General features: G+C 39.1%; 3 protein-coding genes across 6 annotated transcripts; 1 reads left to right on the top strand and 2 right to left on the bottom strand.

The window, feature by feature from the left end:
• The first annotated feature begins 1,351 nt into the window (after positions 1–1,351).
• b3gnt7 (UDP-GlcNAc:betaGal beta-1,3-N-acetylglucosaminyltransferase 7) lies at positions 1,352–6,394 on the top strand. The gene is made up of 2 exons (XM_079592765.1): positions 1,352–1,540; positions 3,928–6,394. Coding segments are annotated over exons 1-2 (1,233 nt in total). The 5' UTR covers positions 1,352–1,538; the 3' UTR covers positions 5,159–6,394.
• Positions 6,395–22,090: 15,696 nt separating this feature from the next.
• ncl (nucleolin) lies at positions 22,091–32,765 on the bottom strand. 3 transcript variants are annotated; one of them, XM_079594113.1, is made up of 17 exons: positions 32,466–32,765; positions 30,486–30,578; positions 30,288–30,408; positions 30,095–30,202; positions 29,141–29,269; positions 28,923–29,036; positions 28,623–28,751; positions 28,446–28,535; positions 28,147–28,270; positions 27,921–28,057; positions 27,607–27,733; positions 26,262–26,392; positions 26,043–26,181; positions 24,740–24,888; positions 24,515–24,641; positions 23,987–24,270; positions 22,091–22,727 (listed from the first exon to the last, which is right to left on the bottom strand). In XM_079594113.1, the coding sequence occupies exons 1-17, from the start codon at positions 32,481–32,483 to the stop codon at positions 22,672–22,674; spliced, it is 2,076 nt and encodes a 691-aa protein (XP_079450239.1). In that variant the 5' UTR covers positions 32,484–32,765; the 3' UTR covers positions 22,091–22,671. The 3 variants fall into 3 exon arrangements, with proteins under 3 accessions (XP_079450239.1, XP_079450238.1, XP_079450240.1); XM_079594112.1 differs by having other exon boundaries at positions 30,071–30,202; positions 32,466–32,621; XM_079594114.1 differs by having other exon boundaries at positions 28,446–28,537; positions 28,649–28,751; positions 30,071–30,202; positions 32,466–32,621.
• Positions 32,766–54,085: 21,320 nt separating this feature from the next.
• nppc (natriuretic peptide C) lies at positions 54,086–57,622 on the bottom strand (the record flags this gene model as incomplete). Of its 2 annotated transcripts, XM_079593719.1 has the most annotated exons (3): positions 57,421–57,622; positions 55,814–56,112; positions 54,086–54,519 (listed from the first exon to the last, which is right to left on the bottom strand). In XM_079593719.1, coding segments are annotated over exons 1-3 (393 nt in total). In that variant the 5' UTR covers positions 57,514–57,622. The 2 variants fall into 2 exon arrangements, with proteins under 2 accessions (XP_079449845.1, XP_079449844.1); XM_079593718.1 differs by lacking the exon at positions 54,086–54,519 and having other exon boundaries at positions 55,810–56,112; positions 57,421–57,605.
• Positions 57,623–72,089: the final 14,467 nt, after the last annotated feature.

The following is a 72,089-nucleotide window of genomic DNA, read 5'->3' as shown; positions in this document are numbered from 1 at the left end:
CAGATAAACACGGCTGACGGAGTGTCCTCGACCACGCTGACATTGAGGGCCCTTCACCGCCACACCGAGACTGATCTCAGACCTGCCAATGCACTTCAGTGAAAACACAATCACGCTTGATTTGTTAACGAATACAAATCTGAGCGTTGTTGCATTTTGACTCTTTCCCAGGCCGGGCGACTCTACGGACACCTGGACAGTGACTCATGTGCAGCTGGTTTCCTCATATTGTCCTTTGCCTCGATTTCCATGACTAAACAGCTAAATGCACTTGATGCTCAAGCGAGGTCAATCTTTCTTGCAGAAGCCAAGCCATTGGATGCACTGTTGCCTTGATCATTCCCTTTAGGCTAAGCTACTATAGAAAAGCACGCTTTATGGAGTTTTTTTTTTTTTTATCAAAATATATGTTGATCAAAACATTTTTTCTTACATTTTGAAAGAGCGATATGTGGTCAAATTTGATGAACGTATAAATCTTGTTTTATTTTGCTTTAGTTCTGCATAAATTTAATAATAATAATAAATAAATAAATAAACGTTTTTGTTGTTTTATTGCGGAGGACAGGAACATACAAAGGTAATAAATCACATAAAATCAACCACAACTATAATAAAGGGGACATCAGCAAAAAAGGGAAAAAAGAGAAATAAAAAGAAAGAGAAAAAAAGAGATGGCATTACATCACATAAAAAAGTTCATTTGAAGATATCAAAGAGCAAATCCTCACAGTCCTTATAGCTTTCTTATTGGTAGATACTGGAACCGCATTTAAACAGCTTTCTATTTATTTTAAGAAGACAAATGTTTACAGTTTCAAAAATGACAAAGTTACTCCAATGTGCCAGAAAAAAAATGACGCAGGTTTTTGCATCAGAGTAAGTCCATGTAATTCTTTCTGTTGATTCAACCATTTGCATTTGCACACACATACACACACACACACACACACAAAGCAAGCCTCTACTGGAGGAGGAGTGTTTGACGCACAATCGTTTGGCAATTTATTGACACACGTCAATTCATAAATCCAGACCTAAGGTGGATATTAGAGAAATGTTCATCGTTTTACTTCAGACCGCTGGGGTTAAATTTGCATAAATATATATAGGCCTATATATATATATATATTAGAAAATTAACTTCTCATTATTTTGAGCTAGCTCCGTTGTGCCTGAAGTGAAAGCAACGATATTTTATTTTCACTGTATATCCCGTAAAGGTTCTGCTGGTTTTGCGCGTGGGCGTGTGCGTGCTCGTGTGCGTGCGCGGTGGGCGGAGTCATCATGCCCAGCTCATTTGCATTAGACTCGCGCACGCTTTAAAAGAGAGCGGCTGCGCGTCGGGGGTGTCGAGCTCTGCTTTCGCATCTTCACGTGAATCTCCTCGCCTCGGAGCTTTTAATCGTCTTCTGTCGCGTTTCTTTTCTGTCTTTATTGAAACTATGTACCGGATTGTCTAAAGAGACCTTTGCATTCATCAGAAGAACAGCAGACCTGTTTCACATAACGTTTATAATTTACGACAAACTCTCGAAATGTGAGTATTTGTTCGTTAAGTGTTTGTTTGTTGTGTTGTGTTGTTGGTAACACTTTACAATACTGGTTCATTTGTCATCCTTAGATAACTACATTAGTTAACACGAACTAACACCGAACACTAGCCGTTATTATCTTAATGTTAATTTCATAATTTACTGATACATTATATCAAAAGTTGTATTTGTTAACATTAGTTAATGCACTGTGAGCAAACGATGGACAGTTGTTAAATAACATTAACAAATGTTAATAAATGCTTAAAATATAGCTCATTAGTTCTTGTTAACTAATGCATTAATTAACAAATCAGACCTTATTGTGAAGTGTTACCGTTTTGTTAATATTCTGTCCGGTTACATGTGTCATTGTTACAGTGTGATTATACATTTAATTTCTATAATATCATATTAATTAACAACATGCACTTATTGTACAGTTAGGGTTTGTTTTATGGCAAGTTGTTATAACTACATTAAGTACATGCGGACAAGGACAAAGCAAGGACAAGTGTTACCTGCTTTTGTTTAGATGAAGATTTCCTTTAGAAATCGGTATTAGATTTAGAAAATAATATTAATATTATTAATCTATTGCAATGGTATATGGGTTAGCAACAGCATCTGTGGTTTGCCATATTCAAATGCGTCGTTCAGTTGTTATTCACTGTAAAATATTATGATATATGTAAATACAATTCATTCAATGCTGTCATGAATATCTTACATTAACATGTTTGGTGACAATAATAATATAATATTCAAAAAACTGATTTGACTCGTGCGATATGATATAACAACATATAATGTTACATCTTAGACTACGGTATATATACAGTACATAATGTGAAATAAACGTTACAATATCGACTATTTTTTCTTCAAATATTCAGATTACATTATTTTGTCTATCAAATGATCTCATGATTATAGATATTTTCTCTTTTGAATACACAATCATTCTGCGGTCTGTATCTGTAATGAGCCCGAAACCCTTTGAAAAAAAACAATGGCATAATTTAATTCCATGGAAAAGAAACTAAACATTAGTTCATGCCAAGCACTAATCATATACGAAATAACAATATTTACATTGTTTGGATGTAAATCTGCATTTGAATGGAACTCAATATAATTTGCTCATGTTTCAAGGCTTTGAATATTGCTTTATTTTAAGGTGTCATTGTTACAGAGTGATTATACATGTAATTAATTAACAACAATATTAAGAGTTAGGGTTTGGTTTATGGATTTTATAATTTTAATTTTCTAATACCGATAAACCTTAATCTAAAAAAGCAGGTACCACTTTATGGTAACACTACAGTGTCCTTGTTACATATGTTACATGTACTTACCATAGTAATAACAGTAAATTATTTATAATTACATTAAACTACCCCACAACCAAATCATAACCCTAACCCTATAGTAAGTACATGTACACTGTAAAAAAAAGTTGGTTTAACTTAAAAAAGCAAGTTTCCTTGTTGTCTTAAAATTTTGAGTTCGTTCTAATTAAAAATTTGAGTTAATACAAATGAAGAAGAATGGTTTAATAAACAGAAACTCAAAATAGTATGTTATCTTCACACATTAGTTATCGAAGTTGATTTGACAAAAGATAAAAAGTTGTGATAACAAATCATGAAAATATTTTAGTTGCTTATTATTACTCAGTACTTAAATGTATAAATACACTCACTGTAAAAAAATATTTTCATGATTTGTCATCACAACTTGTTATCTTTTGTCAAATCAACTTAGATAATTAATGTGGTTCATAATATTTTGAGTTAATTCAACCAATCTCCTTCATTGTATTAACTCAAATTTGTAATTTCAACGAACTCAAAATTTTAAGGCAACCGGGTAACTTACTTTTTTATGTTAAGCCAACAATAACTTTTTACAGTGCTGTAACATCGACACCTTAAAAGAAAGTGTAACCCACTTTATTTTAGTGTCCTTGATACATATGTAACATGTACTTAAACCAAACCCTAATTGTATAATAAGTGCATGATGTTAATTAATATTACTCAGTACTCAAATATATAATAACACTGTAACAATGACACCTTAAAATAAAGGGTTACACTTTTTTTAAAGGTGTATTTATACATGTAAGTACTTAGTAATATTAATTAACTACATGTCCTTACTATAGAGTTAGGGTAGCATTATCATTTGGTTGTGGGGTAGTTGAACGTAATTATGCATAATTAACTGTTATTACTATGGTAAGTACATGTAACATATGTAACAAGGGCACTGTAAAATAAAGTGTTACCAAATAAAGTGTAACCATAAGGTCTTACAGTAAGGGGTTTGGTTTATGCTTGGTTTGTTCATGATGTAGAAGTTCACGGTGTTTTCCCGACTCCAGGATGACGAGCAGAGAGCGATGGCGAGTCTTCAAGCGCATTGGCCTGATGTTCTTCCTGGCCGTGGTCACGCTCACCGTGGTCCAGCGAGGGAACATCAGCTCGCTGCAGGACCTCCAGGCGGACCGGATCGAGAGGCAGACGCGCATGGAGCTCATGGCGGACGGCGAGCTGCAGAGAAACGGCTCGGTTACTGCGGTGAACTTCTGGAGGACCGCGCCGCGGCCGGAGTCCAGCACGGACGGCCCGCGCACCAGCCAAAAGCAGAGGCCCACGACCTGGGACGTCACCTCGTCCAACTGCAGCATCAACCTCAACTTCTCCTCGACGGACTGGTTCACGGGGCTCGAGGCCAACTTCAAGCAGTTCCTGGTCTACAGGCACTGCCGCTACTTCCCGATCCTCATGAACCACCCGGAGAAGTGCGCCGGAGACGTGGACCTGCTGATGGTCATCAAGTCGGTCATAACGCAGTACGACCGGCGGGAGGTCATCCGGCAGACTTGGGGCAAAGAACAAGTGATCAACGGAAAACGGATCAAGACCATTTTCCTTCTCGGGGCGTCTTCCAGCGTCGAAGAGCACGCGAATCATCAGAAGCTCCTGGAGTACGAGGATTACATTTACGGAGACATCCTGCAATGGGACTTCATGGACAGCTTCTTCAACCTGACCCTCAAGGAGATCCACTTCTTGAAATGGTTCTCCACGTACTGCGGAGGAACCCGCTACATCTTTAAAGGGGACGACGACGTGTTCGTCAGCGTTCCCAACATCTTGGAGTATCTGGACGTCAGCAAAGACTTGAAGGACCTCTTCGTTGGAGACGTTCTCTTCAAAGCCAAGCCTATCCGCAAAAAGCAGAACAAGTATTACATCCCGCAAGCCTTGTATAATAAGACGCTGTACCCGCCGTACGCCGGCGGAGGGGGTTTCCTGATGGACGGGCCGCTGGCACGGAAACTCTACGACGCTTGCGAGACTCTGGAGCTTTATCCCATCGACGACGTGTTCCTGGGAATGTGCTTGGAGGTGCTTCAAGTGACTCCGGTGAAGCACGACGCTTTCAAAACCTTCGGGCTGGTGAAGAACAAAACCAGCCGGCTGAACAGGGAGCCGTGCTTCTTCAAGAGCCTGATCGTGGTGCACAAGCTGCTCCCGCCGGATCTAATACACATGTGGAAACTGGTCAACAGTGACTTGATCTGCTCGCAGAAGTCCGAGTTCTTATAGTCCCAGACTTTGCCGTCGTTTCCGAAGGATCTTCGCCCGTGATCGCCGGAGGATCTGCGGAGAGAGAGAGCTTTGAGGCTGCTCAAAGATAAAGTACTCCTTTTTTGAGGAGATTTCTGGACAATATTTTAATTTATGCACCAAATTACATAGTATGTGTACAGGCGAAACTCGAAAACTTAGAATATGGTGCAAAAGTTCATTTAATTCAGTAATTCAACTTAAAAGGTGAAACTAATATATTATATAGACACAAAGTGAGATATTTCAAGCCTTTAGTTGTTATAATTTTGATGATTATGGCTTATGAAAACCCCAAATTCAAAAGTTTTTCATAAGCTGTAAGCCATAATCATCAAAATTATAACTAATAAAGGCTTGAAATATCTCACTTTGCATGTAATGAGTCTATATAATATATTAGTTTCACCTTTAAAGTTGAATTACTGAAACTTTTGCACCATATTCTACGGTTTCGAGTTTCGCCTGTAATGTGGATAGTGTAAATAATGTTTTTTTTTTTTTTTTTGGGAACCTTTTAGGCTACAGAACCAAAAATGAAAATCATTTACAACCCTTTTTGACTCGCCTGTGGAACCCAAAATGATTTAGAAACATGCCAAAGTGGTCGAATGTTTTGGACCCCATTGACATTCAATGTATATAGACAAGAAAAAGGACATAAATTATGGCAGAATTTTCATTTTTGCGTGAACAATTACTTTACGTCATAAAATGTTACTGTCCCGGAATAGAAGGAAACTAGTCTCTACCTCACCGTCTGTGGATGAATGTTACCTTCACGTGTTTTCAGAGTGGAGTCATTAAATAACTTATTTTTTACGGCAATGTTGTACATTTATAAAATTCCATTACATAATTAGCATATTTCTCAATGATAGTTGCTGTTCAAGAGGTTGCATCATTTAAAGCGTATCGTCGTGTGTGCTTTACACATAGATTTGCCCATAGACTTGAGATGCATTGGTAGAGGGTTTACTCTAAAACTGTGAAGCAGAAAACTGTCTGGTACATGTACATGTTGACCTAATTTATGAAATGCCTCTTTGGATCAGAAGGAGTCTGGTGTATGATATTTAATATAGTACTTGAAGGATACGCAAAACACTTTATAACACATTTGCAACCAGAACTACGTGGTCTGAGTGTGTGTGATGTGACTGGAACGAACACTGAGGTGAAAATGGATTATTATTTGTAAATAAACATGTCTTCAAAAAAAAGAAAAACAAAGTGTTTGATTGTATATCCTTTGAAGTGTTGGGGGGGGGGGGACACACTCATAAATACACACACATACACATATATATATATATATACACACACACACACACACATATGTATATGTATATATATATATATATATATATATATATATATACATACACACACACACACATATATATATACATACATACACACACCCCCACACACATATATACACACACACACATATATATATATATATACACAAACACGCACATATATATATATACATACATATACACACACACACACACACATATATATAAATATATATATATATATATATACACATACACACACATATATATATATATATATATACACATACACACACACACACATATACCATATACACACATATAGTAATATATAAATTAGACGTATACATAAATGTAAATAAAGGACGTTGTCTCCGCTTGTGATTTTGTGAAATTCAAAGTTTTTCATAATGTACGCATTTCAACACAATTCAAATATTTAAAAATATAATAATATAACATATATTTCATGTATGACACAATATTTTGTCAAAGGTTTGATTTCCAAATTTCAACGTTTCTCATAACGTATAACATATAACTTCAATGTTGAAAAAATATATTTGAAAATTGTCAAATATAAACAATATAGGTTTATATATATTGCATATCTAACATTTACAATGTGTGTAAACACATTTCCACCTTCCGACCCTTTGAAACAAATCGCACACTAGCCTAAGATTATATTATTTTTCATATTATCCTATAAATGAAGATGTACTGCAGCAAGTAAACCGTGTTAGTCAAAACCCAGATTGTCCAGATATGCTAACACTGAAAGTTCACTGTGTGTGTGTCGGGACGCATGTACACCCATTAAAACTGCTGTAAGGTTTCTTGTTCTTTCTAAAGTCTGGAGAAAACACCACACAAAACTTCAAACAACCGGAAACACACACACACACACACATATATATAAACGGTTGGTGTATAAACTGCTATAGAGATAGATAGATAGATAGTGTACACACTGTAGTATCACGGTGACTCTGAGTAAACCGAGATCCAGTTATGCCTGATCCTGCCATCACGTCACATGTGGACGAAGCCGTGCAGCTTTCATAGTTCCTGATCTAATCTGTAAAGTTAGGAATGAAGGAGTTTGGCAAGGACCCGATTATCCAGTCATTGTTCATTGAGAAAATAATATTCAGTCAATTGTGTCAATATTGTGGCTTGGCATTAAAGCTCTCTCTGAGTCTGTGTTGTTTGAGGAGTATGATTGATTTGAAATGGACATTGTAACGTTATAAATGTCTGTCATTTTTGCTGAATAAGAGTATTAATTTATGTGAAAACATCTGAACCCAAACATTTGAAAGGGAGTGCATATATGATCAGATATTTGAATGACTGTGTGAACCATAAAAGATCCGGTTGAATGTTGTGTTGAACAAAACCCGGCAATGAAGAAATGCTGTAAACTCTGATCTAAACATTCAGATCTGCTCGTTCACTCCACAGACATGCTGGAAAACAGCCTTTAAGTGTTCAAACTCATGTGTGCTAAGGGGCAAACTACAACGTTTCATCACCACGGCTATTCCAGCATCTCGACACATTCTTTGAAGTTTGATTGTGTCCTTATCTAATAATTATGGTCATAAAAATGAATAAAGTCTGAACAGAGCTTCAAAGTTCACCTTAATAAAATGAAGAGATATAAAACTTCATTCAACAATCCCTATGGAAGCACATTTCTGCCACATGACACAAAAAAACATGCTTAGGACATAAAAAAAGTCATAGTTATGATGAAAAAGTTATTAGTCATAATTAAGACATACTAAATCATAATTATGGGATTAAAAAGTCGAAACTGACAAAAACTCGAAATTATTACATATAAAGTCACAATTATGAGACCAAAAAGTCGAAATTTACTCAAATAATCTAATTATTACAAAAAGTCACAATTATAACATACTAAATCATAATTATGACATACTAAATCATAATTATGGGATTAAAAAATCGAAACTGACAAAACCCCGAAATTATTACATATATAGTCACAATTATGAGACCAAAAAATCGAGATTTACTCAAATAATCTAAGTCATTAATACAAAAAGTCACAATTATGACGTACTAAGTCATAATTATATCATACTAAATCATAATTATGGGATTAAAAAGTCAAAACTGACAAAACTCTAAATTATTACATATAAAGTCACAATTATGAGACCAAAAAGTTGAAATTTACAAAAAAAATCTAAGTAATTATTACAAAAAGTCACAATTATGACGTACTAAGTCATAATTATGACATACCAAATCGTAATTATGGGATTAAAAAGTTGAAATCGACAATATATATATTATATATATATATATTACTAGTCAAATTATGAGATTAAAAGATCTAAATTATGACATTCTAGGTCAAAATTGACAAAAAGTTGACAAAAAAATCTAAATTATGACATTCTAGGTCAAAATTGACAAAAAGTCGACAAAAAAATCTAAATTATGACAAAAAGTCTAAATTATTAATCAAATTACGAGATTAAAAGTAATAATTATGGCATACTAAGTCATAATTATGTAGTAATAGCCTACTAAATCATAAGTATGGGATTTTAAAAAAAAAAATTCAATTATGACATGAAATAGGAATTGACATAAAAAGTCGAAATTATGACATACATAATTATAAGATCAAAAAATTTGAAATGAAGACAGTCAAAATTATGGGATTAAAAAACATCGAAACTATGACTTGCTAAATCTTAATTGACATACCGAGTCAAAATTATGACATTAAAAAGTCGAAAATATAACATACTTAGCCAAATTATTACACACCAAGCCATAATTATGACATAAAAAGGTGAATTTATAACAAATGTCATAAATGAAAATCGTAAACAACTATGATGTCATTGCATGAACATGACTTTTCAGCTTGGCATGTCATACAGTGACTTTTTATGTCACAATTTTGAGCTAACACGTAATTAGCTGACTGTGTAAGTGCCAGTAAGTGTAGCACACAATACGCCTCCTTCCCGACACTTCTGCACTGACACTTACATCGAGTGTTAGTGTGTTAGTGTGTTATATTCAAAAGAGTGTTTTAAGGGGACAATTTTCAAGCACTTTTCAAACATTTCTCACACAGAAACCGTAGAGTGAAACCCAGACCATCACTTCTCAGCAGATGCGGCCTGGCTTGATAAATAATGAACCCGACCTCAAACCAGTGTGTTTGGGGGAATAACCAGAGAACTTGTGGGGAAATAAGCTTAATTTCTCCTTCAGAAGCGCTACAGGGACCGGAACAAGCGCTTCTGTAAACGGTCACGGTGTGTTTGGTGCATCCACTTCGTCTAGGCCTAAAGCACAGCAAACTTCAACTAGTGTTTAACTTGTACCTTGCGATGCTTTAAAACTGTGTCTTTTACTAATTGTTATAACGTGTTCAATGCAATAAATGAAATATAAATGTACACTGTAAAAAATTAAACTGTGATTTTTACGGTAAAAAAAAACGGCAGCTGTGGTTGCCAGAACTTTACCGTCAAAAATACGGTAGCAAAGTCATTGGTTTTACAAACTTAACTTAATTTACAGTAATAAACCGTATTTTATTATCTGATATAATGTGAATTTACCGTTCTATTGAAGTATTAATATCTGTTTTGTACCTTTGTAATACACTGATAATCACCAATCACAACAGTGATGAGAGTCACATGATCAATCAAAACTCATCACACGCAGTTCGTCCACAAGAAAGAAGCTGCACAGTCTCATTCACACAAACATTAAACACCATCATGGTAACACATGAAATTAAAAATGCAATAAACATTAATTTAACATTAAATTAACATAAAACCCTAATGTACATAACTGATTAGAAAAAAATAAGAAAACATTCAACAAAAATACACCAAATGTGAAGTGTCACACAGGGAATTGTGGGAATGTCAATTTACGTTTTTTCACCGTAAATTAAACAATGAGTTGTTCTTTTTCACTTTCAAAAACTGTAAATTTAACGGTATTTTACAGTAAAATTACATGAAATGTACCATTAGATCGATCACAGTTATTTAGCCTACCGTATATAGTACGGAAACTGTCTGTTAACCATTTAACAGGTTTTCACTGTAGCATTTTTACAGTATTTTACTGTTAAAATCACAATAATGTTTTACAATGTATCTGTGTGGACTAACATTTTTATATATATATATCCTGGTGTGATTGTTCTTAAATTCTTGTTCATTTAAATAAGCCAAATAATGTAAGACCACACACAAGCATGAATGTGTTGCTTTAATACATAAATACAATTTGGATTAAACAATTGTATGGACAAAATTGGATAAATTTCATTTGGTAGTTACAACTAGGTTACTGTAAATGAGAAAAAACACTTAGCATTTTTTAACGGAATAGAATAAGCAACCAATTTGATGTTCACAAACAATATATATTTACAAATATAGGCCTACATACTGGCAAAATAATGTAACATTTTTTTTTTTTATGTTTTGATTGCAAAGCCTGTTCTCACGTAAATGCGTCTCTATAGCACGCAGTGTTTATCGTGCAATTTATACGCGAAAATGAGATTTTACGTGCATATGATACGCAGTTTTCGCGTGCATTTGATACGCACTTGTGTAATACACACACCCCACACCACTACTAATCCTACCCTACCCATGTATCCTGTGCAAAACTCATTTTCACGTATGCACGATAAACACACTGCGTGCTATAGAGACGCATTTAGTGTGATCAGGTTGCAATAATATACTGTTCAAAAGTTTGATATTAATAAGGTTCTTTATGTTCATTTTCACCAAAACTACATTTATCTGAAAAACAGTAATATTCTGAAATATTTTTATCAACTATTTTCTATTTTTTAAAAATCGTATGATGGCAGTGAGAGCACATTACTCCAGAATCCTGACCCTTCAGAAAGCATTGTAATAGTGATTTGCTGCTCAAGAAACATTTCTGATTATGATCACAGTTGGAAATGGTTGTGCTGCTTAATGAAGTGTGGAAATCATTATATGGTTCATTAATTGGTTCATGTATTTAGGAATATTACATCTGCTCTTCTGTTGGAAATAAGCTGCAATCATTCAGGTGTTCTGAAAGTTTTGGTTTCACAGTAAAAGTTGATCCTTAAACCTTGTGATTTGCTTGAAAAAAAAAAAAGTTAATATTTTTTATCGGAAAGATGATTATGAAAAATCAATGAAATGTCAGCAACAATAGCCTGGCTTTTATAACCCAGACAGTTCACAACCAGAAAACATGGAGAATGCAGCGCACATTCATCACATGATAACAAAAGAACATTGCAAAAAGCACAACGAAATGAGTTGAAGTTTGCTGTAGCCAAGTTATATAGGCTTACACGAAGTGCAATCATTCAGTCATTGTACAAAACGTGCAAACTAATAAAAACATTATGAACTCTACGAAACGATAAACAATTGTAGTTTAATTTCGCGCAGAAACTATTCACCTTTTTTTAAATAATCCATTAAACCTGCTGAGAAACGAGGAGCGTGAACTAAAATGATCAGTTCCGCGCGCATGCCCGAGAAGCTCATGAATATTAATGCAGGCTCCGCCCACTGCCTCTACAGACGCACAACTCGCTTCTGCTCCACACTTCACACACAGACCAATGCAACAGGGACAGCGCGCGTCACTTGAAGACGCAAACAGTTGTTATGGAATTTTTCAGTATTACTCTGATTTTCTGTGATTCCTAATGATGGCCTCATCTGGTCTCTCACTTGTAGTGTGAGAAGATTATGTTTATGTGCCTGGGGAGGCAGAAGGGAGAGACACTCCAGAGAACAGACGAGCAAGGACCTCTGACCTAGTTGTCAGAAGGCCATTTGGTGCAGGGGGGCTTATAGGGCCAACTAATGTTATGGCTTCCTTGTCTATGGAAAACTACTGGATGGAAAACTACTGGGGGGGAAGGCTCTGGCGGAAGAAGGCCTTGAAACTTAGATAAAAGCTAGTTGAGTCGGTCTGGGGGTGTGTCACTCTTCTGCACAGGTTAACAACTGTGTATTAGACTGCTCCTATTCTTGCAAGAATAAATACTTCTATTTTATAATTTGACTTTGAGTGTCTCTTACGCAGTGATGTTTGTTTGATGAATTTTTGCCACAACACAGTGTTTGAGACTCGTCGCAGCAGACTAAGCAGTTGTAGTTTCGTACTTACGAAAAATATATTTGTGAGAAAATATTATCAACAAGTGTGCAACTCTCGTTGGATGAACAACACATTGGCTACTCATTTGTGGATGAGCAAAATGTCTCCGTGACTTCACATTTGTGTGTGAATGCATTTTGCGCCATATTCACTGCAGCAACTGTAGCATAATGTGAGCGTACAAGTTTCTTAATTTGTGATTTGTAGAATAGGATTTTTGCACCTGCAATGAAGAATTTGAGAAGGTGTAACTGGGTTGTGTTTGTGGGAAATAAATAAAAAAATCTACAAGTTTGCAACTCTTAACACATATCTCTCTGTGACTTCAAATTTACTGATACCAAATGTGGCTATTCTCTACAACTAATTTGCACTGTCATGTTAGGAACCTGGGTGATACCAATCTTTCATTTGAAAGTCACGTGTCTAGTATCTGTAAAACCGCATTTTTCCATCTTAAAAATATGTCTAAATTACGCAATATGCTCTCATTGACAAATGCGGAAATAATTAGTTCATGCGTTCATGACCTCAAGGCTAGATTATTGTAATGCTCTACTGGGTGGTTGCCCTGCACGCTTAATAAACAAACTACAGCTAGTTCAAAACGCAGCAGCTCGAGTTCTTACCAGAACCAGGAAGTATGACCACATTATCCCCATTCTGTCAACACTGCATTGGCTGCCTATTAAATATTGTTTACATTTTTAAATATTGCTGATTAGCCTACTTACAAAGCACTAAATGGTTTAGCTCCGCAGTACTTGAGCGAGCTCTTAACGCATTATAGTCCTTCATGTAGTAGACAAGTAGTTTAAGGCTTGGTTTGTAGAGAATTACAAACATCATCATCATCATCATCAATCGGCTGTAAACAGGGTAGGTTGACAGTACTTCATTTGTGACTTTCGAAGTAATTTGGTAAAACCAAGCGGGTTACTAGCCCTGCGAGGAGTGGGTCAGTTTAAGGTCATAACCCAGGACCAGGTACATTACAAACATGCGCACGTATATTCAAACGCACATACCTATAGAATTAATTCTTGATGCGCACGCGAGCGCCATCAGCGTTTCTCACAGGTTCGCGTTTAAAGTCTGTGTAGAGAGAACGGTGTCGTCTTAGCGGACCCTAACTTAATAACAAATGATCATTTCGACGAAAGTGAATCAATCAAAACTAACTTTACCTGGAAAATAACATTATTCAAGAACCGCTATTAAGCCAAAACAATCTGTTACCTTAAATTATACGTTTATCTCTGTAAAGCAGCTTTGAAACAATCTACATTGTTAAAAGCGCTATATTTAAATGAAGATGACTTGACTTGTCACAGGCGCTCAGATCATTTGCACCAAATAGGCTATACCTTCACAGGGCCGTGCACAGACCTTTTGAGGGGCATGTGTTGAAAGTGAAAAAGGGCACTGTACAGATATGCGACTGACACATTAGCTGGTAAGTATTCAACTGCGTTTATTAAACATTTCGTGACGTTACAGTTCCCTGCTACGGTGGCCTCTTAGGACCCTAATAGTGTCTCACAGGATATCCTTACATCTCCCTTATTCAGTAAACAAAAACATATTCACTGTGCAGTCTTTAAACATAAAAATAAATAATAATTTGGTGCCAGAGGTTGCCAGTACTTAACACACCGCAGGAGGACGGTCTTTACCCCCCCTCATTCAAGACCGACTGTCACGATTACTTTAGCCTAACCTGAGCATGGAACATGACTCAACCATAAGGCTATACATTACCTGATAAACTCCAGATACTAAGGCTCAACACATTTAACTTTTTTTTTTTTTTTTCAAACAACAAACTCTTGTTACTCAACTGTGTAATGATGAGCTTAAAGCCGTCTGCTATAAATCAAGTCTGTCAGGGGCTTTTCTAATGCGCTCTGACCGTCTCTCTGGAGCTGCCTCTGGCTCCGCCATGACAGGTGCATTCTCCTCTAAAACCCCTGGCTGATTGTTTGTTGCTGTTCCATGCTGTGCACATTTGTTCCTGTACTCCTCTACTGAAGGAACTCCATTGCTGGCCTGTGTTTTAAGTAGCTGCAACCTGTTTCGTCTGACCAGAGCCCCGGTGTCCGTCTGGACTGCATAGGACCTCGGAGCCACTTCATTCAGCACTGTTCCAGCGCGCTGCCAGTCCTGTCTTTCTGTGTTGAAGACTCTGACTCTGTCACGCGCCTGCAGAGGTTGCATTGCTTTTGCTGTGCGATCAAAGTATCTCTTTTGTTTTTCCTTTAATTTTTTCATGGCCTCCAGCACAGGTGTGGGGCCTTGTTTCTTCACTGTTGGGATCTGTGTCTGTAGTCGTCTGCCCATGAGCAGTTCAGCCGGAGACTTCCCACTCGCCAGAGGTGCTGCTCTATAAGCCAGCAGAGCCAAATAAGGATCCTCACCATTCTCTGTTGCCTTTGTCAGAAGACTTTTCACTATTTGAACACCCTTTTCAGCCTTGCCATTTGCCTGTGGAAAGTGTGGGCTTACTGTGATGTGTTCAAATCCATACTCTCTGGCAAACTGCTTGAACTCCTGACTGGCATACTGAGGCCCATTGTCCGAGACGACAGTTCCTGGAATGCCATGTCGTGCAAAGCTGCACTTCATATGCTTAACTATTCCTGTTGCTGTTGTGCTCGTGAGCAAAGCCATCTCAGGATAGTTGGAGTAGTAGTCGATCATCAGTAAATACTCTCTGCTTCTGAAGTGGAACAGGTCCGTCCCAATTTTTTCCCAGGGGTGCTCCGCCCTCATGTCTGTGAGCAGCGGTTCTCTTTGCTGTCTGTTATGGTAAGTAAGGCAAGTGGCACAGTCATTGATCATCTCTGCTATATCACGATTCATACCTGGCCAGTAAACAGTCTGTCTGGCTAGTCTCCTTGTTTTCTCTATGCCCAAGTGCCCTCTATGCAGTATTCGGAGGACCTCCTTCCGCAGCTTTGTTGGGATGACTATTTGGTCACCTTTTAGCAACAGGCCATCAGCTACCGCCAACACATCCTGGAATGAGTAGTACTACGGGCACGCTTGCTTAGGCCACTCATTTCGCATGTGCCATATCACTTTCTGGAGCTGGCGGTCCACTACCGTCTCCATTACTATTTTCTCTTTCAGGGTAGGGCTCACAGGTAGAGCCTCCACCACAGCATCCACGTGGCCTCTTATGGCTTCATATTCCTCCGTGCCGTCTGTGTTCAGTCCTTGTGCTGGTCTGGCCCTTGACAGAGCATCAGCCACTACCAGGTATTTCCCCGGCTTGTATGACAGTTCATAGGTATACTTCTGTAGACGCATCATCATACGTTGAATGCGTGGTGTCATCTCATTCAAGTGCTTTTTGCTGATAGTTATGAGTGGCTTGTGGTCAGTCTCAAGTTCAATGTGTGGCAAGCCAAAGACATAAGAGTGGAACTTGTCACAGCCAAAGACGAGCCCCAGACACTCTTTTTCTATCTGCGCGTATCTTTGTTCTGTTTCTGTCATGGATCGTGCAGCATAAGCCACTGGTTTCCAAGCCCCATCATGATACTGCAGCAAGATGGCCCCCAGTCCCTCTTTTGAGGCGTCTGTGGAGATTCGTGTCTTCTTACTCGGATAAAAAAAACAACAACACTGGCTCTGTGCTTAAAATGTCCTTGATTTCTTTCCACTCTTTGTCATGTGTCTGGTGCCAGGACCACTCTGTGTTTGACTGCAGGAGCTGGCGAGAGCAACAGTCTTTGCGGCAAGGTTAAGCACAAATCTTCCCATGTAGTTCACCATCCCTAATGCTCTTTGTACCGCCTTCTTGTCTGTTGGCTGGGGCATGTCAGTCACTGTTTTGATTTTGTTCATGTCCGGCTGTACTCCTGCTGGTGTCAGTCGATCCCCAAGAAACGTGACTTCTTGGGTGCTGAACTGGCATTTCTCCTTGTTCAATCTGAGCCCGTACTTGTGGACTCTCTGAAGTGCACTATGCACTCTGCTGTTGAGCTGTTCTTGGGTCTCCGCCCATATTATGACATCATCAATATAAACCCTGACCCCCTCCAGTCCTTCAAACACATTCTCTATTGCACAGTGACAAATTTCTGGTGCTGAGGAAATTCCAAAGGGGAGTCTCTGATAACTGTAGCGCCCAAAGGGCGTGTTGAAGGTGCATAGGTCTGCGCTTGCACTGTCAATTTGCAACTGCCAAAATCCATGTGACGCGTCAAGTTTTGTGAACCACTGTGCCCCAGCCATCTCACTCAGGATCTCTTCTCTCTTGGGAATTTGATATTGTTCTCTGAGGATGTTTTCATTGAGGTCTTTTGGGTCCATGCATATCCTGAGAGCTCCGTTTGGCTTTCTTACGCAGACCATTGAGTTGACCCACTCCGTGGCTCCCTTAGTCAAGTCAAGTCACCTTTATTTATATAGCGCTTTTTACAATACAGATTGTATCAAAGCAGCTTCACAGTGATAACATGAAAATAATACAAAAAACAATTTCATCATCGTCCACATTTAAGGCAGATCTATAATATTGTTGAATATTAAATGTCCCCAAATAAGCAAGCCAGAAGGTAAGGCAACAGCGGCAAGGAACCGAAACTCCATCAGTTGACAGAATGGAGAAAAAAACCTTGGGAGAACCCAGGCTCAGTCGGGGGCCAGTTCTCCTCTGGCCAATGAGTGAACAGTGTATGATTATGATTCAGGAGCATTACAGGTCAGAAGTTCAGAATGAATCAGAGTATTTGTCCAGTTCCTGTTTGTTGAAGTCAAACAGGAACCCTTAGTGTCCCTTAGTGGGTTGAATGACATTTAATGCCACCATTCTGTCCAGTTCTTTGCGAAGATCTTGTCTCAGTGGAACAGGAATTCGACGTGGAGCATGCACCACAGGTCTAGCATTATCCTTCAGTTTAATGCTGTATGTGAACGGCAGCACCCCTATGCCATCAAAAATATTGGGATACTGCACTTCCCAGTTGTCTGCTTGTGATGTGGTGACTCCTGCATTTTTCAGCTGCGGTGACTGTAGGCCTACTTTTCTCTCTGTCTTGGCAATGTTTAGAACACGTTTAACAAGTCCCATTTCCTCACAAGCTTGATCTCCCAGTAGGGAGTCCTTCCCTTTCGGCACTATCACAAATAGTAGATTTCTCTTAATGTGCTTGTTCTGGACTTGTAATCTGCAGACACCCTGTGTTTCAATCATTTGTCCATTGTAAGCTCTCAATCCCACTTTTTTATTTTCTATAACTGGCTTGTGGCGTAGAGCTTTGAAGTCTTTTAATGTGATAAGATTTGCCATAGCTCCTGTGTCAAGTTTCATGTGAATCTCTGTGCCATTTACTTTAAGTGGCACAATCCACCTGTCTACATTTATTGTGTTCACACTAACTTCCAGCGTTGAAGTGCCCTTATTTTCCACAGTGACAGTGTCTGTATAGAATATGTCATCCTCATCAAAGCCTTGCTCGCTCTCTTCCATTATATAAATTTGTTTCTTTTCTCTGGCAGAAAGGCACACTTTTGCAAAATGATTTTTTTTTTTCTGCACTTCGAGCAAACCTTCCCATATGCGGGGCATTGCCTGAAGCGATGTTTCCCACCGCAGCTCCTACAGTTCATGACGTAGTCTGATCCTGTTTCACGTGCATTATTACGGTACGTTCACACGGGGCGTCAGCGTCAACGCTTGACCGAAGGTGTAGCTGAAGTTTGGCACGACGCCATGGTCATAGCAACGTCAGCCAATGCAATTAGACAGGAATGACAGGATGAACGTGATGAACGTGATTGGCTGCCGCCTGGCTACTGTATTTGCATAGAGCGATCCTGATTGGCTGACGCTTCCGTCTGCGGCGATTCACTGGCGTTGCTCGCGACAGAAGTTGAAAAATTCTCAACGCTTGACGTCACCCATTCAAAGTCAATGGGAAGCGTTGACGCTGACGCCCCGTGTGAATGTACCGTTAGAACGTTCCCCCTCTGACGGTACTGATCCACTTGTCCGACACGAATGTTGCGTGGACTATCGTGTAAAAGTTCACCTCCCCACACTTGTACGTTGATGGGCGTTCCTCTAGTTTATGGGCGTGGTTTTGAGCCAGCGGCCAGTCTAGAGCAAAGGACCCGCGAGAGACTTCCCCCCGTCTCCATGTGCGTGCTTCTATTGGATAGCCGCGTCGCGTTCAACGGAATTAATTTGCATAAAGATGGGCATCGGCCAGCTTTTTGACGCGCGGCATTTTTTCAAATGAAGCGCCGCCTTCCCGGAATGCTATGCGGGTGCGTCAAAGTCGCTTGACGTCACCCATAGGAATATAGTGGAGTGCAGCGTGACAGAAGTGTCGCACGGACAAGTGGATCACCGCCGTGAGCGAGGTGCGCTAGCTCTGACCACCCTGTCTACACCCCCTGGTGCTTCAGTAGTAACGGATGGCTTCTCAAAAATCTTTATCTGTTTCTCAGTCTGTTCGCTAGCTCTGCACATTCTGATTGCATTCTAATTTCAGACTGTCCTCCCTTAGCAGGCGTTCCCGTTTATTGTGTATTTCAAATACTATCTGATCACGTAGTATGGAGGACTGCATGTCGCCATAGTTACAGGATTGCACTTTCAGCCTTAGATCAGTCATATATGAGTCAAACGATTCATCTTGCTGCTGAACGCGGCTGAACGAAAAACATGTCTCTCGTATACTTCATTCTTTTTCGGACTACAGTATGCAACTGCTCCAGAACTTTGTTCAGTTTGTTTTTATCTCCCGCCTCTGTGAACTCAAACGTATTGTATATTTCTATCGCTTGTGTCCCTGCTATCGTCAGTAACAATGCCTGTCGGTACACGATCCGTTCCACCAGCACGATCCGTTTCACGCATGCGTAGTAGACGCAGTAGAAAACGCGCATGCGCAAATGATAATTCTGTTTTGCGACGATTTGACACTGCACGATGTGTTCCACGCATGCGCATATTTGTACCGTTAAACTTTCATTCACTCACAGCTGTGTGTGTGTGAGAGAGAGAGAGAGAGAGAGAGAGAGAGAGAGAGAGAGAGAGAGAGAGAGAGAGAGAGAGAGAGAGAGAGTGTGTGTGTGTGTGTGTATGTGTGTGTGTGTGTGTGTGTGTGTGTGTGTGTGTGTGTGTGTGTGTGTGTGTGTGTGAGGTTTTTTTTTTAACTTAATAAAGATATTCAAATGTACTTCAGTACTGTCCACCTCTGGTCTCATGTCACTTCTATGTGCACACATGCTTCTTTTCAAGTCATATTCATTGTCAGTTTGAAATACTCTATAACGTTTCCCCAGACTTGTTTGTAGTTCTTCATGTAAGTGCAGATAGTCTAGGCAGAAATGCATATTATGGTCCTTATTGTCTTCTGTAAACAACATTGAAGGGATTATTTTCCTCATTTAGATTATATAGATATATATTAGCCTATTTAGACCTATACTAATACAAAATTACTCAATTTAAAAGTTAACTAATATTAGCAGCTTTTAATAAATAAATAAAAATACAAACCGTCTTTGACAATACTGACCTCAGACCAAAACACTAAATTAAGCCTAATACCATACAGCAATGAATTGCAAAGGAGAGTGTGGAGGAACTGTATGTTCATGTAACTCCTTTATTGTTTTGGATTGGCAACCACGTAAACACATCGACATTTTAAACACAATACAACTAACGTTACACAAATATGCCGCAAGTTGTGCCGCCTGGCCGTCAAGTGTTTCATCGCATGCGCGGTACCGATAGTGTAGGAAAACCGTGACGTTTTCTACTACGTAACTACGCGCATGCGTGAAACGGATCGTGCAGGTGGAACGGATCGTGTACCGACAATGCCACTTTCCTCTCACCGCTCTTGTCGTTGGCGCCAGTTGCAGTCAAATAAAGTTGAAACGCCTGTTTAAACTGTTTCCACGCATAATCAATATTTCCTGTGAGCTTCAATGGTTCTGGTGGTTTTATGACGTCCATCCCGTCTTTCTCACTCAGGCATCAACTATTTAATACTACTCCTGGTACCATGTACAGATATGCAACTGACACATTTTTATTAAACATTTCGTGACGTTACAGTTCCCTGCTACGGTGGCCTCTTAGGACCCTAATAGTGTCTCACAGGATATCCTTACAGGCACCCCCTGCCTTTTTATTTGATTTTTTATATATATTAAGATTAGTAAGCATTAAAGCAAGAAATGTTCACATCTTTATGATAAATTCAATAACACAAAATAATAGTCTCAAAAGCTTTAGATTTAATGCACTATTAATAACAACCATAATAATAATATAGATATAAAGGGCTTCTTTAGCCCCAAAGCCCTATAAAAAATGTTGTACTACATTTATGTGAAGATGAGCGGAGAGTCTGTACCTTCATACTGTTGACATGATCTATTCCTGCTGTGGAAAGCTGTCGTGTCGTGGTCTACTTTCTTGAGGAGTCTGCCCTCATCTGGACATCCACTGGCATTACAGGAGATTATGGACAAGACAATGCTCAAACACTTCATGGCTTAATTAGGGAGTAGAAGACTTTGTGTGTGACTTAGTTCGTAATCGTCGTCACTAAAAGCAAAAAAATAAACTAGTGATGTAGTGAAGGAGCGCCCGACCGAATTACCCATAGATTATATATTTTCACTCTCTCATTAACAAGCACACGACGCCATCTTGAGTCGCTCTATAAACTATACGGCAGCTCCATCACACACACACGAAATAGTAGAATATCGTGTAAAAATTCACTTACTTCAGTAATCCAACTTAAAAGGTGAAACTAATACATTATATTGACTCATAACATGCAAATTACAACAAAGGCTTTAAATCTCACATGAGTCTATATTAGTTTCACCTTTAAAAGTTGGATTACTGAAATAAATTAACTTTTGCACGATATACTTTGTTTCACTTGTATAAATTCGCGTTTTGCACATACAACCGACATTAATTTGAGATGGATAAGATGTTAACTGAACCATCTAGCAGCCATTCAAAAACCTCTTATTGTTCAACTTAAGCAAACTACTTGATTGTATTATGCTTGTCTAACATGATGCTTTCTGGTAAGGGTTTCTAATATATTCTTCTTATAAAGGACCCATTGTCTTATTTAGGTTTTCAGTACTTCTCTATTATCTCAAATTGAGAAACATGCTTTCAGGAGCATTAAAAATGACTTTTCAACGTTAGTTGGCTTTACTGTTCTCAAAATATTAGAACAAGCGAGCACTATTCTGATTTACAGAATACGGAAATGTCACCAGTTTGGTCTTTAATAGCATTATCAAATTTTAGGAAAATCTAAAAACCGTTTTAAAATAGTTGCAGATCATATTTGTAACATGTACACAACTTTCAAAAATCACAAGCAAACAGTTTAAAAACCATGTTTAATCAAAATGGTTCTTTACATTATGAAAAATCTGAACTGGAAAAAGAAAAAAACCTTTAGTCACAAAAGCCAAATTTAATGGATATATAAATTTGACATTATCCTCACAGAGCTGTTCTCCGGCTTCAACATTCAAACCTTTCATATAGATTTATATCTCTAAATTCTACTAAATAGGTGTCAATTCCATGTATACGTTACAATATGCTTTGCACATTAAAAAGGTACTGCACATTAAACTTGCACCTAAAAGGCAACTAAAAAAAAAGATGATGAAATTAAATAAAACTTGAGGGGAAAGAGTGGAAAAACACACTAACAAAAGAAACAAAAACAAACCGTAGCATGTACAACATGTACCTAAACCAGCAGAGCATAATTACAACATTCACATTTCATTTTTACGCGGATGGTTGGGACGTCTCAGAACTCTCAGTTCATGGGGAGCGAGGGGTCGGGGGTCAGGGGTCACTGTACAGTTACTGACGCTTTCTGGAATGTCCTAGAAATGCTCTGACAAAAGTGGATTTAAGCAATGAAAACAGTTCATTCAATTACAGATTTAATCATCAAACTTAATCTTCTTTCCTTGTGGCCTGTCCCCAAATCCACGTCCACCTGAGAAGGAAAGAAAAACAAGTGTAAGTTTTCATCTTAAATGTATTAAATTCAATAGTTGTGTTGCTAAAACGAGGCTAAATGATCAGAACAGCACTCCCAAATGTGTAGTGATTAACATTAAGAAAAAAACTGCATTAATTAAAATGGAATAATAATAATAAAGCATTGTTCATGTTTTATTCTGTGCAATTTGTCATTTCTAAGTGTTGTACATAAAACTATCCTAGACTTTTAATCCGATCAACATATTTGGTGCGTCTCATCTAAAGGTCTTTGTAAGGCTGTAAAACTCAAGATCTTTGCAAAGTTTGTTTCGCTGTAGTAACTAACATTCAAGGTCACTGCGGCCTCGGGAGAACGTGAAGAAAACCACAAAAATGCTTTTTAACAGGTAAATATAGGAGGATTACAACCGTGCCACAGATTCTGTGACCAGTAGGTGGCGCCATGGCTGAATGTTGGCATGCATGGCCCTGTGTACAGCTGGCATAAAGATGCGCTGTTCGATCGGATCACAAGTAGACGTGTAAACGGGGTCTAGAACATTTGAGCTTGTAAGGTAGATGAAAACGCATTGACCGGATTGCTTTTGTAGTGTAAACGCTCATGCGGTCGATTGTGTTTGAACAGCCACAAAGGACTGTCTACTGGCCTAATGCGTTAACATTATGGGAAGAGCGCTAGCCAGATGGGACTTAAACTTTGTCGGCTGGAGACCCAAGTTTGGTTTGAAGATGAAAAAGCGCACCAAGCACTCATTCCTGATTTCTAACACACACACAGCGTTCTGCTGGTCTTGCAGCTGATCACATGTATATTGCGTGAGCTTGTTTCGTCCATTAGATCTGAAAAATCCCATACATTAACCCACCCATAGACTCTCCCCTCGAAGAAATCAGGACAGAAGTGGTTGAAAGACGGATTAAAACAAGAGGTGTGAACGGGAATGTCTCTCCCTCGTCTACTTGTGATCTGATCGACTAAAACACATCTCAATAACAGCTGTAAACAAGGCCCAGATGTCTTCAGGCCAGGACTCCTATCAAACAAGTGAAGTTTGGGGCAGATTGAACCTGCCATGCTTGAGTTACTACAGCCGGCGAAACCAACTTTGTCAGGCTGCCATGAAAACTCAAGATCTCCGCAAACGCCTTTAGATGAGATGCACCAAATATGATGTTGATCAGATTAAAACTCTAGGACAGTTTATGGCACTAATTGAGCCAGTGTTTGGGTCTCATGTAGTTGACACTTACCGCCTCCTCTCCCTCCTCTGAAGCCGCCGCCTCCGCCGCCCCGTCCTCCTCGTCCGCCCCTGAATCCGCCTCCTCTACCGCCTCCCCCTCGGCCTCCGAAACCCCCCCGTCCGCCTCCTCGTCCTCCAAACCCGCCTCTGCCGCCGAAGCCCCCGCCTCGGCCGCCCTCGCCCTTGGGCCGGGCGTAGTCCAGAGTCACTCTGCTGCCGTCGATCTCTCCGTCGTCCATGGCTTCTTTGGCCGATTTGCAGTCTTCTTCACTGTCGAAGTCTACGAAACCGAATCTGGGGGAGGAAACAGTTCTCAGTAAACATTCACGGGGGAAACTAGCAGCGGTTTCTGGATCTAAACCTTTAAGATGTCTCACATCAGACATGGGTACTTTCCAACGAAACACCTGGAAACACCTGTTTGACTGTGAGTGTTGAATCTACTTCTCGTGCGAATCCATACAACGCCACTGAACTGACAGAGAGGAGCTCATGAGAAGCAAAAACCACGGTTCGAGAGAACCAAACGCATCCGTACCCTTTTGATGATCCGGTTTCTCTGTCCATGGCGACTCTGGCGCCAACGGCTCCATCAAAAGAGTCTCTCAGAGTCTGATCTGTGGTGTCTTCTGACAATCCTTTGACAAACAGGGTTTTTGTTGGTCCTACAAAGAGTGGGAAAAAGCAGTTAGCACTTTGATTCTTAAGCATTTGCAAACGATATTAAGCAGATAAAACTTTAGTAAGCAGCAAATCTACAAACCAGAGTTTCCTCTTCCTCCAGCGCCGCCTCGCTCTCTCTCGCTCTGACTGAACTCTAATCTGATGCTTCTGCCCTCGATATCTGTGTTGTTGCAGTTCTCCAGCGCATCCTTGGCATCCTCCACATTTTCAAACTCCAAAAATGCATATCTAGAATTACGAAACAAAAAAACAAGACATTAGACCAGTCCAATAAGCTGAAAAAAATCCCAGACAAGATGCCTGTTCACACCAAGACAAATGTTCATAGAAAATTCAAACAATTTACTTTCTCAATAGACATTAGCAGCCATTCATTAGTGACATAAAAACTTGAATGCCATCAACACACGACTCCTTTACAGAGACATTCTTAGCACTGTGAAAACTGGCCAATCAGACCACCATATTTAGTGTAAGAGCAGGAGCGGCCATTTGTAAATTGAATGGGTCTGGCTTTGTGTTAGTGTTATTTGCCCTTTTTTTTTTATGCTGCTTGATTTGCAAACTTGTTTTTGTAACAATATTAACTTTTTGTAGCACAAATAGCTTTAGAATTGAACGTACAGCGATTATGAGATGAAGTCACATGCACAGGAAATGGATGTTAAAGGTGTAACTTTCCAAAGCACACTTTATATAATTAGGTTTTTGACAAAAAAGTTTCACCTTTGTCCAGTGCCTGCGCTATATCTCTCCAGAAGTTACGAGCGATAAAAACAGCTTTGTATTCTTTTGAACACAAGTTGCCTGTATCTCAGCCTTATCAATGCGAGCGCTTGCTGCAGTCTCCAGTATTTTGAGGTTTGTTTGTGTCTCTTTAGTTCGGGCCATGTTTCGCCACCTTGTGGAACTACTGATTAACGCGAATATGAAAAACCAGGCATCATGTACACAACGTGTGCTAGTCTGGTGATGAAATTAGCATCACGCTCACTGTACACAGACCCTTGTGTATGCGTAAACCACAGAGTACACTTTGGCCGTTAGGTCACGTTCAGAGCTGCTGCTGTTAAAATATAACTGCAAATATGTGGCGCTCAAAGTAACTAATTTACCAAATAATTGCAAATCCAGGTCTCAGAAATGGCACCAGAGGTATTTCTGCTGATTTACAAGCGCCACCTATTGTCAGTGTGATACTGCATTCAGCCTGCCTGACGTTTTTATTAAGCATTACTTCATTTTATGCGGAAAAATCGAACCGAATTTTCTTGCCGAACATTGAGGAATTAAGTCCGTTTATGCACGTTCACACCAAATGCTACTGTACCAATACACACTCCTACACATCCTTAGAGACATTACTGGGGCGCTGCACGTACCCCTTCGGCCTGCCGTTGTTCTGAGGTATTCTGATGGACACGGCCTTCTCAAACACACTCTGGAGGGAATCTTCAGTCGCGCTGAACGCCAGATTGTTTACGACAAGGACTTTGTTTGAAGCACCACCGGTTGATTGAGCTGTAACACAAGAGACACATTAGTATTGATAAAAAACACAGGAACAAGACACACCTAGAAGGCATCGATTCGTTACTCACGTCTCCCGCTCTGCCGGCTCTTTTCTCCGGTGAAGTCTACCGTGATCGAGCGGCCCTGAACATCGGCTCCTTGCGCCTCTTCCAGCATCTTCTCGGCGATCTCCTCGGTCTTGAACTCAACGTAGGCGATTCTGTCACCAAAGTGGAGGATGTCAGTCAACCATTTGCTCAATTTGTTACCATTGTTATTAATTTTGTTGACGCAAAATCAATGGCGTCAATTTCACGGACGAAAACTAGACTAACTAAATAAGTTTTAAATGACGACAACTATAATGAATAAAAAAACTAGACAAAATGTTAGGGAGTGACGATTGGGGAAGAGATCCAGTCAGAACTGATTTGCATTTGTGGTCGTCGATGCGCACATTTGAATTGTAACGTGCTGATCTACCCGGCGGGACAGGAGTTTCATATTCATGTCTCAAATTTAAAAAAATTAAATATAGTAAACGTCTGGGAGAAAGAGGAGCAAACATGGATAGATCCGAATAAGAGTGCCGACGTGAAAGGGCTTTATTCTGTATGTTTTTCTGTGAGAAATGTCTGTCTGTCAGACAAATACACACAACATTGTCTAAATGTCCGTTTTGGAGAGTATTCACGTAAACAGTCAGTCATGTCTTTACAGAACGCCGTTGTGAATATCGGATGTGCATCAGCAGTGCTGGATCTGCACACTCGGGTCTTAAAGTGACAGTGAACCTAATGCCGTCTGTGCACTTAATATTAAATCACACTAAAAAAGAGAAAAGCATTCACTGCTCTTTAATAGCTTTCATGATGAATTATTTAATTTATACAAAATAAATATTTCTGCTTGAAAGAATAAAGATGCACGCAAGTTAAAGAATGCATTTATCATTCATTGAAGAGAAAAAGACTGTTCTACTTTAGAAGTGCTTTTATTTAATTTCAAGATATTTTGTTAATCTGTATTGTGTTCAAACTTTTACAATTATTCATATTAACAGGTTAATAGAGGTTTTCTACGGGAATATATAATTGGTTTGGAAATTTTAAAGTAATGCATTACAATTTAACTAAACGTCAGCCGACGTCACAGTATGCGACTATTTTTTGGATTCTGATCGGCTAACGTGGGCTTGAGCTTCTCGTGACACTGCCACCTACAGGTTTGGCATGCTCTAGACGACATAAATACACAGGTTTGTGTAACACTTTCTGAAAACTGACAGGTGTGCACTTATTTTTCAAAACGGAGAGGGTGAATGTCCGTATATGAAAATAGCCGTCATGTATAAACGTAGCCTAAAACTAAGTCAATTTGCTGTCAAAATTAACACTATTTGTTTCAACACGAACAGTCCCAGCTCAACCTTACCCTCTGCTCGAGCCGTTGCTGCCCATCGGTACTCTGATATCAACCGCCTGGTCAAAGAGCTCCTTCAGATCGTCTTGTGTTACGGAGTAGGGGAGGTTCTTCACGAACAAAGTGCGTGAATCTCTCTCTGAGGGAAGAAAAAAAACGATAAAACGTCCGAGTCCAGAAACTCAGTTATCGTGTAGCATGGCTACGGATCCAGATCAGTACTTGACCATCAGGGTATCCACATTCGAGTTCAGGAATTTGATAAGCTGACATCCTTTCTAGACTCGGTCGGATTGCCGCTCAAAGCGTCAGCTGTAGGACATTACCTTTCTTGCTTTCCTGGGAGTCCTCCTTGCTTCTGGCCCGGTCGAGTTTCAGCGGCTGGCCCATCAGCTTCTTGCCATTGAGGGCCAAAGCCTTCTGCAAATCCTCCTCAGATGCAAAGTCAACGTAGCCAAATTTCCTGGAAAAGAAATTCAAGAGTCAAATCAACATTCGCAATGCCTTCGAATGTCAAATTTGACTAAGATAAGACACAAAAATTCTCCTTACTTGGTGCCACCAAGTCGCACATCCTGAATTTCAAGGCCTTCCTTTGAGAAGAACTTGGAGATCGCAGATTTAATTTCGTCAAAGTCCTTATTGCAGTTCAAGTTGCCCAAATAGAGACTGAAACCTGTAAGTTTACACCAGTTAGTTCACAATATCACAACAAGGAAATACACCTCTTCTCTTAAACCAGCATCAGAATTGATTAAAAAGGTGACATCACATACATCAGTATTAAGTCCCTTGTGATCATCATATGAAGTTAAATGTGCAAGTATTAAAGAGTATAAAGCGAGTCTCACCCTCGCCATCGGTTTTAACTTTCTTAGCCGGCGGCGTTCCCTTGTCTTTTTTAGCCTCAGCTTTCCTCTTCCCCGGAGTGACTGGGGTTTCTGGAGAACAAAACAGGAGTTTTAGAAATTAGAGTCAGCCAAGCTCCAAAAATACAAATGGAAATACAATATAATGTTACGCCATACCTTCTTCCTCATCATCATCATCGTCGTCTTCCTCATCATCATCGTCGTCAGATTCCTCCTTTGCTTTCACCATTCCTGCCTTTTTGGCTTTGGGCGCAGGAGTCGTGTCCATTTCCTCTTCTTCTGAATCTAAGAAAACACAATTAAAATAATTTAAGAAAAAGCGTGAAAGTAAAAAGTAACCGTAAAACGCACATTAAAAAACATCAGCTCCACAGTATCATCTAAATAATTCAGTATTAAGTCCCTTGTGGTTCATGTGCAACTTAAAAAAAAAATTTAAATAAATGATTCACACACCGTCATCTTCATCATCGTCGTCGTCAGATTCCTCCTTGGCTGCGGGAGCTTTCGCTTTAGCTGCAGGTTTAGCGGCCTTTTTAGGAGGCGGGGTTTCTTCCTCCTCAGATTCATCTACACAGGAACACAAGTTTAGACTGATGTACAAAGGCGTGTTCAGAGTGAATATGAGCTCATCTGGATACGATGGCAGCCAGTCTGAGGTGTGTGTCTCGTACCATCGTCGTCTTCATCGTCGGACTCCTCCGCAGGGGCCGCTTTCTTGGCCGCAGGAGCCGCTTTCTTGGCCGGTGTGGCTTTGGCGGGTGCAGCTTTCTTGGGTGGGGGGGCCTCTTCTTCAGACTCTTCTACACAACACAGGAAATGGTGCAAATACAGTTGTTACAATGTCATATTGTCTTGAAATTACACAAGAGGGGTGTGCATCGGCACAAATTATACGATACGTTTGATATTCAGATGCAGAATGTAAAAATTAAGGTGGGGAAAGCCCTTACTAATCTATAAACTACACTTTACATTAATAAGCACCATGGCCAACAAAGTAATTTCTAAATGTGCTGTATATGTATATATAAAGTTGAAGTTGTACATTACATAATGTTTTACTATACAAACAGTAATGATATAATTGGCTTTAACTCCCAATTTTCTTTTTAAATACACATTTAAACAGTGGCGGCGGTCATAAATGTTTAAATAAATCAATTAAAAAGCTTTTAAGTAAAAATAGAATTATTGCGCAATAGTTTATTTTTCTTTTGTATAGCTGACTAATGAATTTATTCATTGAACGGCAAATATAACGCTACATATAACAGTTTACAAGCCGTTTTATTGAGTCATTCTGTATATTTAAACATTCCTTCAGATCTTAATCATGTTTATTTTGTGCTATAACTAGCAGTAAAGAGCTGATGAACTGAGCATCACAATGGCAATTATGAACTTCAGAATACAATTGACACTTTGAAACCAGAGACTTCTATAAACAACAACCGCATGAAGCGTATTGCGATCTATTGGATGGAAGGTGCGCCACAAATAACGGCTAGTTAACCTCACACATCAAACAATGAACAAATAACGATTCTTGGGATTTAAGAATCGATATCTGCTCTCCAAAAAGGAGAATAGATTAAACATACTGTTCTTCGCCAGTGTTTTCATACCATCATCATCCTCGTCCTCGTCACTGGACTCCTCCGCGGGCGCTGCTTTCTTAGCCGGGGTGGCTTTAGCAGGCGTGGCCTTCTTCGGCGGGGGAGGAGCTTCCTCTTCTAATGGAGAGAGCACACACACACCAATTAGACTTCGGATTAAAGAGCACTGAGTTGAGAAAACATCATGGACATATTTGCGTACCAGATTCATCATCATCGTCGTCGTCATCATCCTCGCTCTCCTGTTTGGCGGCCGCTTTGCCGTTCTTCACGGCCTTCACCGGAGCTGCGCTTTTCTTTGCTGCAGCTTTGACTGGCGGAGCCTGTTGAAAAACTTAAGTTATGAATCACACTGCAAATAAAGGACGGAGTCGTTGCGGATTCATAGTCGAGTCCTCACCTCTTCCTCGCTGTCCTCCTCGCTGGATTCCTCTTCCACATCTTTGGGAGGTGGAGGTGCCTTTTTCTTCAGCGGCGCTTCTTTCTTCGCTGCCTGCGAACATGAACAGAAAACATGAGTTTACTGTAAACTGTTTGGGAGTAAAGATCTCAAAAGTATTCATAACCCACCAAAATAAGACTTCAGCATAATTTACCAATCAGAAATGACCCATTTAATCTTATCAGATAGGCCTATGTCTCAACCATAAATTTAAAAATATATTTTTTGGAAAAAATTGCCTATTTTTGTATTGTTTTTAAGTGGTTGCATTATGAATGTACCTGATTAAACATGCTTGACTATAACATTTTATTAAATCATTAAATGGGAAACGAAATTAAACCAAAAACCCACGGAAATATTGGAAAAAGCACTTCATATTAAACTTAATGGATTGATAAATTGGACAAGTTTAATTTCTTCAAATAATTGGAGATGCGTTTTGATTACTAACATTTAACTAAATCATTAAATCAAAATACAGAAATTAAAGCTGGGGAAAGGATTTCGAAGGGCCCAAAATGCGATTAGTCAAGCACACACAACATGTGCAAACCACACACACTGCGTTTCCTGTCGAATGAGGTTTCTGTGAGAATATGAGTTCATATGTAAAGCACATCTCACATGCTGGCATTTCAGTTTCACTTTAATTTAGGCTAAACTTAAAAAAAAATATTATATAATATAAGCCATGTATTTCAAACAGCATTCTCGTTCTTAATCCTTAAAAAGTTAAATACTACAACAGCATAAAAACAAATTTTTATAAAATATGCAAATCCATGAATGGTGTTTGAAATAACAAATATTTTGAGGTGAAACCATTGTTGTTTTTTAGATTACTGTTGAAAAAACATTTAAAATTGTAATAACTGAAACTGAGGTAACTTAGACCAGTCAAAACCCCATTATACATAAACAGTATGCTTGAATGTATGCACATTTATGGTATATATTTGGCAAACCAAATGTCTGGTGGTGCAGCCTAATCAAAAACAGTTAAAATTGTGTCTGCATTGCATACAAAACAAACTAAATTGCAAAAGCATTTTTGTATGTTCAGTGGATCATTTAAATACCACGTGTTTCTCTCGCGACGTGGATTTTTGCATTACAAACGTGTGTGAGCGTAAATAAATTGAACTTAAAATACACCAACTAAAATGAAAAGTACTGTCTAAAAGAAAGTTAGGGTTTGAAATGACTTGTTCAAAAACTGCGCGTGAAACTCCGCGCGTGAACAAACCCACGTGGGTTCGCGTTACACGTGGAAAACCCACATGCGCGAATCCAGAAGAGTAAATATATTTTTTTCGTAAAACATGCAATAATAAGCATTACTCGCGTCGTTCTCGCATATTATACTCGCGTGAGTCACGTATATATGCATTAACAACGCGACGCGGTGTAATGCAGCGTGTTAAATGTCTGCTCGATCACTTCAAAGAGCCAAAATGGAGGCGTTTAGCATCAAGCTGCATCGCTGCACATGGCTAACACACGAGCTACAGCGAAACCACGACGCGATACACGCGCTACAAACCTAGTAGACCGGCTCAGCGCGATTTATTTACGCTCTCAACGCTAAAAACACGTGTAAAATTAAAAACGAACACGTGTTGTTAATGAGTATCAGCCGAGGCCTACCAAACGGAGAAGCGTGGTCAGCCCGGGACAACGGGGGAAAAAAACAACAAAGACAGATTACATATAAATTAGTTACCTCGTTTTAGACGGCACGATTTATCATTAAAACACACTTTGCACTTTTGAGTTTACATAGCAACGCTGCGAATACCTACAATGGAAATACGTGTGTCGCACATGTGGGCCTTCCCCGTTACAAGCAATACAATAAAAAAAATTACAAAATCGCGTTTTGAGCCCCTTCACTCGCCGCACTGGATTGTTACAGCGTGTCTGCGGATATCTTACCTTAGCGAGCTTGACCATGACTGAAGGCTGTTTGTGCTGTAAAGCTGGTTTAGCTGTGAGAGTGGCGCAGGTTGGAAGCGTTCAGTCACACGTGGTTCTTCTCTCTACAGGACAGAGGAGCGCGAGCGGATTCGCTTTTAGTACGTCCCGCGAAACTCCGCCCCGTGACGCCAGCCGTAGAACTCGGATTCCGCGAGTCGGCTCGTTTGAACAGTTCAATTCGACTCAGTGATTCTTTTTTGTCATCAGGTGGTCCTCCTAACATCCTTGGCGCGCGTGGCATGGTAAAAGTGACTGAGTAGATACATAAGGTTGACTACATGGACTTATGGTAGCGAATTAAACGTGGAAAAACAGCCTTCTCACCATCCAGCCAATCACGAAACCAAGCCCAGCATTTTTATTTTTATTTTATTTTTTTATAAATCTTTATTAAGTCTCTTGGCGATACAACAATAAGAACACAAATAGAGTCATTAATACAAAAAATACAAAATATTATACAAGAGCAGAACCAGGGGGAGATTCAAATAAATACATTAAAAATAGAGCATAACTGAATGGTTTTAGCAGCCTTCTTATTTTTTGAATCATATATGGATTTGATGTACTTTCCGTCTCCATACAAAAAGCAACAAAAGAGGGTTTAGAATTACTAAATTTGGCTTTGTGAATATGAAATTTCCCTAAAATCAGTGGTGTAGTCTACGTGATACGCAGTATCCGTATACTAAAAAAAGCGTGAGGATACGTAACAACTTAGTTTTGTGACAGAACTTTAACACTTTCATTCATAAATTCACCGCGTCTGTGTTTGCAATGGACACAGATCAAATCGCGTGAATATTAAAAACTCAAAGAGACTGCAGTTGTTCAACGCGTCTCTGGGAATGAGCGCTCAATGTGTGCTCTACTACACACACACACACTGAAGCAAGCGCGTGCTTGTGTCAGCGCTTCACTGTAGCTATGAGGACATGATGTAGGCTACACATGACACATGAACTTCATCGCAGAGCTGCTATGAGAGTCACTTCATGAGAATTTCACCATTTGATTCGATAAAACTATCGCCATTCATTCGTATTATAGGCAGAAACTGTAATGTCTTTACGACAACCTGTCAAAATAAAAGTTCGGTATAAACTCAAAGAAATTATGAAAGAAATTGCACAGTAAAATGTACTGTAAAATAATAATAATGATGAAATCTATTAAAACTTATTTTAAAAAGGAATATCACACAAGTTTTCATACATGTTTTAATTTAAACAGTAAACTTGCCAAAACAATAACACAATTTTCTTTCAAAAGCACCATTTCTAAAAAGTAAATTTGTATTTGTGCCTATAATGTTTAATTTTTATTTTTTTATTGTCAGCTGATAAAACCTGTGCTTCAGGGACCATATTCATATAACATCTAAAATGTAGAAAATCTGTCCAGTCTCCTCAGCTGTAAATGTCATTGGCTGTTAAAGTGTTGCTTATAATAAATTGACATGTTGATAACACTTAGTCTCATAATGCTCTCAATTACATGTCGTTGCATACTGTATGCATTAGTGAGTGTGGTGGTGCTTATGGGGTGATGAGACGGGTTGGGGGGGGGGGGGGGGGGGGTCACAGTATACTCACTACAAAAAACTAGACTACACCACTGCCTAAAATGATCAATAAATGAATTATTTATTTCTGTTGTTTTACTTTTGTTATCATGGAAACCAAACAGTACATCTTTCCAAAACAAAGAAAAATGTTCGATAAGTTTAACAGTAATGTATCTACGACAGATCTTTCCAGAACCAAGCCCAGCATCATATTTTTAAAAGCAAAACAAATACGTCATCCCTGCACCCCTCAGGGGTTTTCAGACTGGGGCCCGGGGACTCACTCGGGCCACATGGGAGTGAAAATAATTAATTTATTAAAATGTGTAGAATAGATGTAAGTTATAGGCTTCAAATTATGGGCAGAGAAATTACAAATATGAAGGATTTGTATATGGGAGATAGACTAATGTCCTTTCAAGAAGTGATTACTCAATTTGGAATATCTAGAAATATATTGTTTTAGGTATTTGCAAATAATGAGTTTTATTTTGTAATTTCAGAAGTGTTTTATAAATAGGCTATACCAACTTTATCCATCTTGGACAAGGAAGTCACCAAAGATTGTTGTCTGATTTCACTTTTATAGGAGAGATAGGAGAGATATATATTTATAGGAGGATTGGAGAGAGGTCTAGACACTGATACGGTTACAGTGTAATTGGATAATGCGAGTTTATGTAAACAAATTCAACAAGAATATTCCTGTCCTAAATGCAATGTAAAGGTTTTCTCTCATGGGAGTGTGAAGAGACTATATGAGAGAGAAAATAATCAATGTTACAATTTCTCTTGAACCAAAAATGTTTATATTACAGTTTTTCTCAATTGTTTAACACACGAATACTGGTACTTGAGACACAATGATCACATCATGTGACTCATTCACACACACCCTGGACCAATTCTTCCTGCTTTACACTCAAACTGCAGCTCTAAAACACACTTTTCTCAAAACACTGCACACACTTCTATGCATTTGGCACAATTTTCATGCAGCAAATCTCTTGTTTTCACAATAACACACTGCCATTCAGACATGCACACGGACTCATCACATGATCAAACACCGTCACACAGTTTTACAGTTAGCAATCAGAGCTTTAGCATACGGAGAGCTCTTCAATGATGCCAACATTGCATTTTTATTTATTTTTACAGTAAATTCTTATGTTGTTTTGTGTGTAGAACCACTGTATGTGCAACTTTGTGTTGGTTGGGATGTACACTGTGTACATTGTTTTTTTTGGGAAAAATAAAATATATTTGTTACTGTGTATTTGTGTGTTCTGAGTAGAAACAATATTCTCAAATATTTTACAACACACTTATGTGGGGACTGTCTGTAGTAAGTGTAACACTGAACAACAAAGAGTAATTATGATGAATGGAGAAGAAGTGTGTACATTGAGCACGTCAGTTCAACTGGTATAAATGTCTATTGTGTGTCATTTGAAAACAAAATTCCATTTTTAAAAATAAACAACATTGTTTTGAATGTAAAGTTTCATTTTGCAGGAGAATTGAGGGGTTTTGCCCATTGTGTGTTTTTTGATTTGTGTGTAGAGTTCTGAGAATATGAGGCATGCTTTCAGAAAATGTGTGTAAACAATCGAGAAAAACTGTAAACTTGTATCCTAACCTTAACTTGAGAAGAAGAGAATATATTTTTGTCTAGGCTATGTGTAGGCTATTCTACAAGCTAAGCGTCGTGTGTGTGTGTACCTGAGGCAGCGGAGGCATGAGTGTGTGTGTGTGTGTGTGGTTGCAACGTGTGCGTGTATGTGTGTGTGTGTGTACGTGTGAGGCAGAGGAGCGTGAGGCAGCGACATGAGTGTGTGTGTATGGCGCTCGGTTTGTGTCATTTCTTTCCTAACCTATGGCGTTCCGATCGGTTCTTTAATATGACTTTGCAGCACGCACTCGTCTCAATGAACGTCTCACTCAACGTCTTATTTTTTTTTTTATTCTGCTATTTATTCCATTCATTTTAAGACGCAGACGTCACGCTGACGTCACGTAAATCACGCGTAGCAGTGAAGTGTCAAGTCAGACGTTACACGTCATTCACGTGTGGCAGTGAAGTCATTTATTATAATTTTCTCTAACACGCACTGCACACGCTACTCAGCACTGCTCAGTGCAGTGCGCCAGCGATTGCGATCGGTTCTTTAATATGACTTTGCAACATGCACTCGTCTCACTTGCGTCTGCCTTATAACGTGACGTCTGCGTCTGTGATTTATAGGATATTTATATATATAGGATATTGTGTGTGTGTGTGTGTGTGTGTGTTCTTGTTTAACCCACATTTTGAGGGCCAAATGCCCTTACAAAGATAGAAATATGAAGAAACAAAATTGATATAGGCTATTTCATTTTTATAGCTTATTGTTGGGGTTGTTATTGTGTTTTTAATTTTTTTTATAGTTTTAAAAGGCCTATAGGCTACAGCACTAAACTAGAAAACAGACAACTCGATCGCACAACCACTGTTTCTGTATATCCTTTAAATAGAAGAATAGAATTGAAAAATACTATTTTTATTTTTTATATAATCCGTTTATAAACCGTTCTCACGAATTCTCAAACTGTTCCCTCGGTTTAATGCCCACGGATTAATAACCCGTATTAAACATTTAAAATATTCACAAATTAATATGGATTTTTTTATTTTTTTTATTTTAGGCTACTGGTTTTCTAATGCCACATTTATTTTCTCCGCAGTGCTGAATGAGAATAACCATCTCTGGAACCATACAGAGAAGTGATTTATAGGTGGTTTATAGGCTAATGATACTAAATGTGTCTGAAAAAATAACGAGGCATTTGAATTGTTTTTTTATTAATAAACAAGTAGCCTAGGCCTATTTTGTAAATCAGTGTCGGCTGCAAACACATCTCCATCTCCGCTGTTAAGCAGATGCGCCTTTATAGAAATGCACCGTTTACGGATTACATAATCAGACAGTATTTGCTTTCGATTCGAATTTGTTCGTTTAATAGTGGACATTTCAAGCTTTATTTTGTTTCAGTTCATTTTTGAGACGCGCTCATGTTCACGGAGATCATGAAAGCGCGCCTGATTGTTTTATTTCATTTTCTGTATGACCATATATTTTTTTTTTAAGTAGGCCTATTTTAAGTTGTTTACTTTCCACTGTTGATAGGAAAATACAAGTGTTCGCGCCCGCGCCTCCGTGCCATGCAGTGCGCGCTCCACTCCGCACAAACCCTTGCGTCCTTGCGATTTTGATATGCGTCAAAATCTCGTGTTTGTTTGTGATAATCAAATAAAACCCTGTATTATTATTGTCTAACCTTTATTATGACTGACATTTGACCAATTGCTTTGTTCCTTTTTTGGATAAAAGCGTCTTCTAAATATTGTTTGTTCTTTATTTATTTGTATTTTTTGTCATTCTTATAAATAACAACGAAATAACATCAGATAATCCTACAATAGGCTATAAGTGCAATAAAAAGTCGATAAAGTGCAATCCGTTATATCACCAGTCGTCAGGGACATAACAATTAATGTCCGTATAAACAATATGTGAGATGTAGGCTAGTAAATAGTACAGCAATGCATTCCCAACTATTAAAGTTGTGTATAGAGATAATTGTGGTGTGTGTGGCGGGCTGGGTATAAATAGGAGGAATGCTCGTTCAACAGTCTCACTGCAACTGGGATAAAAGCTGTGGGCCAATCTAGCTAAATATGTAGCCTTGGGCTGATTATATTAATTATAGGCTAATTATTATTATTATTAGTATAAGCAAAGACATTTAGGCTAAATAATAATAATGAACTGTGCTCGCATTTCTCCTGAGGTGCAGACCTATTTGTTTTTAAGTATAATTCTGATGATAACTGTCAGACCGCCTGTCAATCAAACTTCGGCGAAAATCTAAAACTAAATATTACAACTCTAAAATTAAACATTACAAATATTATATATGTTAGTTAAATCAGCCCAAATGTTTACAACTACGTTCTTTTGTATTGGTCAAGAGACTCCTAGTGGTGAATAGTAGGCTACATGCTTTTTTATGATTTATTCATAAGTAGGCTATCTGTGGATATGTTGACAAGAAACAATGGCAAACACAAATTTTAACATGATCATTTGTGTAAATTAATATTTACTATTTGGAATAAAAAGCTATAGGCTACATAAGCAAGGTAAAATCACTTAATTGCTAATAAAATACAATTGAAGATAAGTGGGAAAAAATAATAAAGAACGAATAAGTGTGTGGAATGTGCTGGAAACCAGCAGACGCAGACGAGACGAACGAGTGATGTGGCAAACGCAGACGCAGACGAGACGTTCGGAAGACGCAGACGAGACGTTCGGCAGACGAACGAGTGATGTGGCAGACGCAGACGAGACGTTCTGCAGACGCAGACGTCACGTTCGGCAGACGCAGACGTCACGTTCATTGAGACGAGTGCGTGCTGCAAAGTCATATTAAAGAACCGATCGGAACGCCATACTAACCAAGCTTAAAGACGTGTTAACGTGCGTGTGGAGAACGTCTGCCCGTCTGCACGTCTGCCCGTCTGCACGTCTGCACGTCTGAACGCAATACATGCCTTTGGTTAATATAAAAATAGCGCACGTATTTTTATGCAGCTACTTGATGGACTTTTCTTATTTGAGACACTGTTCAAACAGTGTGGTCTTAGCCTATATCTTTATCCTCGAATAATATTAAGAAAATACTATTTAGGTTTGTATACATTAAAAAAAATGTTTTTTTTTAATGTAAAAAATAAAATAAGATAGGCTATAGACTACAATAATAATAAAAAGCTTGAAGTGGATGCATTACGCTACTTAATTATTTCTATGTTATAAAAAATCGTTCTATGAACTTCTAGCAAGCTCATTTAAACCGAGTTGTAAATGCCGAAATGAAAGGAGGCTAAATAAATATGAAACTACTAAATATAAATATAAAATCGCCAGTAGATGGCGCCAAGGCCCTGTTCTATTGAGATGACTGGTTAATGTTCAACCTATTCATTTTAAAATATATTCAAATACAGAACAGTTATATTAATGTGTAATATTACTTCACAATATTACTGTTTTTACTGTTTTTTTGTTTTAAAAAACGCAGGCTTGGACACAATCCTACTCCTTTTAGACAATGGTTTCCTAATGATTCTTTTTTTTTTTTTTTTTTAGCTAAAAACTGCTCATTACACAGAAACATTCAAACAAATATTTACAAATTTGTTTTACTTGTAATTTTTCCTCAACTTTGTGTCTCAGTTGGAAATTAATTTTCATTACATTTAAAAAAAAATGTGTTTGGGGTCCGTGTACGGAAAAATAATTAAATAATTATCATCATTATTATAACATTTATTAGGCTACATATTTAGAGACGCTTTTATCCAAAAAAGGAACAAAGCAATTTGTCAAATATCATTCATAATATGGGTCAGACTATAATAATACAGGACTAAGATTATCACAAATAAACACAAGATTTTGACGCATATCCAACGGTTTGTGTGGAGCGGAGTGTGAGCGCGCACTGCATGGCACGGAGCCGCGGACGCGAACACTTGCATTTTCCTATCAACAGTGGAAACAACTGAAAATAGCCTACTCTTATCATTTCTGGTCATACAGAAAATAATAATACATTATTCGTAACTACTTTTATTTGTGTAAACTCACAATAACAAGAAAGCGTTGTGCTTATGTCAAATAATATAAAACAATCAGGCGCGCATGATCTTCGTGAACTGGAGCGCGAGAACTGAAACTAAACATAGCCTATGCAGCTAAAGCTTGAAATGTCCACTTTAAAACGAACACATTCGATTCGAATCGAAAGCTAATACCTTCTGATTATGTAATGCGTATGAAAGGAGCATTTCTCTCTAAAGGCGCATCCGCTTAACAGCGGAGATGGAGATTTTAGCCTACACTGATTTAGAAAACAATAGTTTATTAATAAACAATTAAAATGCCTCGTTTATAATTTCCAGGTTCTAATTTTGTCCTAGAAAAAAAGTAAATATCCATATTAATTTGTGAATATTTTAAATGTTTAATAAAGGGGCAATAAGTCATAAACAAAAATTCGTCTATATGTATTTTTTTGCGCAGCATTTGGTGTAGCCTATAGTTCAAATTAAGATTTTGTTGTTTAACTTTGCGCTTTAAAAATACAAGCGTTTTCGTTTTGCACAAGTGCATTGCATTGGAAGCCCTGGATATAAGCCTCCCTCTCTATCTCTCTTAAATATTTGTGTTCTCTCTGTTTTGCCATTTAATAAACTTTATACATTTTAATTGAATAGTGATTGTGTGACCTATGATGAGGGAACAACCAGGGATACCCTCCATAATGATAGCCTAGCGATGTCATCAGGATATACTGTATGTATATGAATGTATATGTATTTTGATTTAAAGAATATAAATATAAATCGTAGCCATAGTTTAAATCTGAAAATACTGAACACTTTATTATTGACAACATGACGAAGCATTTTGACTATCTTGTTTGTGAACAATGACACAAGGACTATTCATTCTGATGGCACTAGTATGTTCATTCACATAAATACTGACTTTTGAGAGATGAACTAGGGATTTTGAGCAGGTTTACTTCCATTGTGTGGAGCTGCTAGTATGAATTATTTTTTAAATGCATTTACTGGTTTAAAAATCTTAAGGATGATTCAAAAATGTACCAAAGTGACTGAGAAAAACTGCAAAAGTACACTCAGGGGAATAAGCTCACAGTTAATATCAATTTCAGGCTAAAACCAATGCAGAGCCTATAGCTCCAAGTCAATGAACATTTGTAAATTAATACATCTAAATTAGATCGTATAGCAGACGTGCAGACGTGCAGACGTGCAGACGTGCAGACGGGCAGACGGGCAGACGTGCAGACGTGCAGACGGGCAGACGGGCAGACGTGCAGACGGGCAGACGTTCTCCACACGTTAACTTCTAACGTGACGCCGCCGTGACGTCTGTATAGATCAACAGGTACACGTTATTGACGTGTCTACGTGACGTGATATTTACGTGTACGTCTCCATATAAAACCAATGGAGACGTACACGCACGTATTCACGTGTGTTATCTGTCGTGCTTGTCAGTCTCGTCGGCGAATGACACATTTGGAGCGCCATATGTGTGTGGTTGCAACGTGTACGTGTATGTGTGTGTGTGTACGTGTGAGGCAGCGCCGTGAGTGTGTGTGTATGTGGTTGCAACATGTGCGTGTGTGTGTACCGGCTGTGAGGCAGCGGAGGCAGCCTGTGAGGCAGCGATGTGTGTGTGTGTGTGTGTGTGTGTGCGTGTGTGTGTACCTGTGAGGCAGCGATATGAGTGTGTGTGTGTGTGCGCGCGCGCGCGCGCGTGTGTTTGTTTGTTTGTTTGTGTAGCCTACGTGCATTCATTTTTTGTATTAATTAACAAATTCATTTTGTGTTCAAAATTATTCAACAAATATTTTTTGTAGTTTCTAGACTATTTTAAGTCATAAAGTGTGTTTCCGCATCAGCTCAGTGTGTGTATCAGTGTGTGTGTGTGTGTGTATCAGTGTGTGTGTGTGTGTGTGTGTATCAGACATGTGTGTTCAGCAGATTCGTTAGATTGTGAACATTTGCTTGCAGGGTCATGGAAACCTTACAGACATATTACACTTAAAAAACACTTTAGGATTACAAATTCTTTACATTCTAAAATAAAACAATATGTTATTTGAACAATTACACCTTCTTGAGCCATCAAGTGGCAATATTTAATTTTGTTTTATTTATATATAAGTCCAGCACCGCAGAATTGCTCGTCCCCAAACCTGATTAAAATAAATAAAACATAATCTCCTTATTTGTTGCATTATTATTATTTTTCGGTAACTCTGACTACATGTGCTGAATTTAAAATATATATATATTTCATAAAGACCTTTAATATTGCCAAAGAAGTAAGGTACAAAAAAATGGTAGCCTACATGCGGTCTTCAAATAAATGCACAAAAAATATAAAATATAATTAAGCTGTCATTTATGTGTATTCATAAAGTTAATAATGTGATAATCTAATAATGTGGTCTAAGTTTAAATGTTAGAAAAAGAAATACATTTTAAGACATCTTGCCATACCAAAAGTGGACGTTTCTGTAGAATGACCCTTCAATGAAATGAATGTAGGCTACTACATTTTAGTTCAATGTTATTCATGATTTCATATTTTTATGGTACTAAATTATATTTTTGGATCCATTTATTACCTATTATTGATCACTTTTTGAGCATAGACCTGAAAATGAAATTTCCAAATTAAACTATTGTAAATCTTGAATGCTTTGGACTTTATTATTATGAAAAATGCATAAAAATACTATTTTTAAATTGTATATGAAATATATTTTCCAGAACATGTTTTACTCTAAAACTAAACAAGTCGAGTTCCAAATCTCAAAAAACGAGTTTAACACTTTGTTTGTGCGCAGTACCAAACGCTTCCACTAGATGAAGAAATCAAGGTCACTTTACATACATTACAATACATTTACACACACATTGCAAACATATATAGCCACATGATCAAAAATACATATTAAATAGATACGTTTTGTGTTACGCTCTTGAAGGTAGACAAAGTAGATATAGAATAGCCTGTAAAAAAGAAAAAAAAGAACAAAGGAAAAAAGATTGCAAACAATTGCAAAAGAGCAACCAATAAAATATGAAAATAAAAAATATATAAAAACAAAAAACTATATTAAAAAAATAGCCTGTTTTTGTTAAGTAACCCAGTTCCCCAGCATGCGCTCATCATGGTTAGGCTACTTTCATTTATCTGAGAAGCATGTGGCTTTGTGTTCCTCTCCTGAATTTTTCCACGACTCGTAACATTCTAAATCAATATTCAAATACTACATTAAAGTGTGCATTCTAAGATAATCTATGTATGTAGAACAGGGGTGTTCAATCCAGGAGTTTACTGTCTGTCCAGGAAAACACACCTGAACCGTGAACCAGCTAATCAAGGGCTGTGTCCCAAATCGCCTATACTCTTAAATAGGGCACAGTGATTTGTAGTGGTGTCTGAAACCATAGTGGACGTTATGAAGTGCAGCCATTCAATCCCATAATGCAGCCCAGGGAATGTCTAATAAGGGGAGAACTGCCACTCTCAGTAATCTTCCGGATTCTGAACTGGTTGCAGTTCCACTCTGGCTCCACATGAGGGCGCTCACAGGACGAGTGCAGAATGAATGGAGGTCTATGGAGCTATAACCCTCAAAATCCACTTTTCTCAGGATATAATTTTTTGTCTAGTAATTTGAATGTTGTATTCGAAAGGAGATGCAAAGAAATTACACATGGCTGGGTGTTAGATTTTAGAGTCACTTGTCAATGACGTCATACACATCGTGCGACCGGCAATCCTTCAGTCACTTTGGTGACACAGGTAAACACATAACACAGCGGACACAGGTAAACACACAACACAGCTGACACATGTAAACACACAACACAGCGGACACAGGTAAACACACAACACAGGGGACACAGGTAAACACACAACACAGCGGACACAGGTAAACACACAACACAGGGGACACAGGTAAACACACAACACAGTGGACACAGGTAAACACACAACACAGCTGACACAGGTAAACACCCAACACAGCGGACACAGGTAAACACACAACACAGCTGACACAGGTAAACACCCAACACAGCTGACACAGGTAAACACACAACACAGTGGACACAGGTAAACACACAACACAGCGGACACAGGTAAACACACAACACAGCGGACACAGGTAAACACACAACACAGGGGACACAGGTAAACACACAACACAGTGGACACAGGTAAACACACAACACAGTGGACACAGGTAAACACACAACACAGTGGACACAGGTAAACACACAACACAGCGGACACAGGTAAACACACAACACAGTGGACACAGGTAAACACACAACACAGTGGACACAGGTAAACACACAACACAGCGGACACAGGTAAACACACAACACAGGGGACACAGGTAAACACACAACACAGTGGACACAGGTAAACACACAACACAGTGGACACAGGTAAACACACAACACAGTTGACACAGGTAAACACACAACACAGCGGACACAGGTAAACACACAACACAGCGGACACAGGTAAACACACAACACAGCGGACACAGGTAAACACCCAACACAGCTGACACAGGTAAACACACAACACAGCGGACACAGGTAAACACACAACACAGGGGACACAGGTAAACACACAACACAGTGGACACAGGTAAACACACAACACAGTGGACACAGGTAAACACACAACACAGCGGACACAGGTAAACACACAACACAGTGGACACAGGTAAACACACAACACAGTGGACACAGGTAAACACACAACACAGTGGACACAGGTAAACACACAACACAGCGGACACAGGTAAACACACAACACAGTGGACACAGGTAAACACACAACACAGTGGACACAGGTAAACACACAACACAGTTGACACAGGTAAACACACAACACAGCGGACACAGGTAAACACACAACACAGCGGACACAGGTAAACACCCAACACAGCTGACACAGGTAAACACACAACACAGCTGACACAGGTAAACACACAACACAGCGGACACAGGTAAACACACAACACAGGGGACACAGGTAAACACACAACACAGCGGACACAGGTAAACACACAACACAGCGGACACAGGTAAACACACAACACAGCGGACACAGGTAAACACCCAACACAGCTGACACAGGTAAACACACAACACAGCGGACACAGGTAAACACCCAACACAGCTGACACAGGTAAACACACAACACAGCGGACACAGGTAAACACACAACACAGCGGACACAGGTAAACACACAACACAGGGGACACAGGTAAACACACAACACAGTGGACACAGGTAAACACACAACACAGCGGACACAGGTAAACACACAACACAGCTGACACAGGTAAACACACAACACAGTGGACACAGGTAAACACACAACACAGCGGACACAGGTAAGCACACAACACAGCTGACACAGGTAAACACACAACACAGCGGACACAGGTAAACACACAACACAGCTGACACATGTAAACACACAACACAGCGGACACAGGTAAACACACAACACAGCTGACACAGGTAAACACACAACACAGGGGACACAGGTAAACACCCAACACAGCTGACACAGGTAAACACACAACACAGCGGACACAGGTAAACACCCAACACAGCTGACACAGCAGGTAAACACACAACACAGCTGACACAGGTAAACACACAACACAGCTGACACATGTAAACACACAACACAGCGGACACAGGTAAACACACAACACAGCGGACACAGGTAAACACACAACACAGCTGACACAGGTAAACACACAACACAGCGGACACAGGTAAACACACAACACAGCGGACACAGGTAAACACACAACACAGCTGACACATGTAAACACACAACACAGCTGACACAGGTAAACACACAACACAGCTGACACATGTAAACACACAACACAGCGGACACAGGTAAACACACAACACAGCGGACACAGGTAAACACACAACACAGCTGACACAGGTAAACACACAACACAGCTGACACATGTAAACACACAACACAGCGGACACAGGTAAACACACAACACAGCGGACACAGGTAAACACACAACACAGCGGACACAGGTAAACACACAACACAGCGGACACAGGTAAACACACAACACAGCGGACACAGGTAAACACACAACACAGCGGACACAGGTAAACACACAACACAGCTGACACATGTAAACACACAACACAGCTGACACAGGTAAACACACAACATAGTGGACACAGGTAAACACATAACACAGGTAAACACACAACACAGCGGACACAGGTAAACACACAACACAGGGGACACAGGTAAACACACAACACAGCTGACACAGGTAAACACACAACAAAGCAGACACAGGTAAACACCCAACACAGCTGACACATGTAAACACACAACACAGCTGACACTGGTAAACACACAACACAGTGGACACAGGTAAACACCCAACACAGCTGACACTGGTAAACACACAACACAGCTGACACTGGTAAACACACAACACAGCTGACACATGTAAACACCCAACACAGCTGACACATGTAAACACACAACACAGCTGACACTGGTAAACACACAACACAGCTGACACATGTAAACACCCAACACAGCTGACACATGTAAACACACAACACAGCTGACACAGGTAAACACACAACACAGCTGACACATGTAAACACACAACACAGCTGACACAGGTAAACACACAACATAGTAGACACAGGTAAACACATAACACAGGTAAACACACAACACAGCGGACACAAGTAAACACATAACACAGGTAAACACACAACACAGCGGACACAGGTAAACACATAACACAGTTAAACACACAACACAGCGGACACAGGTAAACACATAACACAGGTAAACACACAACACAGCGGACACAGGTAAACACACAACACAGCTGACACTGGTAAACACACAACACAGCTGACACATGTAAACACACAACACAGCTGACACTGGTAAACACACAACACAGCTGACACATGTAAACACACAACACAGCTGACACTGGTAAACACACAACACAGCTGACACATGTAAACACACAACACAGCTGACACATGTAAACACACAACACAGCTGACACATGTAAACACACAACACAGCTGACACATGTAAACACACAACACAGCTGACACTGGTAAACACACAACACAGCTGACACATGTAAACACACAACACAGCTGACACAGGTAAACACACAACATAGTGGACACAGGTAAACACATAACACAGGTAAACACACAACACAGCGGACACAAGTAAACACATAACACAGGTAAACACACAACACAGCGGACACAGGTAAACACATAACACAGTTAAACACACAACACAGCGGACACAGGTAAACACACAACATAGCGGACACAGGTAAACACATAACACAGGTAAACACACAACACAGCGGACACAGGTAAACACATAACACAGGTAAACACACAACACAGCGGACACAGGTAAACACATAACACAGGTAAACACATAACACAGCGGACACAGGTAAACACATAACACAGGTAAACACACAACACAGCGGACACAGGTAAACACATAACACAGGTAAACACACAACACAGCGGACACAGGTAAACACATAACACAGGTAAACACATAACACAGCGGACACAGGTAAACACATAACACAGGTAAACACACAACACAGCGGACACAAGTAAACATAACACAGGTAAACACACAACACAGCGGACACAGGTAAACACATAACACAGGTAAACACACAACACAGCGGACACAGGTAAACACACAACATAGCGGACACAGGTAAACACATAACACAGGTAAACACACAACACAGCGGACACAGGTAAACACATAACACAGGTAAACACACAACACAGCGGACACAGGTAAACACATAACACAGGTAAACACATAACACGCAGCGGACACAGGTAAACACATAACACAGGTAAACACATAACACAGTGGACACAGGTAAACACACAACACAGCTGACACAGGTAAACACACCACACAGCTGACACAGGTGCAGGTGCGCACATTTTCCCGTCAAGTTTGTTTTTATAAATCATAACTTATGCGTCGGAAGTGGCGTACGCCTCTTCGGGAAAATGTGCGCACCTGCACGCAAACTCTGACCCATGCGTACGAACGTTTTGGAGATGGAGCAGTTTGGCGACACCGATGGTGAGCTGGAGTTAAATGTCTTTTTGGTCACTTTTAGACAGAAAATCGAAATAAAATTATACATATACATAAAGATAATAGGCTACCAATATAATTTCACTCACCAAGCCTATCACTTGAAGCAAATATCCACACCTTAAATGTCCGCGCCAGCGAGCGCGTTTGGCCGTTTAGTGAAACTGACGCATATCTAACGGCAGATGAAGTAAAACTGTAAATCTTCATTATGAGTCCTAGTCATAAATAGGCTACAGTGCGTGTTCACAGTAACAGTTTAAATAAAATATTGATTTAAACTGTTTTACTTCTGATATAAACATTTAGATTAAATATGCCATTCTAATTAATAGAGTTAAACACTTAAACTAGCCTACATGAAATTTACTAAAGAAAAAAAAAAGAAAAAAAAAGAAATGTATATATACATGGGTTTCTGTGCAACGTCATCACGTAGATGCGCGCGCATCCGGTTTTGTTTGTATACAAGAAACCTGTGTATAGGCCTATTCAATAAATAGCCTAAATACAATAAATATTTGTCGTGGATGCAATGCGTTTGAACACTTTTCCTTTGGCATGCTGTGTTTCAATGTTTTAGCTACAGAGATAATGGCTTAAATCATGATAATAGCAGATTGTGCAAATTTAATGCACAACAAGGTCGATCTGTTTCCATTAAAAATATAAATCAATTATAAATACTATTTGGTCAGTGGAAAAGATTGAGAAAAACTTTCTCTGAAATGTATTTTACACTATTTGATTTATTTATTCAAAAACAAGGCAAGGATAGGCTACTAAATTATTTTAATTTATGTAATGTGACGGCACATCCGTATTTCATATTTTCCTAATAGGCTTGTTTGAGATGCGCCTCGCCTCGCCTGAATTGTATGCGAGAGTAGGCGGCTGCAGTGAGGGGAGGAGTGAAAAAAGTGCAGGCAAGCCGGACAGTTTTCTCTTCTCACAGTGGATCTGACACCTGTGAGATCAAAGATGGATATCGCGGGATTCACGGGATTCACGCTCGTGCACAGTGTTGCTAATAAACTGGATGTAATTTAAGTTCTGTTGCTTAAATATGAAAATAAATATAATGAACAAGACACCCAAATCACTTGTTAGGCTATATAATCCCATTCCAAATACGTGTTTATCAATCTTTTTTTTTCTTTAATACATGTGTTTATATATATATATATATTTAAATTACATAATCACATAATCCATATAGAGATCGCACTGTCAGAGAGTTTGGGAATATTCACAGATCATTTATACACATAAAACATGATATCAGAGTTTTAATATCAAACATTTTAAAAGAGAACATTACATCATGGTTGTTTAAACCAATGAGCATTAAGCTGTGTCGTCAGCAAGTCGTTTCCCATCATGCTTTTGATCCGCGCAGTCAGTGGAGAGCAACTGCGCTCGACTGCAGAATCCGACAGGTGTGCCTTGCGCTCGCGAGAGATTTTTGACATACGTCAGCATGACATCAGAGCCAGGCGGAACGCAGTCGGACACATTTCTAACCGGCATGCATCTCGCGGTGATCACCGGTGATCGGTTCTGCGCAGATTTTGCTCATCTCAAACAAGCCTAATGTCTTGTACCGTTAAACATGTTATCACGTGGATGAATAATCATATGCAAATGATATGAGGATATGCATAGTAAAACTAGGCGTTGTAAGCTCCATATATGGTTATTTCGGGGAGGAGACGCATGTGCGCACAATCTTCCGCGGAGTGGGATTTATAAGGTGAATTCTGCGCAGGTTCTGGCGTACGCACGGTTTTATAAGTCTGAATATTTTTTTGCGTACGCCATTTTCGGCTTTCAGGCGCACGTACACTTTTAGTAAGGATCCTACGCACAGTTTTATAAATGAGGCCCCTGGTCTTTCTGGGGCTAAACTCTGCAGGAGGACAGTGTTTCTCAGGAGCAGGTTTAGACATGAGTTCAGATCATGTTGCTATTCAGTTTTTAAGCAATTGGAGTGGACAGAATCCCAGTAACCACCATCGTAACCACATATAGAAACACGCTAAAACAAACAAAAACAAACAGGTGTTCTGGCAATGAGGAGATTATCAATGACCACAAGATGGCATCGTTGCGTTTTAAACTGCAGTTGAATCATGTTTCGCAGGATTTCAGTAACGGTGCAGATCTGATCAGCCTGCAGTGCAACTTCAGATGAAACATGCCATTCTTCATATACTTATTCTGTATGTGTGCACACTTGGGTTGTTTATGGTACCCAATATCTGGGTTAAACATATCTGGCCACTTTGTTGGGTTATGAAAATCAATGGTTTCCACAAAAATATGTGAATAATCACAACTGTTTCTTGAGCATCAAATCATCATGTTAGAATGATTTCTGAAGGATCATGTGACACTGAAGACTGGAGTAATGATGCTGAAAACTCAGCTTTGATCACAGGAATAAATTACATTTTATAGTAGGCTATATTGAGAAAACAGCTATTTTAAATTGTAATAATATTTAAGTGAATAGACTTTATTTATATAGCACCTATCACAGATATAAATCACAAAGTGCTTTACAAAGTGCAACAGTTTACATAAAAGAACAAAAAAACACTATCAGAGCTAAAAACAAAACATAAAACATGAAAGCCCAATTAACTAAAAGCTTGTCTAAATAAAAGTGTCTTCGGCTGCTTTTTAAAAGAAACAACAGATTGGACCACACAAAAACTCATTTGTTCCAGAGTTTGGGGGAAACTGTAATGTCCATGTAGTCAAAACTAAAACTTTACAATCAATTCTGACTGTAAGCCAATGGAGCGTGGATAAAACCGGTGTGATGTGTGTCCTGCTGGCTGTGTTTTGCAACATTTGGAGATGACTCTGTTAAAACAAGTAAAAAGAGAATTACAATCATCTACACGAGAAGAAATAAAGGCATGCATAATCATCTCAATGTCAGCTTTGAACAACAATGTTCTCAATTTAGAAATATTTCTCAAATGATAAAAACAGTTTCTGACCAACTGTTTGATTTGATCTGGAGCAATGATTACGGTTTCAGTCATTTTTGTATTGAGTTGTAAGTAGTTATTGTTTATTGTTCAGTTAACTTCATTAACTCTGACTCTTTGAATGAACAGTAACTGGCGTTAGCAAAAGTGATAAGACACACTTTTAAAATGATGAATTATTTAACCAAGAGGGCTAATATACAATAAAAACAGAATAGGACCTAAAACCGAGCCCTGAGGAACTCCACATGACGGAGGGGACATTTCAGACACAATATTTCACAATATTACTGTTTTTACTGTATTTTTGATTAAATAAATGCGGCTTTGGTGAGCAGAAGAGACTTATTTCAAAAACAATGTTTTAATCTTTTAATTTTGAATGACTACAAAAGGCATAGAAATGACTAATACCCTCTAAAAGTGTTTCTTCTTGTTTAAAATGAGGGTTTAAACATAATTACACAAATATCAATATTTTTGATATAGTTCTCTGTGCTTCAATCTCTCAGGTTCTTTGGTAAGTTCAATGATCAGACGTTGCTTTTCTCTTCATTTTTTTAAATTGGATTATCTGTCACAGCGTCCCTTGCTTTCCTTTGCAATAAATAGACCCAAATGACCCAGTGTGAGTCATAGGAAACCGGCTTTCAAGGACAAAACACAGTTTTTTTCCTTTCCTTGTGTAATTCTCCTTTAAAAGCACTCTACATATATATATATACTGCATTAATTCAGTGTAATAAATCTGGTATTTTACCCACTTAGTGGGTCAAACTTAATTGTAGCAAGCAATGCTCTTAAACTGCCAGTTTGCCATTTTGGATTTAGATAAAATTCAGCAAAATGCTTCCCTTATGTTTCAGAGATTTATCTGAACGGTGTGTCCAAGCCTCATCCTGCCCTCTGATGCCCCTCCTTATTCATTCTAGCGGTTTTATTAATCAAATCTTCAATTTAGAGGGCGTAGTCTTTTATGGCCCCGTCCCAAATGCCACACATCATAGGCTATGCCCATTATGGACTTACAATGATCGCAAAGTCCACGGCTGTGTCCGAAATCCCACACTACCCTTAAATATATGGCACTATTTGAGGGAACAGCCATATAGTGTCTGAAACTGTAGTGGACATTATCAAGTACACTCATTAAATCCCATAATGCACCACATTAACGAGTCTGCGGGGCAAATTCCAAACGGTATTTCTGCGCCCTTGAAGGGCCCTTCCGGAAGGGGACGCCATTTGTAGGGGTTTTCCAAACGAAAGTGAACAACTGGATTATTTCACAAAGGGCCCTTCCACAAGGCCATTAGCGAAGGGTACATGCGATGGTCACTTCAAGGAAGCAGTTTTATCATTTATGGTCATGTGATCCAGCGAATATAACCCACTCGTGAGTGATTCATTTTAAAGGGGTGGTATATTGCCCTTTTCTCAAGATGTAAAATAAGTCTCTGATGTCCCCAGAGTGTGTATGTGACGTTTTAGCTCAAAATACCCCACAGATATTTTTATATAGCATGTTAAAGTCGTCACTTTTTGATGAGTGAGCAAAAACGCAACGTTTTGTGTGTCTGTTCCTTTAAATGCAAATGAGCTGCTGCTCCCGGCACAGGGGGCGGAGCTTCAACAGCTTGCACTCACACACACACACGCACTGAAAATGTCAAAAACTTTTACTTGTGTAGTTCCTACCAGCCGTTTGTTGTAGTCCTTAAAAAGACATTTCTTTAAAAGCAAATATCTCCCTTTGCTTTGAACTTTGAGTGTTGTAACTCTGCAGATGTTGTTTATGATCAAACAGCAACATTACACACTAACTAAAGTTAGAAAAGTGAAATCATAAGCAACCACCAATTAAAAGCTAGATAGATGGTGGGAGAGTTCAAGCTAATATACAATATACATTTTGTTTTGTTCGTTATACACATTTTTGTCATGTTATGTTTAGATAAGTTTTATAGGTAAAAAAAAAAAAAGTTAAGTAGGCTAATGCAGGGTCCAAAGATAAGACGGCAAGTTTTAAAGTTGAGAGCAGAGATATAGGCTACACTCACACACACATAACGCATATTTTAAAAACTTTTGTATACGTTTTTATCTATAAAATGTATATTTATTTGCAACAGTTATTATGTTAACAGCAATAATAAGACATTTCTGTCGTAAGAACATCTTATGGACACCGTTGTGCGTTGCCATGGGAACATTCCCAGGTGAAGATAATGAGGAAATGACGTTGTCTTTCGTTGCTCCCTTAAGTGTGTCCCAAACGGCTAAGTGCCATGCACCCTCCAAAGTCCCACTTTAAGGGCTCTGCCCTACGAAGGGAGTAGCATAGGGATGCTCACTTGCGTTTGGCGCTCAACGGCTAGACAATACCCACAATGCACTGAGAGAGTCGCGCTCGCGCACTGAGTGAATTCAAGCGTCTGACCAAAAGATGGCGCCGCAGCTGAATCATCCGTCCATTTATAGGTATAAATTCCCATTTAAATTATTATTAAACGGTTTGATTAAGGTTTATAGATAGTTTCCATGACAGAGTTGAAACTTTTCAACTTGAAAATTGTCCCGTTAAGGAAGGTGTTCGCGAGCCCTGTGTGCGGTCACGTGCATCTGTTTCTAGAAATATCCAAACATCCTCAAAACAAGAAACATTTACTGCATTTCACTCTTAGAGAGAGCATTTACGCCAATATTTTCAGAGAATATATGTTGAATTAGCTTTAAAACTGGCATTTATAAACAAAACAACATAATTTAATGTGGTTGATGCTTAAAACTAGAGAAAATACTCTAAACAATTAGCATTATTTTACACAAATACACAATTTTGATTCTCAGATAAATTGATCTGGTTTCAAGGATGTTTAAATACTTTTTACATGAAGAAGAGAAAAATACTGATTTAGACTTGGACAAGGATTTGTGTGTGAAATATAGATAGCCTAGCCTATATGTGTGTGTGTGTGTGTGTGTGTGTGTGTGTATAGGCTATATTTACAAACTTCTGTGTTAGATGTGATTAATCACGATTAATCGATTTGACATTGTCTCGTTTATGTAGGCTAATATAATCTGTTATTCAAAAGTAACATTTAAAAACTTTTGCGACCTGTTTTTTTTGTGTGCATTTTTTTAATGATTTTTAAAACATTTACAACTATTAGAGACAAAATAGTTACAAACAGAATTGACCTGCAGTTTGCATTCATTTCAAAATGTTACATAAATAAAACTCATATTTATAAATATCTCTTTTATAAACATATAAATAGGTTTTTAAACATAAATACATTTATGCGAGAATGAAATACATGAATGTACAGCAGCAGCAGCAACAATATACAGCTTTTATCCACATCATGTTGTTGTTGTTGGTGTTTTTTTTTTTGTACATATGTTTTATCTAATTACTTAATTTCAGTTGTACGTGTCATTGTCCCCACAAATGCGTCTCGTAGTGGCTTTGTACCATTAGTCCGATTCTTTAAGGTTTCCCTCAGAAGAAGAGCAACTAAGTCCATTCTGTCCAAAATCCATGACGTTCGTGATGCGCTCTGGGAAAAAAAAAGACGGCACATGGTTAGACGGATTCAGTCCGACATCTGTCACGTCACACACACGCGTTTGTGAGACCGACGTCAGGTCTTTGACAACAGTCCTGCATCACAGAGTCAGATAGCCTTCGCATCAGTCTGACACACACACACACACACACACACACACACACACACAAACACACACACACGAGCGCACACACACGCGCACACACGCGCACACACACACACTATAACATCATGTAAAGCCTTCGGCATCAAGAAACTCAGTAACTGTCAGGCATTCAGTGCTTAATATGACAGATGATAAATATCATACGCATAAAAAAGAGGATATATGCAACAAATGCAATGCCAAAAATAGAGAGAGAAATTTGTTTTGTTTCATCAATTTGTTTAATTTGTGAAATTCCCAAAGAGTATATGTGCAAATATATATTTTATAGCAAATATTATATATATATATATATATATCATTAACATTCATTAAAAGTATATTTATTTATTTAACTGTTAAAATTTACATGTAATTCCCAAAGATTATATCTGCTAATATAAGTTTTAGACTATAGATACTAAAAATATTGAAAAGTAAATAGATTACTAATTATATATATATATATATATATATATATATATATAGTATTAACATTAATTTAAAATATATTTATTTATTTATTTAATTATTTATTTATTTATACATTTATAAACATTAAATAAATAAATAAATAATAATTTATTATTAACATAATAAATGATTTATATTTTAAAACATGTCGTTTGAAAAAACATACAAATAACTCATATTTAGATCTTTACATATTTATTAATTAATTAAATAATAATTTTAAATAAATGATTTTAAAATATATTTTATCTTATTTAATATATTAAATTATTATAGTTTTAAATCACACACAATATATCAATATATATATATATATATATATATATATATATATATATATATATATATATATATATATATATATAATTTGTATCGATATTATACTTGAAAAATCATATATATATATATATATATATATATAATATATATATTATATATATTGGTATAAATATTGATATATATAATTTGATATCATATATCATTTGTATAAGTATTTGCATTAAATATTGATTATAAATATGTAATTATATAATTGAAATGATATTTTCAAAAAGAGTATATCTACAATTATGTATTAAATCATAAATATGTGCATGTGTATTAATATTGATGAACATACAGTAGCTGTGATGCCCCAGAGAGCGCGTGTGAGGGTCAGACGCTCACCATGAGAGGTTGTTGACGGAGGGATAGTGAGACGGCTGGCAGCCCATCCCGCTCATGGTCCCTATCCTGTCCATCTTGTGTCCGAAGCATCCGCTCCTGGCCGCGGTCCCGGCCTTCTTGGAGCCGGCTCTGAGTCTGCGGGAGCCGGGCTGGTCGCTCAGCATCCGAGCCCAGGGGCCCCGGGCCCGCGTGTCCATGCGCAGGTCCCTCAGGAGCCGAGCCCGGTTCTCCAGCCGCCTCTGGCTCTCTCCCGACGCCAGGAACTCGGACAGCTCCTCTCCCAGCAGCATCCGCAGGGACTGAGGGACACGGGGATAAACACCTCAATACTCACACTCCTCAATTATTACACCACACTAGTGTCAACATTATAAACTGCTAACTTAAAGAGACCCTTCAAATGTTCTTTTGGTCTAAAATAGGTGATTCACAAGATTGTTTAGGTTACCTTCCTATGATGCTTTTAAGTTCCTTTAAAATCTTACACAAAAATCAATTACTTTCTAATATGATTTATTAATATCATATTATATCAAGTTTTAAAGTGTATGTGTAACACATCTTCAGTGTAACACAAGCATGTGGAGTAACAGGTTTCTTGGAGAAGGTCTTGCAGACAATTTATTATTTATTTAATTTATATTTCATATTACAATGTATTATTAAGGCTTCTATGCTGTTATTTCAGAGTTTATGAGATTTAATGGAATTCTCATTTATGTGTAATGTAAGTAAAACACTCTTTAAAAATAAAGGTTCTTTGCATCTTTGGTTCCATACAGAATCTTTAACATCCTTCGTTACACAAAAGGTTCTTTCGATTATTTAAATGTTCTTCACACGCTAGCCTAAGAAAAAAAGGGTTATTTTAAGAACTTTTCTCTGAAAGGCTCTGTAGTTCTTCCAAGACATCACTGTGAGAGAAAAAAAGTCTCAGATCATTTGATTTTGATGAAATGTTTGAGTCGAAGTTAAAATATCAATACGTTTTGGTATCTTGGCACATTCGTTCGAAACTTTCTTCAGAAACGAGAACATTCTGAAAAGTTTGAGACTTAAAAGTTGAAATTCTAATTCAAGTCTATAGGAGTGACATCAAAGCGATGTGTGTATGAGTCGGTGCGCAATGCGTCTTAAGAGCGCGTTTTCTTTTCTTTTCTTTACTTTTTTTTAATTATTTTTTTTTTATGTTGGGGAACGAGAACCTGTTGATATGCCATGATGTAAGTCACGGAAATTGATGAATAAAAAGTCTGGCTAAAGAAGTCTTGCTGCAAACATCGCGTCCGGACAAGTGTCCAAACTCCAGCTTCTGCGTCTAATAACGATCGGGTCGCTTTTGCATGATAATAGTGATGAAAACGTAGTGATGAGATGTGAAAAGAAAAACTAATTTAGCTGGTTATTTAAAAAATAATAATCAAACACTCGCATTTTACGCGTTTTACGCACTTAATTTAAATGCGTAAATTTTCGCGTAACTTCATGTCTAAGCTTTAGCGCGTCTTTTTCACAAGTTATAAAGGTTGTAATAAACTTTATATATATATATATCTGTCTGAATAAATGAATATCATTTGTTAAGCAGGTCTAAATGTGAGACTCACCCTCTGTTCTTCCTGCGTTAATGGTTTCGCCTCCGCGCGGACTGATAGGAGAGTCAGAATAAGTCCACAAGCCACCACATGCGAGATGATCATCGTGCTGATGCTTCAGTGCAGTTGATGTCGGAGGAGAAGATCAGTGGTTTAAGTGTGTCTCAATCACAAGCCTTCATTTACTCCCAGAGGTGTCGAGCTCAACTCTTACTCGATGTCATTTCGGCTCATGGTTTTATAGGCGATATGACATCACTCATGTGACGTCACGCCCACCCCCCCTTCCTCCCGTGGTTTACCTTCGCCAGATTGTCCGCTGTGCGCGCGCGCGCGCGTGTGTGTGTGCGTGCGTCACAGGTTACCGCGCATCGTCTCAGTGACCGGAGGATAGGCGGACTGGGTGTTTAGTTGAGTTATAGTTTGCAGTGAACACTTAAACACAGGTGCGAAACGAACAATCGTATTTGAATTCATTCATGGTAATCACCGGTCGCGACTTTATCATTTTTTATAAAAAAAAAAATGTTAGAACAGAAATAGTAAAACGATTCACGTCTTTGTGTTTGAATGCCATATGCACTCGTGTTACATTTATTTAATACATTATTTAGATCTATCTATCTATCTATCTATCTATCTATCTATCTATCTATCTATCTATCTATCTATCTATCTATCTCTCTATCTATCTATCTATCTATCTATCTATCTATCTATCTATCTATCTATCTATCTATCTATCTATCTATCCATCCATCCATCCATCCATCCATCCATCCATCCATCCATCCATCCATCCATCCATCCATCAACTCTTTTGATAGATAGGAAGAAAAACTAAATAACTAAGCTGAAAAATGCAGGTGTGTATTGTGTGCACTAGAATATTGAATTAAAATAGACTTTAAAAACAATTACAATAAATTATAATGCACTTTTGAAGTACAATGCATAAAATGTTTGTTTTTTGTAACTTACCCTGGAGGTCAGCTGGAGTTAAAATAACATATTTAGCAAAATAATACTAATATAAAGTATATAAAGTATTAATTTGCCTGTATATGTGTTATTGCAGGATGGGTTCAGTGCGACTGCGGCTGATTCTGGTTTGGGACACTGTGTGGCAGTATACGCTGACCTGAACCTGTCTCTGTCTCTGCATCTCTCCACACTTCAGATCGCACGGGACCAGCATCTACAGAGAAGTGTTTTAACTCATCTAACTGTGAACGAATGCTCAGCTTTAACATATGCACTTTACACTGACATACAATCATCAGACGAAGGAGAGACTTTGACACATAGGCAAAACATGGCCATTAATTGAGCTAAAGAAACATCAGATACGCACATATACTGTAAATACACAAATATGCTTGGTTGACATGCAAGGAAATCCTATGTCATTTTTTTGTATCCAAGAAAATTGTTAATGTAAGTATTTAATTCATGTATTGATTATCATTTATCCTGTTTATTATATGATGTATTATGCACTACTGCAAGTTATACAGAAACACTTCCACCTTCAGATCTTGTCTATTTTAGAAAAAAAAAAAAAAAATCTAATTAGACTGATAGGTTTTTTATTTTTTACTGGCAATGCATCTAATTTGTGATCACTTTTTGCAGGTTTAGCAAAAAATGAAATGTATTTTGGTTACCCATGGTGCCAAGTTTACTTTCTGGAAAGTTGGTATACAGCGGAGTCAGTGATGGAGCGTGTTTTCTACGGGAATATGTGAAACGGGAAAACACAAGACGCCAGACAACCACGTAAAAAGAGATGGTAGCATTCTGTTTTTACTATTAAATCAATAATTTGGGGGAATCTACGGGGTCCACATACACTACATCAACCCTTATATTATGAGTCCTGACAGCCTAAAATGTGGTGATCATAAATGTGGGCATAAGTTACTTATCCTTAAGGAGATCCTTTTCATCCAAAGTGACGTTGATGGCTGGGATACTGTCTAACTGAAGGGAAAAATAGTGATGGACAGCTCTGCAGTTCACAGGTCACAAGTCATGAGCATCTCGTGAAGATTTAATGACGCAAGCACAGAGGCTTTTCTGATTGGTTGTTGCTATACAACATATCATAATATTCTACACCAAATTGTCTCATACTATTGTATTATGTGTTAAATCTGTAACTAATCTCGATTTTTTTATTTTTATTATCGCTACCAGAACACATGATTGCAACTCTCCATTAATTTTTTTCTATGAGCAGTTATTGATATAAAAATAGAAAAGGACATGATCGTTTCCAATCATAAAACAGTTACGACTAAGTCCACTAAAATTTGTGACCTTTCGAAAAAGCCGCTGCCTCATCCGTAAGACAATTTCCCAGATGTAAAAGGCAGTGTAAGCTTTTCTACTGGCTCAAATTGGAAACACTAGAAATTTGGTGGTTGTATTGAACAAAAGGAAATCATATGGGTCACAGATTTTATGTTAAACCGGCACGATGTGGAAAATATCGGCTCACTTCCTCAGTTCTGTAAATCATATTTTGACTGCTCTCTATGATAATCAAATCATAGAGTGACTGCTCTCGTATTCCAAATTATGATAATTATACCTAAACAACATTCAATATAGAATATAAAAGTGTAATTTAAAAAATAATGAAAAACACGATTAATTGAATTTAATTAAAAAATTATATACATTATTATTAAATACAGCTTCGTGAATTATTTAAGTTTTTTTTGGGAAGACTGCAAAAGCATTTGCAGATGACGTAAACAATGTATGTAGGGTAGGCTATATAAAATTTGAATGAAAAAAGTTTAAGTTTCATTGTATTTCTGTTACTGTGCTTTGCTTTCTTGAATAACCCTTAAAAGCATGAATATCAATCATTATTTAGCGATATCTAACACAGATGGATCTCTACCTGTCGCGATAATATACAACTCTCCTGATATTACAGTAACAATTACAGTTGAATAAAATAAAGCATATTTCGTTATCTTATGGAGCTTGGAAGGGTTCAGTTTGAGCAGATGTTTTATACCATCATCACTGTCCTCATCAGAGCTCATTTCCCAGTACATTCAACATCTGGCTCATATTCACCATCTCAAACATATTCTCAAAACGATCATTTCCAACATCTTCAAAACCAATATTTTGATCGCTGACAGGGTCTTTATCAGATCCACCGTCAAGTGACAGTGACACTAATATTTAATTGCGTTCAGTATTTGCTCTGCAGTAAATCGCTGATGTTTTTTAAGTTTTGCTGATGATACTTCCTATTCTTTTGTTTTCTGCCTGCAGTGATTATAAATGTAACGTCACTTCATTGACACCATAAAGGTGAATTGCACTTATTCAGTAATCAATGATTCAATTATTGTTGACCAGAAAAAAATATACTTACACGGTTACACACCTCGGGTCGTTAGCGACCCTATATAATTTAAACAAAAAAATTAATGGGAAAACAGCAATTGTTTAATAAATTTTTTTCTTGTTATATTGTTTATAATGAATTGATTGAGGAATACTAAGAAGGTTTATGTCTAACCTTAAAAAATGAATGAGGAGGAGGGTAGTGAATGACGTCCCGGGTTACTTAACACCCGAGGTATGCATTTAAGGGATAACCTTTCGGTGTAACGTTCTCCTTACCCTTGTTAGCCTTGGTTACTCACGAGTTAATGATTATGTTCATTTGTCTCCCATTTAGTTACCTTGTTAAACCTGTGTATATATACTCCCTGTTTTGTTCAGTTCTCTGTCGGTTATTGTCTTTGCTTCAGGTTAACATGTTAATTCTCCTGAGATTCTCCTGAGTAGTGTTGTCACGGTACCAAAATTTCAGTATTCGGTACCGATACCTGTGAAAATCCACGGTTCTCGGTACCAAATTCGGTACCAAAGCTAATTTTTATTAAATTTGCATATATTAAAGTGTATATCCATTTGTTAGATAACATTAGATAAAATGACCTAACAACAGTTACTGAAGCAATTATTCTCCTTGGGGTAATTTAAAAATGTACTCTACTAATACATTTTTAAAATCAAAAGTTGTATCTGTTCATGAACAATCAAGTGTTTGTATTAAATAACATTCACAAACATACATTAATGTTGTAAAAATATATTGTTCACTCAATGTGTTGATGTTAGATAAGGCATTAATGTTAATGAATGGTATCTCAATGTAGTGTTACCAACTAAACAGGAGATAAAACGTGTTTTATTTGACTTGACGGTCCTTTTATTTAATCCAAAACTGCGTTCATATTTAAAAGGCATTTTAAACAAGATACAACCGCACACGATACCACTTTAGGGGCCGTTCACATATCGCGTTTTATGCGCGTGCAAATTCAGTGAGATGCACTTCAATGCATCTCAACAGGTCATGTGACAAAAACCAGCGGTCTTTCCGTAACAACATGGAAAGCTCAGCCGAACAGCTGTACAGGGCGGCTTTTTATTTCTCATCTCAATGAATATATCTAGTAGTAAAGCTAATGCAAGGGCTAGAAATCAATTAATTTTTAGATGATACTTCCTCGTCATCATGGAGAGCGCAGTTTGCACCGCTTTCTCCTTTCCACAAGCACGTGCTTTCCCGTTGCGTCTGCCGTTGCTATGCAACCATGAACAGAGGCGCGCCTGGAAAACGAATTTGCACGCGCAAAAAACGCGCTGTGAACGGCTCTTTCCTCCTTTCTGGTCAACAAGTGGATTCAGAGAAACCGCATTAGCAGCGCCGCCGGTCGCATATCTCAGTGTGTTTATGAAGAGGACGCAACTGTGCACCGTTCGGACAGCGCGTCAAGAACCGGATTAATCCGATACTTCGGTACCACCGGTACTTAAGAAAAGCTGGTACCGTAACCAATTAATTTTTTTAGTACCGAAATGGTACCGAAGTACCGGGTCTTTTGACAACACTACTCCTGAGTAATTATTTTCATGGATTAAAGACTATTTGAGTGTATTCCTGAATCCTTTGTGTTGGATTGAGCGTGACCGAATAACTGACCAACAATAAACAACTGTTACTCACAGAAGAGACGCTTGCTGGAAGAGTATAAAGAGGACATCCTGGAGCTGTAGTATGACGCTGGGATGATGAGACACGTAAACAGCTTTTCTGAAGGAGTGGACGACATTCTAGGACAGATGCTGCTGATTAAAATACGCCTTGTGGGTTTTCGGATCATCCTTCACCATGGAAGTCGTTGAGGAAGACGCCATCAACTCCGACGCAGCCATCTCTCTGCCCACTTCAGGTCTGGCTTATCGTCCAAGCCCGGGGTGTCCCAGACAGCAAGAAAGATCCTCTGCTGTGGACCTGATGACGATGCCCGAGCCCACCACACCCTAAGTCAGCGCCTGCCACAGACCACAAGTGAGAGCCCTCCCCCCAACCATGGAGCCGGAGCCAGCCAAAGAGTTCGTCCCGGTGCCAGACCCGGTCAACACTTCCATCCCGAGGCCGGAGCTGATCGACAGGTCCATCACGGAGTCAGTGCCGTCAGGACAGTCCTACCCAGAGGCAGATGAGGATCACTGGCTCATTGACTTTACTGCGGAGCCCACTCCCATCCTTGTCCCCCCCCCCCCCCCCCCCCCCCCCCCCACCAAACTCTCTCCTCATTCGAACCCAAGTGTTCTGGATGACCTGATCCAGTCTAATATCCTTCCCACCCCGTTGTTCCTGTACTCACCACTGGCTCCATCCAGTTCCCTGGACTCTCCTGTCTTTCTGGTGCCTTACAGCTTCTCATCTCCGCCCTTGCCACTGACTCCACCACCAGCATGGCTCTGAGAAGTGGATCCCCTGGCTACACCTCGGACCTCCAGGCCAGTTTCTCCACCTCGACCTGTCAGCCCTTCGGCTCTGCACTCCCTCAGCTCCGCCGTGGTCAGTTAAGACTCCACCGGGCTCCCTCGACCCTCCGGCTTCACCTTGATCTCTCGTCACCCTGTTTTCACCCGCAGATTTCCGGGTCTCCAGCTGCGCCTCAGCCTTCCACCCCTTCGGCTCCACCGGGTTCCTCCTTTCCTCTGGTTCTGCCTTGGTCAAGTCAAGTCAAGTCAAGTCAAGTCAAGTCAAGTCAAGTCAAGTGAAGTCACCTTTATTTATATAGCGCTTTTTACAATACAGATTGTATCAAAGCAGCTTCACAGTGATTACATGAATATAATACAACAAAGTTTGTGTCTATAAGAAAAATGCGTCATCGTCATCCTGAAGTAAGGGAGATCAATAATATTGTTGAATACAAAATGTCTCCAAATAAGCAAGCCAAAAGCCAAGGCAACAGTGGCAAGGAACTAAACTCAATCAGGTGACAGAATGGAGAAAACAATCCTTGGGAGAAACCAGACTCAGTCGGGGGGGGGGGGGGGGGGGGGCGGTCCTTCTGCCTTGTTCTGCCAGGCCCCCACCTCCACCACGTTCACTTTAGCCGGCGACGGTCTTGGTCCTCCAGATCTACGATGTCACGATGGGCTGTCATCCTCACGGTTTGGCTCGGGTCTCCACCTCGTCCTGCTCCGCTGCCATTGGTTGGCCCCAAGGCTCCACCCAGGAATCCCGTCGGTGCTCCACCTTTGCTCCTCCCTCCATCGGCTCCATCGTGGTGTTTCTCTCTACCGGCTCATCCAGACCTACCAGAAAGACTCGGAAGGCGAGATGATATTAATTTATTAATCATTTAGAAAATGAAAACAATCAAATGAAAATGAATGCTTCCCATTCAGAGGGCAGCGGACTCTGCCTATCCTGCCGAAGACGACGTCAGGGGGCAGCCGACCCCCGGCGAGGTGTGGACAGAGAGAACTTTACGCTAGAGATTTCATTTCGCCAGATCCTCCTCCTCCTTTTGTGTTTTTGTCGACATAGTTTTTATACGTTTTTATTTTAATCTGAGTTATTTTAGTACATCAAGTTAAACTAAAGGAAAATGAGAAATGTTTCTTTGACAACTAGCTGAAATAAAATAAGTTTAAGTTATAATTATATATATATACTGTATATAATTTTATTTCAGTTAACATTTATTTTATTACAAGTAACACAAATATTTTTATATAGTTTCAGTTCAGTTCACACACACACACACACACACACACACACACACACACACACACACACACACACACACACACACACACACACACACACACACACACACACACACACACACACACACACACACACACACACACACACACACACACACACACACACACACACACACATTCTTGAACATCTATCTTTATGACGACATTCATTGACACAATGCAATCTCTAGCAGTTTACCCTAACCTTACCCATCACAACTATTTGTGCCTAACCCGAACCCGAACCCGAACACGAACCCAAACCCTAAACCTACCCTAAACCTAATTATAACCTTATCCCTAAAACCAAGTCTTGACCCTCAAACAGGCCTTTAAAGGGGTCTCAGAAAGTGAGGACCGGCCAAAATGTCCTCACTTTACTCTCTTTGTCCTCACTCCAATGGTCTAAAACTCAAACTGGTCCTCACAAAGATAGTTGTACAAGTACACACACACACACACACACACACACACACACACACACACACACACACACACACACACACACACACACATTTTAAATTATAATTATATTGAAATCAATTTTTCATTTGCAAAGCATTTGCTGATAAATGTAAAACTATATAGGTATAGCGAACCCCTTGCAAGTACTTGCATATACTTTTTTAACCAGCTTTAGAACTTAGCATCGCAGCACTTCTAATGTAATTTTCCGCTCAAGACGAATCGTTTTTGTGAATCACTTTTGGATAAAAGCATCAGTAGATGTAAATGTCTTCAAGGACACTGGTTGCACTCAGAAAGATTGTGGCCATTACTCTTGGTAATGTGGCTTTTTCAGAGCATTGTGGTCGAGCCCATCGGAGCGTCTGCAGAATTTTCTTGAATGGGCATTTGGAGAGATCCAGGAGGTCTGTAATACCTGGAGAAAGCTATCTATTAGCATTCCCATTCACTGGCAGTTGCCTAGCCATTAATGCACAGGAAGATGATGTCATGCCAATGCTGATTGGCTGATGGCACCGCAAGAATGTGCTCAGTCACAAGCCATTCACTGGTGACTAGCCTGAGCGGTGACGTCAACGGCAGCGGACAGGGAAACATGTATCCATTTCATGCTGGCTACAGAAGCACTGGCTACACATCTACTATAATATAATGAAATGTTTATGATTTATATGTAGCTTATTTCATAAAATACACAGATTCTTTTGAATGGTCATCAATGGAGAACGATGAATGGTGCAGTCGCAAGTCGCAACTAGCTAAGTTGACGTCAGAAGTATCTAGGACATTCACATTGCAAATTAAATTAGGGAACATTTAAAGAGTAAGTAAAGAAATTTATTATTTTAGTATATCAGTTATGGTGATGTTGTGCAGTGCTTAAAGATCTTGTCTGTGTCTGAAAGCTTGGAGGTTCAAACCTGTAGGGGTCAAAAGATTTGATTATTTTACCCTTTTGACAGACCCAGATTTTCAGTCGTAAATAAAATTAAACATTATTATGTTAACTACAAAAAAGGCACAAAACAAGTTAAACAAACATAAACCATTTCACTATTTAAATGAAAATAAAATATAAATTTAGTGTGTAGATAATAATCAGTTTTGCACCATTTTCACCACAACCAACAATTCTGACACTAATAAGATTTTATTGATATTGTATGCGATACAACTAAATTCTGTTGGAGCAATCCTCTCCAGAAAGCAGCTTAGAGTAAAAAGACAAAAATATAAAAAATAGGAACCTATATCCCCATACACACATACATACATATACATATACAGAATAAGAAGATAAAAATACGCATATACATACACGCATACATACATATACAGTACATATACATACCTATATACATATATATACACATACACATACACATACACATACACACACATACACATACACATATACATACATATATATACACATACACATACACATACACTTACACATTCTCAATAAATAGATAAAAACAGTGAACACAGCAGTTATTACACAGAGTCTGATTGCACTGAGGGGGTGAGAGATGTGCGTATCTATATCTGTATGCATGGATGTGTGTATGGATTTTGTGATATGTTTACAGCTCTGGGGAAGAAGCTGTCCCGGAGTCTACTTGTGTGTGTGCTGGGGGATCTCAGTCTGCCTGAGGGGAGGGTGGTGAACAGGGAGTGTCCGGGGTGTGAGGTGTCCTGCCTGATGTTTGTGGCCCGTGTGAGAAGACGGCTTGAGTATATTTCACTCAGGTTCGGTAGGGGGGAGCCAATTATTGCCGCTGCAGTTCCTTTCTTTCTGCTGCTGTGGAGCAGTATTTCAGGGTGCTCTCAACTGTGCAGCGATAAAAGCGCGTCAGAAGTTCCTGAGGGAGCCCATTGCGCTTCAGGGTCCTCAGGAAGAACATCTTCTGCTGGGCTTTTTGGTATGGGAGGTATTCTGGCTCCAGGTTAGATCCTCTGCAATGTGCACTCCCAGGAACTTAAAGGTTGCCACCCTCTCCACCTCCTTCCCGTTGATAAACAGTCCGTTGTAGGTTTATTTTGTTCCTTCTGTAGTCAATTATTATTTCTTTTGTCTTTTTAATGTTGAGGTTGAGGTTGTTGTCCGTGAACCAAGCTGACAGGTTCCGGACCTCTTTCCTGTAGGCTATTTTGTTGTTGTCTGATATGAGTCCCACTATGGTTGTGTCATCGGCAAATTTGATGAGAGTGTTGGAGTTGTGTGACGAAGTGCAGTCGTGGGTGAAGAGTGAATAGACGGCTGGACTAAGGATGCAGCCCTGGGGGACGCCGGTGTTGTAGAGGAGGTGTGACCGCTGATCCTGACACGCTGGGGTCTATTGGTGAGGAAGTCTTTAATCCACTGGCAGAGAAGGTCTCCCAGACCCAGTGTTTGTAGTTTGTTAATCAATTTGTCTGGGTTGATGGAGTTGAATGCAGAGCTGTAGTCAATAAATAGCACCCTAACATAGCTGTTGGGGGTTTACAGGTGTGTGAGGGCTGTGTGCAGTGCTACGGAGATGGCGTCATCAGTGGATCTGTTGGTCCTGTATGCAAAATGATGTTGATCGAGATCAGGAGGGATGCGGGCCTTGATGTGGGACAGTACCAGTCTCTCAAAGCATTTCATGATCACTGGCGTTAGAGCCACTGGCCGGTAATCATTCAGGCTTGTGATAGCTGAGGCTTTGGGTACAGGGATTATAGTGGCGGTTGTCAGACAGGTGGGGACTATGGCTTGCTGTAATGACAGGTTGAAAATGCGTGTGAATACTGGAGCGTTCCTTCAGCACTCGTCCTGCAACTCCATCAGGCACCCGTTGCTTTATTGCAGTTGATGTTGTGTAGTGCTCTCTTTACCTGGTAGGTCAGAAGAGTGAGTGGCTGGTCGCTCCCTGAGGAGGTGGTGCATGTATGTGAATCCGGTCCCCTGTTGTAGCTGGAGTCTTCAAAGCGGGCGAAGAAGGTGTTTAGCTGGTCTGGGAGAGAGGAGTCAGTAAGGTGGGGTTACTGTTGCTCTGTTTGTAACCAGTATTGTTCTTTACACCCTGCCACATTGCACAGGGGTTGTTGTCATTAAAGTTGTTCGTTGTTTGTATTTCCGCTTTGCACATGTAATGCCTCTAAGTAGGTCGGCCCTCGCCCTTCTGTACTCCTCCCTGTCCCCTGATCTCAGCGCTGTGTCCCGAGCACTGAGCAGCTCCCTCACCCTGTTGTTAAACCAGGGCTCTTGGTTGGGGAGCACTTTAATTTGATCCTTTGTTGTTACAATGTCTGTGCAGAAGTTGATGTAGGAGAGGACTGTGGATGTATGGTGCTCCCACCTGGTGTCATCAAAGCCGTCCTGGGGTGCATTTCCCGAAAGCATCGTTAGCCAACTATGGTCGCAAGTTCCGTCGTTATCAGCAGTTCAACGATTTGGTGTTTCCCGAAACCATCGTTCCAGCGAACGTTCGCAAACAGCATCGCAAACTTGTGTGGTTGGAACGACAGCCCTCGAGCTGTGGTTAGAAGCAGAGTTTCTAGTTCACATGAGATGTAGACTGAATAAATCCTTTTCTTTAGCAAAATAAGCAAGCGGACATTCAGTGCAACCCGTGTTATTTATTTAGAATACATATAAATGTAATTTACGTCTTCTAGTTTGTCAAGAGATTTAAAGCACTGTTTTTGAAGACTGCGCATGTGCGAACGTGCTCTACTATGTAAGAACGAGCCAAATATTGAGTCTTGTAATAAAGCAAAATAACTGAGAAAAATTAGAATTGGTCTTCAGATGCCGTGTCTGTAACTTATATGACAAAATCTAGCGTTAATTCGATCTCAAACAGATTAATTAAAATAAGTAATTAGTCCACCACGTGCGAGACGTCATAAACCAACGTGGTTGAACGATACTTTGCGACATACGGTTTCGGGAAACAGTCGTGACTAGCTAGTTGATTTCTCCAACGATGCATCGTACTACGGTAGTTAAGCAGCGAGCTATAGTTGTACGGGAAACGCACCCCTGCAGGGCTGAGGAGGCTTCTGCAGTCCAGATCTGCACTGTCTTTACCTGAGGTTTGATCCCGCTGATGATGGGCTTGTAGGCTGGTGTCAGGAGCAGGGATAGATGGTCAGACCGTCCAAGATGTGGTGAAGAATGGGTTTTATAAGCTCTTTATAAGGTCCAGTGCTTTGTTATTCCTTGTTTTAATGTTCACATTCTTGTCAAATTTGGGCAGAACTGTCTTCAGGTTAGTGTGGTTAAAATCCCCTGCCACTATAAATATGCTCTCCGGGTGTCTGTTTTGCTGCTTGCATATGGCATCGTATAGCTTACCCATGGCTGTTTTAGCATTGGCTCTGGGGTGCACATAGACAGCAGTGATAAAAACAGATGAAAACTCCCTAGGCAGATCGAAAGGCCTGCATTTCAGCATCAGCAACTTCAAATCCAGGCAGCAATGTCTCTCAATGACAATAGCCACTGTGCACCAACTGTTGTGGATGCACACACACACGCCTCCTCCTCTTGACTTACCAGAGTCGGCTGTGCGGTCTGCACGGTAGAGGGAGCAGCCTGCTAGCTCCATGGCTTGGTCAGGGATGTTATCATGCAGCCAGGTCTCAGTTATCACCGTTATGCAGCAATCTAAGCGGTTATTGGTAATCCGCAACCTTACGTCATCCAGTTTGTTAACAAGGGAGCGGGCATTTGCGAGGAAGATGCTGGGCACGGTAGGTTTGTGCGGGCATCGTCGTAGCCTAGCATGGATGCCGGCTCGCTTACCCCGCTTCTGCTTCCTCTCACATCTCCGCCTGCGTCGCCTCTCCGGGATAACTTTCCTGTTATCCCGTTGTCCATCATAATTTCCCGTGGAAAAGATCCAGAGTCACTGGGTGCACGTCCGAAACAACAGTCTTTCAGACGCAAGATTTCTGTTCGCGTGTAGGCTATAGATTTACTAAAGCCACTATCGCAGAGGGAGCTCCGGGTCGTTGCGACTGTCTCATGAACTTTATCTTGTTCATGAGATTTCGGCTCAAAAATAATAATAAAGTTTATTATTATAATTTTTTTTAAATTAGTGTATTTATTTACCAAGGAGACAAAAGTGTATTTTTTTTTATTTGAATTTATTGAATTGAATTAATTTGAAATATGAGATGAATATAATAAAGAAAAATCAAGATACTTTTTTGTTTATTTTTTATACATATTTTGATACAACTAAAGAGTATTTTGTAATTATTTATATTTAGGATACATCAAATGCTAGCTACTAAAATTAGCCACGACACTATTTAAACTAAAAACTGAAAACTTTTTATGCTTTTTGGTCGTTCATTTACACAACAACAGCCTGAAAAATTTCGGGGCCTGAAAACATAAACTTTTGAAAACGGGTTTTTAAAGCGCAAGTATCGTCTGTTATCGTCTCCGTGCAAAGTACAAAAATATGTATCTGTGAAAATGGTGATGTTATGCGCATGTGTATTACGTGCACTTTAGGTGCGTAGTGTTTATTTTACCAAGTGACATCGCCACCTACTGGCCTGGCTTGAATAATACAGTGTTTTTAAACGTTTTCACAGATCCGTTTGGACAGGGATCATTTTGAGAGTGTTGTCGTCTGTACGCGAAAAACGCAAAATAATAATTTAGTAAATTGTTGACGTGTAAATTAACCGTTAAAGCAACAATATGTAAAAAAATAATATATATATATATATATATATATAGAAAAATCACTTGCACAGTGTGATATATTTCCTGCAGTTGTGTACTTACAATATCCCAAAAGTTCCCAAAGATTTTTAATTTCAGAGAAATTCCCATTTTAAATAATTGGCCGTCCCGGACTCCCTGTTCGCTTGTCGCCTGTCACTGACGTAATATCCGCGTTATCCCTGGTTTCCGCTCGTACTGCCATAGTAACCATGGCGACAGACATGGACAACAGCGTTACGTCTAGCGGCGCGCTCACGCTGTTGTTGTTTCGTTCAAATATTATGGACCATGGCAAGCAGACTTTGGGACAAAAGGAGAACTAAAACGAGGATCAATATCAGCGTGGTGTTTTCGAGACGCCGAGAGCTAGCGTCCGCGACTACCTTCCACTCGACAGAGACGCTCTTGCATGTACTTTATTAGACAGGTGAGCAAATGTACATAAAACTAATCAATGTTATACAGCTCAACATGATGAAATGTTAGAATATGATCAGTATGTTATTCTAATGTTGATCTAGCTTACTGCTAGTCTCATATAGCCAAACTAACACACAGAATAACATTATAACTTTAACACACTCGGATGCAGTTTAGTGTGATAGTGTAGAGCGAGTGAGACAGCGCTGCGTTACCTCACAAGCTTCATTCGTCTAATACACTGACCCGTGTGTGTAATTCAGCACTTACGGGTTCGGTATAATTAAATGTCCTTATTCCTTTATAATAATAATAATAATAATAACAATTCATTACATTTATATAGCGCTTTTCTCCACACAAAAAGCGCTATACATAGAAGGGGTAATCTCCTCAACCACCACCATATATTTATATCCGCGGGACTCGCGTGTGGCGCTGATATCTGTCTCTCATTAGCACTCGCGCCTGCTTCACACCACAGTCATGATAAAAACATCAATGTTTTCACTCATCCATAAACATTATTAGATCTAATAGCTTGATGACAAGATCCATGATTCCGCTTATGCGTCATCAACCTTCGCCTTTGATGTTCACAAAAAAAAATCACATTTGCTGTTGTTTGCTAAATTTTTCTGGGCAAAATTCAGTAATTTCAATGATCATCTACATGATTGGAAATTTGTCGATTTGACGTGTAATAATAATACATTTACAGTAACTTAACGTATATGCAATATCAAATAACACTCATTTAAAATTATAATCAAGGACTTTACTGTCACATTCTGTCACATCCTTCATGTTATCTAGTAGATACGTTACACTGATAATTAACTGAAAGCACATTGTTTTTACACTTTTTTTGATGTGAAATGTACCCTAAATTATATGATTCATTTATTAATTGATAATCTGCCCCATTAATCATCATTTTGAATGAAAGGGAATAAAA

The sequence above is a fragment of the Phoxinus phoxinus genome, assembly GCF_949152265.1.
Source record: "Phoxinus phoxinus genome assembly, chromosome: 20".
NCBI lineage: Eukaryota > Metazoa > Chordata > Actinopteri > Cypriniformes > Leuciscidae > Phoxinus > Phoxinus phoxinus.
Note: the sequence above shows the minus strand (reverse complement) of the source record. Positions and strands in the feature narration are given on the sequence as shown.

Bases quoted from the DNA above. Each gene is read 5' to 3' on its own strand.
- ncl (XM_079594112.1), bottom strand. The intron at 29,270-30,070 runs GTATGTTTAATC...TGTGTTGTGTAG, and splicing joins GAAAACACTGGCGAAGAACA to AAGAGTCTGAAGAAGAGGCC. The intron at 26,393-27,606 runs GTAAGGTTGAGC...CTTTGGTGACAG, and splicing joins AGCAACGGCTCGAGCAGAGG to AATCGCCTACGTTGAGTTCA.